General features: G+C 47.4%; 5 protein-coding genes across 7 annotated transcripts; 2 read left to right on the forward strand and 3 right to left on the reverse strand.

Annotated features, from left to right (window-relative positions):
• The first annotated feature begins 15,314 nt into the window (after positions 1-15,314).
• LOC103722246 (late embryogenesis abundant protein At1g64065-like) lies at positions 15,315-17,579 on the forward strand. The gene has a single exon (XM_008812720.6). The coding sequence runs from the start codon at positions 16,740-16,742 to the stop codon at positions 17,439-17,441; it is 702 nt and encodes a 233-aa protein (XP_008810942.5). The 5' UTR covers positions 15,315-16,739; the 3' UTR covers positions 17,442-17,579.
• Positions 17,580-25,552: 7,973 nt separating this feature from the next.
• On the reverse strand, positions 25,553-27,206 carry LOC103722245 (putative membrane-associated kinase regulator 2). The gene is made up of 2 exons (XM_008812718.6): positions 26,029-27,206; positions 25,553-25,940 (listed from the first exon to the last, which is right to left on the reverse strand). The coding sequence occupies exons 1-2, from the start codon at positions 27,113-27,115 to the stop codon at positions 25,849-25,851; spliced, it is 1,179 nt and encodes a 392-aa protein (XP_008810940.4). The 5' UTR covers positions 27,116-27,206; the 3' UTR covers positions 25,553-25,848.
• Positions 27,207-44,689: 17,483 nt separating this feature from the next.
• On the reverse strand, positions 44,690-46,229 carry LOC103722244 (RING-H2 finger protein ATL67-like). Its single transcript, XM_008812717.4, has one exon. The coding sequence runs from the start codon at positions 45,626-45,628 to the stop codon at positions 44,960-44,962; it is 669 nt and encodes a 222-aa protein (XP_008810939.3). The 5' UTR covers positions 45,629-46,229; the 3' UTR covers positions 44,690-44,959.
• A 14,135-nt stretch (positions 46,230-60,364) lies between these two features.
• On the reverse strand, positions 60,365-64,872 carry LOC103722243 (pentatricopeptide repeat-containing protein At5g27110-like). Of its 3 annotated transcripts, none has more exons than XM_039116721.3 (3): positions 62,366-64,870; positions 62,136-62,273; positions 60,365-61,099 (listed from the first exon to the last, which is right to left on the reverse strand). In XM_039116721.3, exon 1 carries the CDS (start codon positions 64,836-64,838, stop codon positions 62,733-62,735), a length of 2,106 nt encoding a protein of 701 aa, XP_038972649.2. In that variant the 5' UTR covers positions 64,839-64,870; the 3' UTR covers positions 60,365-61,099; positions 62,136-62,273; positions 62,366-62,732. The 3 variants fall into 3 exon arrangements, with proteins under 3 accessions (XP_038972649.2, XP_088564419.1, XP_026666250.2); XM_088708293.2 differs by having other exon boundaries at positions 62,136-62,285; XM_026810449.3 differs by having other exon boundaries at positions 60,365-62,273; positions 62,366-64,872.
• Positions 64,873-68,651: 3,779 nt separating this feature from the next.
• On the forward strand, positions 68,652-70,241 carry LOC103722241 (allene oxide cyclase, chloroplastic-like). Its single transcript, XM_008812715.5, has 3 exons — positions 68,652-69,180; positions 69,282-69,403; positions 69,500-70,241. The coding sequence occupies exons 1-3, from the start codon at positions 68,718-68,720 to the stop codon at positions 69,899-69,901; spliced, it is 987 nt and encodes a 328-aa protein (XP_008810937.3). The 5' UTR covers positions 68,652-68,717; the 3' UTR covers positions 69,902-70,241.
• Positions 70,242-70,344: the final 103 nt, after the last annotated feature.

Here is a 70,344-nt window from a genome sequence, read left to right on the forward strand (position 1 = left end):
GAAAGAAATCTTGTAGGATATGCTCTTGGATATAGTATTAAAAATTTAACAGATTTCAGTAGAGGACTAGAAGTAGCAACAATAGGTGATGAGCTTACAGTTTTGAATGAAGTGGATGTTGAAGAAGCTAAACATTCTGATGACATAGCTTGGTATCATAACTTGGTGAAAGATTGTGATCAAGAATTATATTCAGATTGTAAGAATTTTACGAAAATTTTTTTTGTGCATTTATTATATTTGAAATATTTGAATTGGTGGTCTATCCAAGTCTTTCACCATGCTCCTTCAATTATTAAAAGATGCATTTTCGGAAGGCATTACTTTGCCATCATCTTCTCATGAAGCCAAAAAACTAGTAAAAAAATTGGATCTTGGATACGAGAAGATATACAGTTGTCCAAATGACTGGATTTTTTAAGGTTGATATATACTAGTGTACTATTGAAAGTTGATCCATTCATTTTTCATCTCAAGCTCGACAAGTACTTTTTTGTGTAAGACTCAAAAGATAAAAATTAATCTATTGTTATTAAGACTAAATCTAGAGACTTGTATGATATAAACAAGGGTTGGAAGAGAAAGGATGATAAGGCTTATACTCAGTATATACCTTATAATGTTGTACCAACTGATGAACTAAATGGTACAAAGAGTTTGGTTAGGATGGATGTTGAATGAGAAAGTATTGTTTCTTAATGGTAACTGTTGCTGGTGGTCCAAACCGAGAACGATTGGCACTGCGGTGTGAACGGGGTTCCGTCTGAGTTGTCTTGGTTGGTGTTGGTTGCGCTCCACCTTCCGCCAAGAAACCTGCAAACAAGCCTTGCACCACCACCAGGGTGGTGATGGCCCTCCGACGGTCAAGTCAGAGGAGATTGGAGGAGGAGGAGAGGTGATAATCGCAAGTAAGAGAGTGCTCTGGAAGATATTGCTCACCTCCCCCCTTTCTCCCCCCAGCCGCATATATACCTGGCTGGGGGGTCTCTCAGGGGGGTTCGTTATCGTGGGGCACGATGGTGTGGCCACTGACATGGCCGTTACAGGGCGTCGTGGAGCAGCACCGGGTACGGCCACGTCAGGGCATAGTGGGGCTCCGCTTTGTACGGCTGATGCAGGAGATCGTGGAGCAGCATCGGATACAGCCGTTGCAGGGAGTAGTGGAGCAGGAGGCCGCGGCGTGCCTCTGGGGAATAGCCTGTCGTTATCAAGAGATCTCCGACTCGGGGTCGGAACGCTGGATCAAGGGGCAGCCGACTCGGGGTCGGGCTGCGGAGCCGAGGATACCCGACTCGGGGTTGGATTGCTGGATCAAAGGGCAGCCGACTCGGGGTCGGGCTGCGGAGCCGAGGATGTCCGACTCGGGGTCGGATTGCTGGATCAAAGGGCAGCCGACTCGGGGTCGGGCTGCGGAGCCGAGGACGTCCGACTCGGGGTCGGATTGCGGGATCAAAGGGCAGCCGACTCGGGGTCGGGCTGCGGAGCCGAGGACGTCCGACTCGGGGTCGGATTGCGGGATCAAAGGGCAGCCGACTCGGGGTCGGGCTGCGGAGCCGAGGACGTCCGACTCGGGGTCGGATTGCTGGATCAAAGGGCAGCCGTAGTCTTCCTGGGCGCGCGTGCCGGTCACGTGGGGCATGGCGGCTTAGTTCCCCCGTAACAGTAGCCCCCCACTTCCGAGCCTGGAACCAGAAGGGGAACAGGTGAAGGGAGTGATGTTTCGGGATTGCCGCCGTTCCTCGGAGAGGCGCGCGCGCTTCGAGCTCCCCGCCCTTTTTATGGCGTATGGCGGTTATTGCTGACCTGGCAGTCTGAGGATTTCGGCGGACATCCTTCCCTAATGGTGTCGATTCGCCTTTGGGGCGCGAGCGACCCTTCGGCAGCCAGGCGTCCTCTGGCGTCATCGAGGCGTCACTTGCCTTTCCGCCTATTTAATCGGGGGCCTTTCCCCGTCCGTCTTCTTCTTTACAGATATTTTCAAGTTTCCCCTTTGCGCTGCTGTTGCTGCCGTCGGACTGTTCACTTGTGTCTCCTTTGGCGCTCTCGGAGCCGTTCTTACCTCTTTTCAGGTGAGTTTTCCCCATTCTTCTATTTAGGGCTCTCCATACTTTCCCCTCTTATACTAGTGTACTCCAGTCGCTCCGGTCTTTCCCCCCTTCCTGTCCCCGTCCTGACCGTAGGTTTATTGGCCATTAGGAATGGGCGAAGTGAGAGCAGACCAAATTAAGTCGGAGCTGGTCGCCACAGACTTAGACAGACTCGTGGCTCGGTACCACCTTCCCGAGGCCTGCAACGCCACGCTCCCGGGGCCTGAGGAGAGGATGTCCCATCCTCCTCCAGGGAAGATCGCCATCAATGAGGGCATTCTCCAGGCCGGGTTCCGCTTTCCCCCTTCGGACTTGGTCATGCAGGTGCTACGGGGTTTAAGAGTGGCACCGACGCAACTGGTGCCGAACTCGTGGCGGGCCCTGACGGTCTTCCAGGTTCTCTGCCGTATGCACGAGATCCCCGCCACCCTGAATGTTTTTTGGGAGTTCTACAGCCTGAGCGGCCACCCCCAGGACAAAGGGTGGTGGTGCTTCGCAGCGCGGCGAGGATGCGGCCTTGTCAAGGAGGCTCCTACCTCCATTCACAAATGGAAGGAGCGCTTCTTTTTTGTTGATGCAGATCCCTCTTGGGAAATCAGGGCGACCTGGGAGACCCCGATGAAGTCTCCGATCGGCCTATCGAGACTGTCAAGGGAGGAGTCCGATGGCTTGGCCGCCTTGAAGGGGTTGGTTGCCGAGGGCCAGCTCCCCCCGGTGGCCCGCCTTATTTCCGAGGATACTTTGGTGAATGTCGGTCTGAGCTCGGTCCCCACCGACCGTGAGTCCGCCACCGATTCTTTCTTGACTTTTTCCCTTCTTTCGTCCCGTTCTTTCCTTTGGTTTCTCCGTCTCCGACTATCCCGTCCTTTTTGCAGAGATCGACGACGTCATGCGATCGGTGAAGACAAAGGCTGTTGGTAGGGCGTCCCTGCTGGAAGCAGCCCAGAGGAGGAAACGAGCTCTTCCGAGCGGGGCCCCACCGGCGAAGAAGTCCCGTAAGGAGGTGCCTCCGACGCCGACCGACGAGTCCGGGCCCACCGATCAGGGAGACGTCGTGGGCACGGACCGGCAGCTGACGCTGTATCAGCCCTCCGGTGGTAAGATTGCCGCTACTCCGGAGGTATCATCCGAGCCTGCCCGAGACGGACGGGTCGGGCGTGATCGGTCCCCGACCCGGCCTTCGACTCGGTCGGCTCCTGATGACTCGAGGAGGGACGCGCCGAGGCCCCGACCGAGCGGGACCCTATCAATTCCTGGGGTGACCCCCGCCCCGAGCGCGATCGGCCGGACTCTTCCCCAGGCGATGGATAGGGGTAAGGCTGCAGAACCACCGTCCGGCTCTGGGGAGAAATCGGGGTCTGCCTTCACTACCGATGGCGCCCGAAATCTCATCGAAACAGTGCTGCTGGAGAAGGACCGTCGGCGGGTCCGGGAGTTGGAGGTCTCTGACGTTGGGGCTGCCAGCTGTGTCTGTCTCATGTCGGTGAGTGTTCTTCTGGCCGCTTTTCACCATTTATTGGCTCTGTTGTTCTCCGCCTGACTCCCTTATTTTTCCTATTTCTTAGCTCGCCCAGTACATGATCCGTCTGGAGGAGTGCTACAAGGAACAGGCGGGGCTTCTGGCGAAGGCCGAGGACCGGCTGAAAGCAATGGAAAAGGGAGGCCAGGCTGTGGCAGGCAGGACGACCGGGGACTTCGAGGCGAGGCTCCGGGAGGCCGAAGAGCGGGCACTCGGCTTTGCTGCCCTCGAGAAGCAACTGTTGGAGGCTCAGGAGCAGCTCAAGGTTGCCTCGGGTCTCGAGGGCGAGGTCAAGAAGGCGGATGAGCGGGCCGAGAAGCAGTCCCGGAAGGCTGCCGACTACCGGGAGAGGTGGGAGAAGGCCCAGCGGTCAGCCGACAACGCCTGCAACCGAATCCGGTCTCTTGAAGCTAAGCTGGGCGAATTGGAGTCGGCCTTGGAGAAGTCCCGTGCGAGCGATCAGGAGCTTCATTCGCGCCTGACGGAGGCTGAGGCTGCTCGCATTGCTGCCGAAGCGAAGCACAAGGAGGCTCGGGCTGAGCTGCTGAGGGTCTCCACCGAGGCGGAAGGCCGGATTGTGGCGAAGGTCTTGGAGGCGAAAGCCCAGATTATGGAGCGGGCAGAGGCGGCGCTGGCCGAGAGGAGTGCGGAAATCGGGCGTCAGGCGGTAGAGGCTTATCGCCAGTCCGCCGAGTTCGCTCATGATATGTCGGAGGCAGTACAGACCTATCGTCAGTCCGACGAGTTTGTCCGTGACGCGTCGGACGCGGGGGCCGAAGCCTTTATCTTAGGCTTCGAGGAGGGCCTGGCAAGGGTGTCGGCTAAGTACCCCGAAGTTGACCTGAGCGAGATTTCCCTTCTCGACTCCTCTCCGGCGCCATTGCCTGCTGGTTCTCCTGCTGCTTCCCTACCTCCTGCGGACGAGCCCGACGTTCCCGACCCGGGAGTTCCTCCAAGCTGACCTCTTGTACCTTTCGTTGTCTTCTCTTTTTTTTTTTTTGTATACCGGGGTTTTGCCAAATTGTATGGGCCTCGGCCTTGAAAAAATGAAAATTAATGCAAGTTGAATGTTTCTTCATCTCGCCTTCGTCCTTCTTTTTCTTTTAACTCTCGGTAGCGTCTTGCTGACTCCTGGCTCCCGAAATTCTTCCGGCGCTAGGCCAGGCATCCGAGGGTTAGGCCTCAGGAAACTTTTCCGGCGCTAAGCCAGGCATCCGAGGGTTGGGCCTCGAGAAATTCTTCCGGCGCTAAGCCAGGCATCCGAGGGTTAGGCCTCAGGAAACTCTTCCGGCGCTAAGCCAGGCATCCGAGGGTTAGGCCTCAGGAAATTCTTCCGGCGCTAAGCCAGGCATCCGAGGGTTAGGCCTCAGGAAACTCTTCCGGCGCTAAGCCAGGCATCCGAGGGTTAGGCCTCAGGAAATTCTTCCGGCGCTAAGCCAGGCATCCGAGGGTTAGGCCTCAGGAAACTCTTCCGGCGCTAAGCCAGGCATCCGAGGGTTAGGCCTCAGAAAATTCTTCCGGCGCTAAGCCAGGCATCCGAGGGTTAGGCCTCAGGAAACTCTTCCGGCGCTAAGCCAGGCATCCGAGGGTTAGGCCTCAGGAAATTCTTCCGGCGCTAAGCCAGGCATCCGAGGGTTAGGCCTCAGAAAACTCTTCCGGCGCTAAGCCAGGCATCCGAGGGTTGTCAAGCCTCAGGAAATTCTTCCGGCGCTAAGCCAGGCATCCGAGGGTTAGGCCTCGGGAAATTCTTCCGGCGCTAAGCCAGGCATCCGAGGGTTAGGCCTCAGGAAATTCTTCCGGCGCCAAGCCAGGCATCCGAGGGTTAGGCCTCAGGAAATTCCACTCGTTGGTCGACCAAGGCTGGCGCATGCCGAGGCAACTGGTCGGGGCTTCAGGCTAGTCTGCTCCCGGGATGGTCATCGGGTTAGCCTGGCATCCGAGGGCCGTCAAGCCTCAGGAAATTCCGCTCGTTGGTCGGCCAAGGCTGGCGCAAGCCGAGGCGACCGGTCGGGGCTTCCGGCTAGTCTGCTCCCGGGATGGTCATCGGGTTAGCCTGGCATCCGAGGGCCGAGCCTCGGGACCTTCCACTCGTTGGTCGGCCAAGGCTGGCGCAAGCCGAGGAGACCGGTCGGGGCTTCCGGCTAGTCTGCTCCCGGAATGATCATCGGGCTAGCCAGGCATCCGAGGGCCGTCAAGCCTCAGGAAATTCCGCTCGTTGGTCGGCCAAGGCTGGCGCAAGCCGAGGCGACCGGTCGGGGCTTCAGGCTAGTCTGCTCCCGGGATGATCGTCGGGTTAGCCTGGCATCCGAGGGTTGTCAAGCCTCAGGAAATTCCGCTCGTTGGTCGGCCAAGGCTGGCGCAAGCCGAGGCGACCGGTCGGGGCTTCAGGCTAGTCTGCTCCCGGGATGATCGTCGGGTTAGCCTGACATCCGAGGGTTGTCAAGCCTCAGGAAATTCCGCTCGTTGGTCGGCCAAGGCTGGCGCAAGCCGAGGCGACCGGTCGGGGCTTCAGGCTAGTCTGCTTCCGGGATGATCGTCGGGTTAGCCTGGCATCCGAGGGTTGTCAAGCCTCAGGAAATTCCGCTCGTTGGTCGGCCAAGGCTGGCGCAAGCCGAGGCGACCGGTCGGGGCTTCAGGCTAGTCTGCTCCCGGGATGATCGTCGGGTTAGCCTGGCATCCGAGGGTTGTCAAGCCTCAGGAAATTCCACTCGTTGGTCGGCCAAGGCTGGCGCAAGCCGAGGCGACCGGTCGGGGCTTCAGGCTAGTCTGCTCCCAGGATGATCATCGGGTTAGCCTGGCATCCGAGGGCCGAGCCTCGGGACATTCCACTCGTTGGTCGGCCAAGGCTGGCGCAAGCCGAGGCGACCGGTCGGGGCTTCCGGCTAGTCTGCTCCCGGGATGATCATCGGGCTAGCCAGGCATCCGAGGGCCGAGCCTCGGGACATTCCACTCGTTGGTCGGCCAAGGCTGGCGCAAGCCGAGGCGACCGGTCGGGGCTTCCGGCTAGTCTGCTCCCGGGATGATCATCGGGCTAGCCAGGCATCCGAGGGCCGAGCCTCGGGACATTCCACTCGTTGGTCGGCCAAGGCTGGCGCAAGCCGAGGCGACCGGTCGGGGCTTCCGGCTAGTCTGCTCCCGGGATGATCATCGGGCTAGCCAGGCATCCGAGGGCCGAGCCTCGAGAAATTCCGCTCGCTGGTCGTGCGCTTGTCGCTCGCTGCCCGACGGGGTTTCTCCGTGGCCAGCCGCGATCATGTTTCTCCTTTTCTCTAAGCGTTGCCTGGGGAAACACGAGAAGGGCATTAAACGCTAATTAATGCGTTACCTGGAAAATCGGATCGCCAGCTGCTGCTTGCGAGGAGTGTTAGTTGAGCGGCCGCGATACGCGGGTTCTTCGAGGAGGATACGGCCTGGGCGCGAGCGGAGATATGTGGACCTAGGGGTACATGACACCCGGATTGTCCTGCGCAAAGAATGCGGTTTAAGGAGAATGACGCTTAGGAAATCGCGGGGAGATACGCCTCGGGAGCCGGAACGGCTCCGGTTTCAATGCGCCTGCATTTATCGGAGCCACCCGCATCGGAATGACCAGGGGGCCGCAGTTTGGCTATAAATACAGGTGCAGGTACGATGGAGTTTGCCGAGCCGGAGCTGTTCAGGTTGCCATGGATCGCGGACCTCCTCCTTGGCATATGACTGAGAGACTCCTGTTGAAGGAAAGGGGAGACGCTCCCCTTGCGACTTCAGCCAACTAGCCGTTTCATCTGGGATCAACAAGGAGGGTCTTCCCGGCAGAACTCCGCTCTAGGCGTTTCATCCGGGATCACATCTCCCCTCCTTGAAGTTCAGCCTCCCGATCGAGCTCTGCACCAGACGCTCAGTCCGGGACCGCGCCTCCATATGCTCTTCCCCCTCGTATTCCTTCTCTTTGCTACCACTGGGGAGGATGGGAATATCCTTTGGAGGCGGCGTTCCCCTGGGGGCAGCGGGAGCTTCTTCTGCGGCGGCTCCTCGTCTTTTTGGTGAGGTGCTGGATGGCGCCTCCGGTTAGAAGCACCCACTTCCGGTGGGATTGCAGCTGCTTTGGGTTGAGGGTTTGGGATCCTCGGTCCTCAGCTCCACGGATTCTCCACCTCTTCTTTGCTTTCTTTACTCCCTAATTCCCCTCTGGGAATTCCTTGTAATCACACGAGCATGCCATTGTAACCAGAAATTATTGAAATGAAAAGTGTTGCACCTTTTCAAATTGTCTTTCTGGCCTTGTTGTTCTACTGGTAATACATCCGCAGGTTAGCGGAATTCCAGCCCCTTGGAATTTCTCGGCCATCTAGGGCTTCCAACTGGTAGGAGCCAGGTCGGTTTACCCAACGAACTTTATACGGGCCTTCCCAATTCGGCGCTAGCTTCCCACCTTCCGTAGGTTGAGATGCCTTAGCTCGCCTCAGCACCAGATCTCCAATTCTGAAAAGCTTCGGTCGGACTTTGGAGTTGTAATATCGGGCCACCCTCCGCTGATACATTGCCATCCGAACCTGCGCCATTTCCCTTGCTTCTTCCAAGAGATCCAGGTTCCCTCGGAGTTGCTCCGAGTTGGCCTCGGGTCGGTGTGCGGCTACCCGAGGTGAGGGAAGTCCGAGCTCTACGGGGACAACGGCTTCCGTGCCATAGGTTAGGCTGAAAGGCGTCTCCCCGGTAGGAGTCCGATGCGTGGTCCGATACGCCCAAAGGACATTCTCGAGTTCCTCGACCCAAGCTTGCCCCGTCCGTCCGATCCGCGCTTTGATACCTTGGAGGATTGTCCGATTTGTGACCTCGGCCTCGCCGTTGGTTTGGGGATGCGACACGGACGTGAACCGATGTTCGATCCCGAACTCCTCGCAGAAGTCTCGGAAATGCTTGTTATCAAACTGTCGACCGTTATCCGAGATGAGGACCCGAGGTACCCCAAATCGGACAATGATGTTCTTCTTTACGAACTTCCGGACTTGCGCCTCCGTGATGGTGGCCAGTGGCTCTGCCTCCACCCACTTGGTGAAGTAGTCGATGGCGACAATCAAAAATTTCCGCTGGGCCGAAGCGATGGGGAATGGTCCGAGGATATCCATTCCCCACTGTGCAAAGGGCCAGGGGGCGGTGATTGGCGCCAAGGGAACAGAGGGGACTCTCTGGATGTTGGCGTGGCGCTGGCAGGCGTCGCATTTCCATACGTGATCCTTTGAGTCTTCCAATAAGGTCGGCCAATAGTAGCCTTGCCTCATGATCTTATGTGCCAGGGACCTAGCCCCCAGGTGCGATCCGCAGATGCCTTCGTGGACTTCGCTGAGGGCGTAAGCCGCTTCCGAAGGGCGGAGGCACCTTAAGAGGGGGGCGGTGAACGAGGTCCGATACAGCCTCCCTTCGTAGAGTACGTAGTGGGCGGACTTCATAACAAGTCGCCGAGCTTGATCTTCATCTTCGGGGAGGATCCCTTCGGCGAGGTAAGCTACAAGCGGGTCCATCCAAGATGGTTCCGGATCAATTGCCATTACCGCTTCAGCCTCGCCGATGCTCGGGGCATCTAGGGTCTCCAGGTATATCGCCCTTGACAGGTTGTGTGCCTCAGCGCCCACCAAGCGGGACAACCTGTCGGCCCTAGCATTTTCGCTCCTTGGGACCTGCTGAATGTCAATACTGCCGAGGTCGGGAATGAGTGCTTGCACCTTCCGGACGTAGCTCTGCATGGTCGGGCTCCGTGCCTCGAACTCCCCTCGAACCTGCCCGACCACCAGCTGGGAGTCGGTGAAGACCTTCAGACGCCGGATGCCGAGCTCCTTGGCGAGTTTGAGTCCCGTGACTAGGGCCTCGTACTCCGCCTCATTGTTGGTCACTGGAAATCCGAACCTCAAGGCATACTCGGCTATCACTCCATCGGGATTGGTAAGGACCAGCCCAGCCCCTCCACCTTCAGGGTTCGACGACCCGTCAATGTGGAGCGTCCAGATCGGGAGATCGAGGCTGGGTGTTTCCGGCGGCCTAGGTTCCGCCTCCTGCACAGTGCACTCAGCGAGAAAGTCCGCGAGCACCTGGGCCTTGATGGCGGGCCGGGGCTGGTAGCGGATGTCGAACTCACCAAGTTCTACTGCCCACTTCACCAGCCGTCCCGCATTCTCAGGATTGCTGAGGATCTGCCGCAGTGGTTGATCGGTCAAAAGGGTGACAGAATGAGCCTGGAAATAGGGGCGAAGCCTCCTGGTCGCAGTCAGCAGCGCGAAGGCGATCTTTTCAGCCTTCGTGTACCGCGTCTCGGCATCCCGGAGGACTCGGCTGGTGTAGTACACGGGCTTCTGAAGTTTTGCCTCTTCCCGAACCAGTACTGCGCTGACTGCGGTTGGGGAGACCGCCAGGTAAAGGTAGAGCATCTCCCCCTCTTGCGGCTTGGACAGCAGGGGAGGAGACGCCATGTACTCCTTGAGCTGGTCGAACGCCACTTGACATTCAGCCGTCCAGAGGAAGTCTTTCGGGCGCTTCAACACCTTGAAGAACGGTTGGCAGCGTTCGGCCGATTTTGCCACAAATCGTCCGAGCGCGGCGACCCTCCCAGCGAGCTCCTGAACCTCCTTCACTTTGGTCGGAGGGGACATATCTTGGATAGCCTTGATTTTGTCCGGGTTGGCCTCGATCCCCCGCTGGTTGACAATGAAGCCGAGGAACCTCCCGGCCGAAGCACCAAAGGCGCACTTCGCTGGGTTTAGCTTCATACGAAACTTCCGCAAGGTGGCGAAGGTCTCCTCCAGATCCGCAATGTGCTGATCCGCATGGTGGCTCTTTACCAGCATATCGTCCACGTACACCTCCATGTTCCGGCCGATCTGCTCCTTGAAGATTTTATTGACGAGGCGCTGGTAAGTAGCGCCAGCGTTCTTCAGACCGAAGGGCATTACCTTGTAACAGTACAGCCCCCTGTCTGTTATAAAGGCCGTTTTCTCCTCGTCCTGTGGAGCCATCATTATTTGGTTGTAGCCGGAGAAGGCGTCCATGAAAGACAGCAGCTGATATCCGGAAGTCGCGTCGACCAGTTGGTCTATTCGCGGAAGCGGAAAGCTATCCTTGGGGCACGCCTTGTTCAGGTCGGTGTAGTCGACGCACATCCTCCACTTCCCGCTCGCCTTCCGGACAAGTACGACGTTTGCCAGCCACTCGGGGTAGCTCACTTCCCTTATGAAACCTGCCTCCAAGAGTTTGTCTACCTCCTGGTCGACCACCCGGATCCGATCCGGGGCACAGTGTCTCTTCTTTTTTTTTACTGGTCGGTGGGTCGGGTCGACGTTGAGGGCGTGAGAAATGACCTCCGGGTCGATCCCAGGTACATCGGCCGCCGACCAGGCAAACACATCAGCATTGGCTCGGAGGAATTCCACTAATCGGAGCCGAGCTTCCAAGTCGAGGTTGGCACCGACCCGGACCGTGCGGTCCGGGCGGCCTTCTTCGAGGGGAACTTCGATTACGCCCTCGGCCGGCTCCCCGTGCCGCAAGGCCACTTCGTCTCTGGCGTCAAGGGACTCGACGCTTAGGGCCTCTATGGGCTTCTTCCCTTTGAGAGTTGCTAGGAAACACTGCCGTGCGGTTGGTTGGTCACCTCGGACCTCTCCAATCCCGGCCGCCGTGGGGAACCGCATGAGCAAATGGTAGGTAGAAACCACCGCGCGAAGGGCGTTCAGTCCGGGTCGTCCGAGGATAGCGTTGTAGGCCGAGGGGACACGGACGACCAAGAACCCGAGTCGCACCGTGGCTTCTGCGGGTGCAACGCCCGCAGTCACAGGCAGCTCAATGACACCTTCGGCCGAGATAGCGTCTCCAGTGAATCCTATGAGGGGGGTGGATGTTTTGTGCAACAATTGTCGGGACAAGCTCATCTTTTGGAAGGCCTCGTAATACAAAATATCAGCTGAGCTTCCACTATCCACAAGAACACGCCTTACATCATAGTTCGCCATAGTGAGAGAGATCACCATGGCGTCGTCGTGGGGAGTCTGAACCCCCTTTACATCTTCATCACAAAAAGTGATTACATTTCCGACCCGCTGCCTCTTCGCGACGGCCACTCCTGATGCTTCCGCCGAGCCCCCTGCGTTCCTCACGGGCCGAGAGCAGCCCCCAATGATGGTGTGGATCACTTCCGCAACGGGTCGATTCTGCTCCCGAGGCTCCTGAGGGGCCGGGTCGACCGGACGCGGGTCTGCCGGGGGACGTCGGTCGTTTACATATCGACCGAGACGCCCTCGGCGAATGAGAGCCTCGATCTCGTCCCGAAGCTGGAAGCAGTCTTCGGTATCGTGGCCGTGGTCTCGGTGGTACTCACAGTACGCCCGAGAAGGCCTCCTCCCAGGGATCTTCTTCATCTGCCTCGGGACCGGGAGGTCCTCCCGCCCCTTGACCTCCATGAGGATCTGGGCCCGGGGGGCCAGGAGTGGGGTGTACCGGTTGAAGCGTCGGTGCGGAGAACGAGGGCGTGTGGCGCCGTGGTTCCTTGCTGGTGACGGGCTTCTGCGCCGGCGTTGAGGCGTCGGGCTCCTCCTCTGGGGTGCCTCTTTTCGCCTTTTCTTCCCGGGCTTTAGAGGGGCCTCGGCGGCCTCCTTGTTCCGGTGGGATGCTGCCTCCTCGGCGTCTGCATACTGGTTTGCCCGAGATAACAGCTCCGGGAAGCTCCGCGGCAGGCGTTTGTCCAGGGAGAAGGTGAGTCTGCCCTTCCGGAAGCCACGCTTCAGGGCTGAGAGAGCCACTTCCTGGCTCAGGTTCCGGACCTCCAGTGTAGCCTTGTTGAAGCGGGTGAGATAATCCCGCAGGCTTTCTCCCTCGTTTTGCCGGACATCAAAGAGGGAGTCGGAGACCAGTCGCCGCCTGCTACTGACGGCGAAATGGCTGATGAAGAAGCGGGTGAACTGGTCGAAGGACTGGATGGAGTTAGCCTCCAGGCCGGCGAACCATGCCCTTGCCGGGCCACGGAGGGTCGCCGGGAAGGCCTTGCAGAGGAGCGGATCCGATGCTCCATGGAGGAGCATAAGAGTCCTGAAACTCTCCACGTGGTCCCGCGGGTCCGCCGCCCCGTCGTAGGGTTTGATCGCCGGCATTTTGAACCCCGGCGGGTTCGGGGTCCGCAGGATCCTCGAGGCAAGCGCCGGCTGGGAGGAGATCTCCAAGTCAGCGAAGGGATCTTTGGAGTGGCCCTTCAGGACCTGGAGTTGTCTGTGGAGATCGTCCACCCGCCGGTCCAGGGAGCGCGACCGGTGGGTGGGGGACAAGGAGCGGCGCGAGGGGGACCGACTGGAGTGCGGGCCCCTCAAGGACTGGGGTGTCTGAGAACGCGCCCGGGTCCGCCTCTCGTACCCCGCACAGCTCCGATGAGAAGGTCCTGGCAGAATGGACCGCACTCGAGAATCCTCCTCGCGCCGGCGCTCCTCTCCATGGGAGAGGAAGGAGCGCGGGTTGTGAGGAAGAGGCGAGTGCTCGGGGGGCAGCGGCTCCTGAGCCCGTTGCGGCACCCGAGAGATCACGCCCTGCAGATTCTGCACTGCCTCCGCGAGGGTGCGAACCTGCTGGGCTAGCTGGTCGAACTGGGCAGCTTCGACCGTTTGAATGGGAGAAGGGGCGGTGGAGTGCTGCTGAGAGTGCGTTGAGGACGCAGCAGCCTCCCGGCCGGAGGCGCGAGAGGCTCCGCGACCGGAAGCATTGGAAGCTCCACGACCACCTCGCCGTGCCATTACGATCGTTCTAAGATTCGGGCCCTCCTTCTAGCGCCAACTGTTGCTGGTGGTCCAAACCGAGAACGATTGGCACTGCGGTGTGAACGGGGTTCCGTCTGAGTTGTCTTGGTTGGTGTTGGTTGCGCTCCACCTTCCGCCAAGAAACCTGCAAACAAGCCTTGCACCACCACCAGGGTGGTGATGGCCCTCCGACGGTCAAGTCAGAGGAGATTGGAGGAGGAGGAGAGGTGATAATCGCAAGTAAGAGAGTGCTCTGGGAGATATTGCTCACCTCCCCCCTTTCTCCCCCCAGCCGCATATATACCTGGCTGGGGGGTCTCTCAGGGGGGTTCGTTATCGTGGGGCACGATGGTGTGGCCACTGACATGGCCGTTACAGGGCGTCGTGGAGCAGCACCGGGTACGGCCACGTCAGGGCATAGTGGGGCTCCGCTTTGTACGGCTGATGCAGGAGATCGTGGAGCAGCATCGGATACAGCCGTTGCAGGGAGTAGTGGAGCAGGAGGCCGCGGCGTGCCTCTGGGGAATAGCCTGTCGTTATCAAGAGATCTCCGACTCGGGGTCGGAGCGCTGGATCAAGGGGCAGCCGACTCGGGGTCGGGCTGCGGAGCCGAGGATACCCGACTCGGGGTTGGATTGCTGGATCAAAGGGCAGCCGACTCGGGGTCGGGCTGCGGAGCCGAGGATGTCCGACTCGGGGTCGGATTGCTGGATCAAAGGGCAGCCGACTCGGGGTCGGGCTGCGGAGCCGAGGACGTCCGACTCGGGGTCGGATTGCGGGATCAAAGGGCAGCCGACTCGGGGTCGGGCTGCGGAGCCGAGGACGTCCGACTCGGGGTCGGATTGCGGGATCAAAGGGCAGCCGACTCGGGGTCGGGCTGCGGAGCCGAAGACGTCCGACTCGGGGTCGGATTGCTGGATCAAAGGGCAGCCGTAGTCTTCCTGGGCGCGCGTGCCGGTCACGTGGGGCATGGCGGCTTAGTTCCCCCGTAACAGTAACATTGAATGAATTTTTGTCTTTCCTTATCATGTTTAGTTAATAAATATTATTCCTTGTCATTTAAATGATATTGATTCTTATTTGTACATATTAGGAAAGATCATGCGCCGAGAAAAATGATTCAGAGATATGGAGTTCCAGTAGTCTCAGGTATGATCATTTTCTGATAAATCCCTACCGTTCCAGACGTACGAACTCTAGCAACATGAGTCCCGGTCTCAGCATGTGCCTCCTGCTGATTATCCAAGCAAGGAGGTTGTTATGGATGACTTGCAAATCCAGGATAATCTGTAGGTTCTTAATACTTCATCTACTCGTAAAAATGTTGATAATGATGACATCAACCCCTGATACATCGTAGACTATTTATTTAGCTCTACATGCATATTTTTTATATTTTTGAAGCACAATGTAAATACAAATTGATAATGTAAATATAATAATATTTAACAATATGAATATTTTGAATGATCCATTTAATTGTGGCAGGTGATTTTTGCTAATAATGTATTTGGTAAATGTATACAAAAATTTAAATTTTTTTTACATATTTTCTTAAAAAAATTACTTTAATGATGCTTTAAAGCATCGGTAAAAGACCAAATGCCGATGCTTTTAAGCATCGGTGGAAGCTACAGTGGAAGCCAAAACCCGACGCTTTTAAGCTTCAGTGGAAACCACGGATAGTTCGCTGCTAAATAGCGTCGGCAGAGCATCGTTTTTTTATAAAAAATTATTTAACGATGCTTTAAAGCATCATTAAAAGACCAAATGCTGACACTTTTCCAAACTGTCGATAATTAAAATTTCGATACTTATGCTTTTGCGTTGTTTTAGAAAATGTCAATGATGCCCATAAACGTCCGTATATGAATTAAAAAGTATCAGAAATGGTCTTCTTTGTTTTTTTTTTTTTTTTTTGGCCGTAGTGGTCATTTCCGGAGGCAACGAGTCGGAGACCTTTGGAGGACCAGCGGAGGCCGTCGATGCAGCCGGAGAGGATATGAAACTCCTTCTTGAGGATGCAGTCGCCGTTGCGGCCCTAAATCCGGCCGTGTCAGAGACGTTGGCGAAGGCGGGTCGTTGGGGGAAAGACAGGCGATAGCGGCCTGATAGCCTTGCTCGCCCTCGATGAACACATCCAGTGGGGCATCGAGGTGGAGCATGATAATTAACCGGCAATTGGTGTAGACGAGGGAGTCGTCTTTAGGTCACCCAAGTTCAGGATCCCGCAGCCACGCTCCGTTGATGGTGTGCCCTCATACGTCTCCTATAGCTCCGCTAGGTGGCGCTGGAGGAGGCGAGGGTGGAGAGGAGTCCGAGAAGACGGCGGCAAACGAGGGCGGAGGTGAGGAGGGAGGAGAGACGATGGAGTGGGTCACCGAAAGGTGGAGGCGAGGGCGAAGATGGGGCGGAGGAAGGCATCGGAGGACGGCTAAGGCTAGGTTAGAAAGGGTTGGCGTGTCCAATCTTTACTGGGCTAATGTGGTAGACCAGGTCTACCTAATAATTTCTCGGGGCACCGACGCAGAGTCCATCTCAGGCGACTCCATTAAACCAAGCGGTGTGCATGTTTGACACGCATTGCCTGCAAGCCTTGGTTCTTGACAGCCACTGGTATTATCTTCGAACACTGCATCTATTAATTCCTCTTCAGTTCTCTGTCGGGCGTGGAATAAGTCAAGCAGAGGAGCGCACCTACCTTCATCGACCTCATTAACATACTCTGACTCCCTCTCCTCGTTGCTCCTTCCCCTCTTCCTCCTCTTTAACCAAATCAATTCGCAACAAGCTAGAAGTGTTGTAAAAAAAATTCGGGGAACCTTGACTACTACAGATTCGTTTGTCCTGACCGACACAGCTCAGTCAAGTGGAGACTCTTCACAGTAACAACGCCGGTCTTCCCCTTGACTCCCTCTCCCAAATAAACATCCGATTATAACTAAGTTTTTACCCAGCATTTTATAATCTTTCAAACTTCCTTCTCGTGTTCCCTGTACACCACAGTATTTACCATCGGGATTTATTCCAGTCAACATCACCGTCTGGCCGTCTGGGTCATATATTATGAGATGAGCTTTCATCTCATTAACATTTGATAGCAAATAAATCAACAAGCCGCGTCCAGTCTCACTGAATTTCTGATCCATAAACAGACTTGTGTGCTTGAAAAATACAAAACAATTGAAGTATCAACCGTGTGAATTAAACTCCGTTACTAAAAACGGTGAAGGCTTCGAACTCCCCCCATCCCTGGTCCGTTTCACATTAATGTCCCAACGTTGAAGCATAACCAACCATTGAAGAAGAGGGGCCAAGGCAATTAGGCGGCAAAGGAAAAGCTAAAGCCTCGTCACCACCACCTAACCCTGCACACTTCTTTCTTCCTCATCGATGGATACCAAAACTATGGCGGAAAAGAAGCAGGCGAAGCTCCTCGCGGGCGTGGCACCCCCCCCGGTCAATCCAATCAGCAGCAACGAAGAAGGCGGCGCCACCACCGGCTGGCGATCTGTCCGATATCTTCCCAAGCGCCGGTTCGCGGTCTGGGGATGCGGCCTCACCGTCGCCGTCCTCGGCATCGTCGTCCTTACCCTGTCCCTCACCGTGTTCAAGGTCGAAGAACCCACCCTCACCATGAACTCCATCAGCTTGACGAGCTTTGACGTCGATATTTTTACGGCCGACAGACCCATGTCGCTGAACGCGACGCTTACCGCCGACATCTCGATAAAGAACCCGAACGCGGCGGTGTTCAGGTTCAGTAACAGCACCACCGTGTTCTACTACCATGGGGAGACCGTCGGGGTGGCGTACGCGCCGAGCGGCAGGGTTTCAGCCCACCGGACGGCGAGGATGAACGTGACGGTGGACGTGCTCGTCGACCGGGCGGTGACGCAGATTAACGAGACGTTGAGCCTGCTAAGGGGCCGGGAGCTGATCCTTACGAGCTTCACGGAGTTAAATGGGAGTGTGGACGTGATAGGGATTAACAAACGGGACATATACGTGATGACCAACTGTAGCATGAAATTGGAGGTGTCTCCCTTCTCGCAGAAGATCATTAACACGGTCTGTCTGGCTAGCGTCAACTGAAGGAAGACGGTTTGGGATCTATGCCTCATAGATTTCTAAGTTTTTCTCTTCCCTACTTGTGTGCCGTTGTAGGAGATTTGTGCGTACAAATTATGTTTTGGTAATGCTATATCTATACATTTATATATATTTATATATTCTTAAGTGCAAGGGAAGGCCGAAGCCCAGCATTTATTAATAAAGAAATAATTAAGTAATATAAAGAAGTCTCAAATATATGATGTTGAGGAAGAAAAAAGCATCAAAGTATCAAACAGCAAACAAGTTTTTAAAACTCTCTCTCTGCAGCATTCAGGTCCTTAGAAGAATATAAGACAAGAATTTCCGTTCCCACGCCAGGGTTAAGATTCTTTTGAAATACCCAATTGGAGAAGCCTGCTTCCAGAGATAGATCCTTCAATTTCTATCCTTCCAACGGAGAACTCAAAGTTCCAGTCTTTTTTGAGTTCTTTCTTTACTTTTGCTTCCTTCCAGTCCGTCCCTAGAGCTAGAGTGATGGAATTGTATGTATTTGCGTTGGTTCTGGGAGAATTTTGTTGATTAATAACTTGTTTGTTGTTCCATCAAATAAGTAAATAACTTAGGCCTCTCTGCTTTTGCTTTCAAATTCAGAAAACCAAAAAATGAGCAACAATGAGCGGCACCGAAGCTGAAACCTTATCTTATTTTGTAGTTATTGATGAAATCTTTAGAGCTTTTTTTTTTTTTTTTTTTTGGCTAGACCTTTAGAGCTTTTAGAAATAAAAAATTCGTTGCCTTTAAAAATAAAAAAAAATAAATTAAAAAAATATATACGGACAATGAATGCTATCTTCAACGTCAATTTTTATATAATATTTTATTGATTTAAGAGAGAAGGTGGGAACAGTCCGATATCAGCTCCAACGATCAGCTACTTAAACAATCGTGCCACTGACGCACCGTGTGCTATTCCGTACACGGGGTTTTACATAGCGGTCGATGCTGAGACTCTGATTCGTGAAAAATATATTTGATTAAAGTTTTTAAAAATAAAAAATAGTATTTTTTATAAAAATAAAATTTTTATATTTTATAAAAATAAAAACTTACTAGATATTTTTTTTATCAATTAAAAATTAGATTTTTTTTTAAAAAAAATTACTCTTAAGCCATCAAAAGCAATGATAGTTTTTTTTTTATTTTATCAAGAGTATAATAAATATTTTATACAACTTTTTTGAAAAAATAAATGTACAACTAAATATAAGTAACTCTGCAATATACAACTCTTTAGTAGTAAACCAAACATACCAAAACTATTTTTTTAAATATTATATTTTGAAAAATCAGCTTATCAAAAAATAATATTTTAATTAAAAAAAAAAAAGGATGTGATCCCGGGGCAGTCACAACATTACCATTGATGTGAAGCTGAACTAAGTTCTCTAACTTTGAATTCATCTCCCGCAAGGCTGGAACTAGCAATAGGATGAAACCCAAATAAGAGATTAAATGGGTGTTATCTATGTTTTCTTTCTTTCTTTCTAAAAAGTGCTATTTTGGCAAACATTCCAATTGCACAAATATCCATACAAGTCTTCTCTATATCAATCAATGCGTCATCTTCAGAATTGCATTCTATTTGGTTGCTGTAACTAGGTGTTGGGTGAAAAAATGTATCATCCCAAAAATACAATTAAAGCACCCAAATTCGACAGCAAGACCGAGCTCATTCAAGCCGAGCTTATGCAGGCTGCCCACCTCAAAAGGCTGCCGAGCACAGAAGGCTGTCGAGCTCAGAAGGCCGAGCTCATGCAGGCTGCCGAGCTCAAAAGGCTGCCGATCTCAGAAGGCCGAGCACAGAAGACTGTCGAGCTCAGAAGGCCGAGACCAGAAGGCCGAACACAGAAGGCTGCCGAGCTCATACAGGCTGCCGAGCTCAGAAGGCCGAGCACAGAAGGCTGCCGAGCTCCGAAGGCTGCCGAGCTCATTCAGGCAGAGCTCCGAAGGCTACCGAGCTGATTCAGGCTGAGCTCATGCAGGTTGCCGAGCTCAGAAGGCCGAGCACAGAAGGCCGAGCATAGAAGGCTGTCGAGCTTAGAAGGCTGCCGAGCTCATTCAGGCCGAGCTCAGAAGGCCGAGCTGACTTCAGAAGGCCGACCTCGTCGTCCACATGCTGCGGCCATGCCCTGTAGCAGTCTCACCGCACTATGCTTTACTTGCCGGCCACGCCACGACATATCAACCAGGGACCATACCCTGCTACGACTGTCAACGTCTCACCATTTCCAAGAATGGACTGCACTGCGTGCCATAAACAAGCTTTGGCTGCACGCCATCTCCTCTCATGATGGGAACGGACCATCCACGGCAACTCATTACTTCCACGCCCACGTCGAATCATGACGGTAACCATTAATTCGCCCAGTCACATCACAGATAACCCTGGCACTCCCCCTATAAAAGGGGAGCTTCTTCCTCTAAAAGGGGGCGGCTTCTTCCTCCCAAGGGAGGGCTTCGGACTTTTACATACAGTCCATCTCCTTCTCCAAAATTAAGCCCCCCTCTGACTTAAGCATCGGAGGGCCGGCGCCGGAAACCCCGGCCACCGACATTTTGCAGGTCCTCCGGAAGACGCCGCACGCCAACGTACCGCTACTCTCGCCGGAGCTCCTCCTCCTTGGTCCGCGGCCGCCCCCGGGTCCAATTGTGTTGTGGGATGGGGTTCCAAACTTTAGTCCCACATCGGCTAATCAGCGGAAAGGTCTGTGCCTTATAATGAGGAGGCCTAAAACCTTTCATCACGAGGGCCCTTTTGTGGGACAAAACCGTGAGGGATGCCCAAGCCCCCTGTACGAGCTCCATGCCTGCTGGTGGGTGCGCACCCCGTGCGAGTTCCACGCCGGCGGGGCCCAGAGCGGACAATACCTCGGGAGGGACCAGCCGCTTTCTCTGCTCAGCCGGTGTGCGGGCTGTTGCCGGGGTGAAAATCCCGCAACAGATGGCGCTAGAAGGAGGGCCTCGGCCACGCACAGACCTTCCCGCTGGGGGGCTGTGTTGTGGGATGGGGTTCCGAACTTTAATCCCACATCGGCTAATCAGCGGAAAGGTCTGTGCCTTATAATGAGGAGGCCTAAAACCTTTCCTCACAAGAGCCCTTTTGTGGGACAAAACCGTGAGGGGCGCCCAAGCCCCCTGTACGAGCTCCGCACCTGCAGGTGGGTGCGCACCCCGTGCGAGCTCCGCGCCCGCGGGGCCCAAAGCGGACAATACTTCGGAAGGGATGCAGCCGCTTTCCCTGCTCGATTGGTGTGCGGGTTGTTGCCGGGGTGAAAATCCCGCAACACTAGGCATCCGAACTCAATTCAGGTCCGGGAGATCCAAAGTGGAACTGACTAGTTCCTGATATAGGCTAAATTAGGAAGAAATGGCCTGAGGTGAGTTTGGTGCAAGAGGAGCCGAAATCACTTGAGTGAAGTCCTCCTGCTCGACGGTACCGAAATACCTACATATTGCATCTCATATCTTGTACCAACTTCACCATTGGAAGGACTAAAAACCACTAATCCTACCTATCAACAAAAGAAATAATCAAGGATATTCTTGAAGTAATTGCAAAATGGACAGCTTTTATATCAGTACAGTGTAATTGTGATAATTACTATTTACCAAGAAAACTTCATTTGTCTCGTATTAGCCTGAAGTTTCTCCTTTTTCGGGAAAAAAAATATCTCATAGACGGTCATGCAAATCTAGAACAGAGGAGGATAGGAGCAAACTATCTCCATTTTATCTGGCTACTTTTCTAACTTAACCTAGATGTACAGTTAGTGCTCATGTACTATATAAAAGAGGATGAAACTACAAGGCACTTGAGCTTATTGGTTGTTTTAATTCCTTCAGGATGTAGAACTATGTCACCGAATTTTTTCGGATTACACAATACACAGATGCAGCTTTTTGAGCTTAGATCTCGCTTTGATCTTTGCTGACCGATATCCTTAGTTTTGATGCTAACATCTTAAGCCTGTGCATATGGCTTCTTATTCACTCTTTTTTTGGTAAAAAGAGATTTGACTATATCTTTCCAACTACCGAAACTCCTAAAAACAGTTTGAAAGAAGGATATTCTCTAAATTCTGGTAGAGGGGAAGGTCAATAACAACCCACTAACGCGTGTAATGGTATATGGACAAGCAAAAAAGCATAATTACTTTAGCTCCAAACCTAATGAGTTTGCTCTGCACCCTTAATTGGGAACGTAAACAGAGATACTATCGAAAAAGCCTTGAGAGAAGAAAAATTTTGAAAGGGGTTTCGCCTGCAGACAAGAGGGAAAGGATGGTCAAGAAGCTTTAATCTTTGGCTTTTGGCATTCTTTTGCTTCGCATGACCATGCCACGCAATGCACAGAACCATACTGTTTTCTTGGTCATGTAAAACCTACCTATATGCTAGAATTTGCCCCTTGTGTTTGTCCCTTTACTTGGCAGCATAGGCCTAGGCCGTTGTTTCTCCATGTCCCATTAAATCATTTGTTCATGAGCCTTATCCATCTCGATTAAATCAAAACCTAATCATATATCAATTCATGTTCCATGTCCGGTAGGCAAAGTCAACAAGTCAAAATACTTTGCCCCTTTGTCCTTGGGGCAACATTAGTCCTTTCCTTTTCTATGTCATCAATGACCATTAGTAAGGAAGGCATGCATTCATGAACCTTGAGCATACGAAGCAGATCAGAATAAAATTTTCCATGTCGCATGCGCAAGTGCTAGATCCTGATTGAAAGACTCCCATAGATTTACCTCTTTTAAATGAGTGCAGCCTTGGATTCATATCCATAAGAGAGATTTCTTCTGCAGTTGCAGGGAATAAGCTCAATATTGCTGAAAAGATAAAGTAATAATTAGGTGCATTTCAAGTAATATATTCAAAGATTAAGGTAAGAATATAAGGCCCTTCTCTTATGAATTGATCCTGTTGCGGGGGGGGGGGGGGGGGCTTTGAATTTAATCCCACATCGGCCGGAAAGGTTCTGTACCTTAAATAGGGGATGGAAATCCTTTCCTCTCGAGGCGCCTTTTGAAGGGCAAAACCGTGCGGCGGGAAGGCGATCCCTGCTCTCGCCAAAGCGGATAATACCTCGGGAGGAACGTGGTATTCTTTCTTTGCTAGCTTAATGTGGGCTATGCTGTTGCGCGAGGATCCGGCCAGAGCGCCGTCCCCGCAATAGATCCCAACCAACTCTATCAGTTAATTTAGCATATAATCTACCACATTTTTATAGTTGCATAGATATCTTGCACATCTTTATGAAGCATTGGTGTGCTTGCCGCCTATTGTGCTACCCTGCTAGCTATAACCATGGAGATTAACGATGCAAGGTCTGAGTTGTGGTGTGTTTTGCGCCGCAGAAAAGCTATACACTCTTGATCGTGGCCGCGTTAGCCGATCGCAACGATGGACAGCGCTCCGTTAACAAAAAATGATGCATCATGTATGCTATGCAATCCGATATGACCCGCCATATTCTATTTAATAGCTGTCTATTTTTATGATCAGATGATATAGCATTTATAAAAAAATTGTATAGCTCTCTGCAATGCAAAATATCGGAAGATCTGATTTTTTTTTTTTTTTCCAATCAGCGACTTCCTCTTTCCTTTCCTATTTACACACTTTTTCAGTTACTCCGGTCACACTTGATCAAGCCTTACTAAATGCAATAGTAGATTACAGAGTGTGAATGCGTTCGTCTATCTTGGAATACCATGAGCACCTCCTTGCGTCGCCACCCGTCAAAATATCTCCTGCCGCCTCTCCACTCGAGTACAGAAATTCCACTCCCATGCCCTAGAGCCGTGACACCTATTAAAAAGTGACTGTCAAATGTCATGCATTTATTCTGCGAGCGATAAACATCTAAATGACAAGCGAAGTACATTATTAGGCCCATAAAAACATTATATGGGTGCAAAAAAATGTCAATAATTAACGTATAAAGTAGTTAGTTTTGATTTGTCAAAGATAAACATATACAGTTTAAGGAAGATGTCATCGTTCCGTAGCAATGTTAAATTGCACTATTGTCATACTCTTAGGTTATACTTATTAATAAGAAACAAGACATCACCTCATCCACCTGCCATGATACATCAGCCAGGTGGTTAACCTAATTCCACGTATGAAAAAAAGCACCGTTTCACAATTGATGAGTTGACTAATTGTAACTGTATACATTAACATTATGATGACAGGAATACTGGATATTTCGATCTGGAGCCAGACTGACCTTTTTTACCTCGGCTATAAACTAAGGTGAACGACTTCAACCCCAACCAAAAAAAACAATCAGCACGTGTTGATAAGAACTGACAATCCTAAAAACCGACAGTCCTGACAGTTTACAGTCATGGCAACACCACGCTCTGCGTCAGACCTACACTGCACACTGCCCATGTAGACTGACTTTGATATCGCATTCATACTACCGCCCGTTATCTGATTATCAGTACACGCCACGCTAGCCTAGATAACGACAAATCCGACCCTCTTGTATGAAGAGGCAGTCTGAGAGACCTCAGGTACACATACAGTATTACTCATAGAGTCATTCTCTGTTGAAATCCCATTCCTTTCACACTGTCGGCTCGTTATTATGATTTAAGCATTGGAAGATCTCCGCCGAAAACTCTCTAGATTTTTTGTAGGCCACTAGTGGAGGAGACCAGTATCCGAAACGTCAATCAACCTGCTCAAAATGCCTCCAACCAATCTCAAGATCAACCGAGCCGCGCTCGGACTTCAGTCTGGATTCGGCAACAACACATTGAATATGTGAAACTTCTATAAGTTGGCTGGCCAGGAATAACCTGTGATATGTTCTCCTCTGCTTCAAAAGAAATAGAGAATCTGCTTCAAGATTAACACCAACAAAACTCCATCATCACCATGCTTGCTACATTGGTGCTATAGTAGTCAAAAAAATACATAATGACGGCCTAGCAAAGACCAGTGGAGTGCTGGTTCGGTCCCAGAATCATAAGTAGCATCAACCTCACTGCCGGAGATTTTTTCCAAAATGGCTACCGTTTGATTGATCAGCATCATATCCCTTCTTTAGATCGAAACCCAGTTATCTCCAAATACCAATTCCTGGAAATACATCGTGTCTGAGAGATCATGGCATTCTAATCAACTCGATAACAAAACTTTTAACCCCACTTCCCGAATAAGCATTGGTATGAGATTTGATTTACCGAAGGTGGGAGCCATATCCACTGCTGCTCCGAGCCAATAACATCATTAGATCCACTGTGGCCTTGGAGTGGCCGCAGCCAGAATCCAATCCATCCCTTGGTAGAAAGCGAAGGACTTAGAATCCCTTGTTCACAGTAGATCTCACGCGAGAGGACGGTAACCCGAGAAGCAAAGGAAAGCATCCGATTCGCAGCTACCGCTGACCGCGGATTCAAAGTGGACCCTGCTGCCCCCCGACACGTATCGCACTCTTTTACCGATATATAACATATCCGGTACGACTGTATGACGGGATCTAGAAAGCGCTTAGCTTTGCAACGACTCAGTGTGCGAGATGACAGATAGAAGGCTGCTGCCCCCGACACGTATCGCACCCTATTACCGATATATAACATATCGTACCATATCCGGTACGACTGTATGACGGGCTCCAGAAGTGCTTAGCTTTGCAGTGACTCAGTGAGTGAGTTGACAGATAGAAGGCTTAAGAGAGAGAGAGAGAGAGAGAGGGGGGGGGTTGGTGCAATCTGCTTTAACTTTTTGGCGGTCTTCCACCCTTTCCTTCGTCAAGGCTTTTACTGTTTTGGTCCTTGTCTCTACTTTCTCTTCTTCTCCACAGCTCAAAAGAGAGGCATTTCGGGTTGCGGACGACCTAAAACCGAACATATTGGGAGAGAGAGAGCATGTCCAGGTTGCGCCAGTCTTAAATAAGATAATCTAAAAGAGAAGACATCGTTTCCAATGTCCAAAGAATCATTCAGATCTTTGTCTTCTTCCTTCTCACCATCATATCATAACGTGACTTCCCTTGCTCCACTTCAGCTTTATAGCAGACACATATAGCCAAAATAATTAAGAAAAATAAAAGCTTGAGAGAAGGAGAGATATCGGGACGGAAAAGAGAACAAGCAAACAACTATTGACAAAGCTGGGATTGGTCTAATTACAAGTCGTACATCCTGCACTTTTCTTTTGTAAAGCACAAAATAGACAAAAAAAAAAGAAAGAAAAGAAAGAGACACAGCAACTTCACAGGGTACTAAAAAGAGCTCTTTTGCCACGCTTCTACGCCAAAGACGAACTCAAAGGAGCCCTAGGCAATTCCTTTTTTTTCCCTTTTTCGTTTTTCCATCTCCCTTTCTACCTCCTCCGTTCTACCAAAAATTCGAAGAGGAAGTAAAAGTCAACCGGCGTTGCCCAAGCCTTCCAGCGACCTCCCGTCCCCCGGATCGCTCCTCCACCGGACCAACGGCGGCTCAGACTCTGTAACCAATTCTTTTTTTTTTGGGAAAAAAACAGATCAGAAGAAATATATGACTATATAACTAGTGGATACCGCTGGTGAACGTATGCGAATCAATACCTTTGTCGGCATTATACGAACGCTTACAGTGGGCGATGGCGCTCTGAATCCCGTCTTGCAGCTCGAGAAGGGAATCGTCCCGCCGCCGCCGTGGCGGTGACCGGACCGCGGCCACTGCCGACGAGGCCGACCGGCTCTTTCTCAAACGACTAGCAACCACTCTTAGCCCCTCCGGAATATTCCCCCCTTGTAGCTTCTGATTCTTAAACGTGCCTCCTGCCGCCGTCGCCACCGATCCTCTTTCTCCATCGGCCTCGGCGGCGCTCACCTTCACGGCGCTACTGGAGCTAAGCGGCCCGGAGAACCGGAGCTTCTCGCCGTAGCGCTTCGAAACCCTAACGTAGAACGGCTTGATCTTCTTGAGGTACTTCTGAACCACGTCCTTGGTTACTCTCTTCTCCTCCGACGCCGGCGAGCCGTCGTCGGCGTGGAATTTCGCCGACCGGCTGCTGCCGGAGCTCTTGGAGCTGTTGTCCCGTGTGAAGAGCGACATGATCGGCACCTCCTCCACCTTGAATTTGATAAAAAACTTGCGCTGGTGCCGCTTCGCGAATGCCGCCGTCGGCGCCGGAGAGGCGACATTGGGCTCCGCCGGCGAGGATTTGGTCTTCTTGAGCCTGAACGCAAAGACCCGGAGCTTGGTGGCGGAGCGAAGGAGGAAAGCCCGGAATTGGGGCTTGGAGCTGGGCACGGAGGGCTCCACAGGAAGAAGACGCCCTTTGAAGAAGATATCGTCGGAGGGTGAGAAAGAAAGGCCACGATCGGGCCGAAACCTGCCGCCTGTATAACTTTCCTGCGATGGCATGGCGAAATTGAGCTCTTTCTCGTCCTCTTCTGACTCAGATTCCGAAGCGGAGTAGTCTTTGTAGTCTTTCCCTCCTCTCGCCTCATCTTCGACGGGAACAGTGAACTCGAGGTCGATGAAAGAGCCATCTTCCTCCGTCTCGCCGCCGTCGTCGTCCGACCCGGCTGAGGAGCGGAGGATGGCGGTGGCGATGGTGGTGGTGGCTCGGGAGGAAGCACCGGAAGCCGAGGGCGGTGCTCCGCCACCGCCCTTCCAGTTCCTCAACAAGCTAAAGAGTTCCATAGTCGAGAGAATTAGTACAGCTGAGAGCAGAGCTAGTTTAGCTCTACGTCGCTGGCTCGCGTTCTCTCTCTAAAGCCTTTCCGGATGGAGGAAGGCATTTTAAGAAGGATTTTGGGTGGCAAAATAATAAAAAAAAAAAGTAAGAAAAAAAAAAAAGTGAGCTCTGTGGGGCCAAGTTTGGGTGCGACTCAGAAGTCTCGTCACTGATTTGATTGGAGGACACAAAGTGGGGCCCTTGCTTAAGTCAGTGGTCGTAAGAATGGAAAAATATGCTATGCGAGAATCCATGCAACAGTTCTATGCGTTATCGACGATCGGCCTTCCAGTTATGTCCTTTCTGGAAATTGGACGGTGGTGATCTGAGGGAAGATGGATATGTTCGCATAGGAATTCCGTCACAATTCTTTTTGGCTTCGTCTGAGTTGTTGGGGTGCGGTTTGCTGGGTTATGTTCTTTTTTGGCGTCTGGGATACGCACGCGGAGGGGGGGGATCACGTAGCGGCAATCGGGCGTTAAAATGGAACGGGATTTTGTACGGTGGATGATGAGATCACGGATTAGGAGCAGATAAATCATCGTGATCGTACGCTTGCGATGCAAGTATGGTTAGTCACCGTCTGATCCGTGTGCCATCAGTAAAGGTAAAGGTGGAAGGATTCTGAGAGCGTGGGGTGGGGGTGCGGAGAAGCTTCACACAAGCGGACTAAAGGGGTCTTTTTTTGTCGAGAAACAGACCGTGGATGGTGATGTCTTCAGCTTTGTTTGATGAATGGGATGGATGAGGAATGGTGTAACTTCTCGTACATCCGCCGGTTCTCATCTGATTTTAAGATTCTGGAGGTAGATATCAGGGAAATATAATTAAAATTATTATAAAATTTGTGAAAATAAGACTTAGTTTCTATTGAGGAGTGCAGCTTCTCTCAAGTACCCATTAAATGCTTTCATGCTCGTAATCGATATAAATCGTTTCCACACCTTTGAATTTAGTGGGATGCATGGTAAGAGGTCCATTTCAACCAATCGACAAAAGAGGCCTTCCTTTTTTTTCTTTTTTGTATAGCTATGAATTCGACACAAGCTGGTTGAAAATTCAACAATCCAAAAGGTAATCTGATCCATACTCACAATCATATTGCACTTCAAAATCAAAATTTAATACTTTGCGAACCGTCGCATTGGATATTCTATCCATTTTTTATTTATTTTATTTTTTAATATATATATATATTAAATTTTTTTAATATAAAAAAGACTTTTTTATTATATTTAAGAGTTTTAGGATATTTTTTAAAAAATATCTCAATTTTCAAATAGAAATTAAATTTTTTTCATGAAATATAAAAATTTTATTTTTATAAAAAAATATTTTTTAAAAAAATTAATCAAACATGAGGTGTTTTTTTTTAATTGACCACAACGAAACGACTCCGAGCAACGTGAGCGACTTTTCTGAACTCACGGGCTGGGGGATTTATTTTGGCCGTACGCTTTGTAAGTTAATATATCAGATTGGACCGTAGACTTGGCTGCTGCACCAATCCGAATCCCTCTCGCAACTGGATCATTTTGGCGACCAGACAGCCATAAAAAAATCCAACTGGTCCTTCTATCTTTACCCTCCAAATAAAAGACTAAGCCTTGGAAATCATAGACTCATATTAACCGGTATCAGCCCACACGATAGTCTTTGATATCACGCTCCCTTGTTTATCTGAATTCAATATCTTAATGAAGTACTGATGATTCTTATCATTTACTCAATGTTGGGAAGGTCTGAAACCCCCCCCCCCCCCGAAAATTTGAGCATTCATAGGTGCAGGTGACGTAGCTCCAACCCAAGTCCCAGTAACTTTTCAGTAGCTCTCTCTGCTATAATTTGACTAAAAGGTGACGTAGAATAGGTTTCCCCCAGTAGGTAATAGGCCAAAGGGATCGATCATGAGGTCCGCTGCTGTAGCCTGGTAGGTCTATTTTCGTCCAAGACAAGACACTAGGCTTCAGAATGGAGGAGTTCAAAAAGTGTTATGATTAGATTTGGAGGATTTTGTTAAGTGCTTCCTCTCTGCAACCATTCCTAGCTTGAAATCCTAATCAAAACCAGCCGTTTTCTGAGGAAGTTTCACGGCAGCAACAGAGGGTCCGACAGGCTGACACCTACTGTCTCAGGAGAGACCAAGCAGAGCTCAGGCCACCGACCCACTTTAAGTTTGATGGATTGGACCATTCGAAAGCAGAACAGTAAGTGGGTTAGGTAGGATCAGACCAACACGAATCTGGAGAATAGGTCTACATTTGGGTTGTAGGATCCACCTCAGGGTCTAGTAATGGACCCACTCCTCTAAGGCGCGAGTTTGGTTGGGCCAAGTTCTGGAGAAAGTGGAGCAGGCTCAACTTGGCCTGACTCAATACTGTGAGAACAGGGTCAGAATTTGAACTTAAGAAGTCAAAAAACAAGGTATGGTCCAGTTCGCATCTGAGTGCGAGCTGCACCAGATGCTGGGGAGACAGCTCCCTGTCGACTAATATGTCCGAAAGTCGGCATAGATAGAGGGGTGGGGCTTCAGAATGGGGTTTTGGTTGGAGTTGAGGACTGGGACCATGGATTCATTGCCCAGAGTTCAAATTGGATACTTAGTCTTTAACTCGAGCTGTTTCCAGTTAGGCTTCTTTTCCCCAGCAGGATTGTGTTCCCAAGTGATGTACATGTACCATCCCCCCTAAGCTTTGCCAATGTTTTCAAATGATTGTACTTCAATTTCCACTTCGGGAACTTTCCAAACTTTTAAATTCCTCATGTGCTACTTCGGGAGTTTTCAAAAACTTTCGGATTTTCATTGCACTTGTTATTTTTCATGCCCGATGCTTATTTTTGGAGAAGTTATTGGTTGGAGCAGATCTCCTAGCTCAGCTGTCGATTAGTCTAACCGCAAGCTAATAGTCACAAAGACATATAAAAGAGAAATGAAAAAAAAAAAAAAAAGATGGACCTGATCTAACTAAAAATTTCACCATTAAAAGCTGCAGAGATGGCAAAATAGAATTAAATGTGAGGACCCTCCCACCACCGCCACCACCTAACAAAAAAAAAAAAAAAGTATGCGTTACAATGTTAGAATAAGGAAAAGGTATTTGTTTGAGTTTATGAAATTTTCATTTGGCCAAATAATTGGATTGAGAAGGGACAAAAGGGGTATTTCTCACGTCAACCCCCTCATCTTTGGTGACCTGAGATTTGGACAGGTTGCTACCTTGCATCTATAATAATAAGGTCAGTTACCATATAGCATGAAGTCTTCGCATTAATTCTGCATATCCAATTCTTTTCATATATCATAAACCAACATAAATTATCTGAATGCGGCCCTCCAACATATATGTCAGCATATCCAATCTCTGTTCTACAGGACAAATTTTTGAGGTCCTATCTGCATGGTTTTCTACGGCATCCATGGTTAACAGCACTAGAGAAAAAAAAAAAAAAAAGAGTGAAGAGAAGGAAACAACGGAAGGAGAAATCCAAGAGAGCTTGAGAAACACTAGAACTTCAAGGAAAATAAATTCTGAAGCAGCAGGTTCTTGATGGGTCACTTCTTCCTTCTATTCCTTTCTCTTACACTTTCACTGATACGGTCTTATTACGTGGAAACATCAAGACAGGACCTAAACATCCCAACCAGAGCAAGGAGAAACTTCGTTAACAGGCAGCAGGGGCACTTGAATTGCAAATCACGGATGCCAATTTACTCCACAAGGTCACGACAATTGGCAAAAAGCATATACACACGCAATGATTAACGTCTTACTTTTCCAAGATGGCATCATCCGGCTGGACGCAGTCAATGTGGTGAGGCCCCCTGCAGGCCTAAAGGTTTCGGCCGCAGAGGATTCGGCTCAGACACCACGCATGACTGCGACCTTGACGAAAAGATCCGTCACATCCGTGTCCCATCATCTTCCTTCTGACATGAAGCCCGAATAAGCATCATGGCTTTTTGGAGAACTTGGGACGCATCATGAACCCACCGATGCTCGGTTGCTTTAAGGCTGAGTTCGGTTGTGGAACGATGATGTGGAGAAGCATGGAGAAAAGGGCTCGCAACGCTGCTGGATTTCTAGAATCAGAAACAGAGTACAAAAAACAGGTGACTCACGCCGTGCTTTCAACCGTGTTTTCTCATTAATAATGGGGGCTGAAAAAACAAATTACCAAGGAGAGGATACAGTCCCTTCCTACGATCCTTATACAGGATCATAAAGACATCCTAACCTTTACAACAATTGGACTGAAAGAAAGCTAAATCCAAACCAACAAGATTCCTAATTCCAACTTAATCCAAATCCAAAACAAACTTAATTCACCAATCCACAAAGACTCCACATTCGGTTCAACCAAAATATAATTCTAAAACAAAAAGAACTTCTAATCACCCCTCCATGTTTGGGTTTCAATGATGTTCATGCTCCAGGATCAGCGTCTTCATCCCTATCATGCTCTGATTTACAAGGATCTTCCATCTCCAATGCTCCATTCTCCTGTTCCGCGGTTCTTGTTCGACGGAAAGAAGATTCTATTCGATGGGGAAGGACATGTCCTGCATCAAACAAAGTTTCTGAAGGCTGAGTTTTGTGCTTTTGGTTGAACTGGACGGGTTTGGAATTCTTGTGTCGTGACATTATTATTTGACAGGAGTAAGTTCAGAGGATAAGTGGAGCCTTGCGAACAAGACTATCATTCTCCCCCCGACGGAAGAATCAGCTGAGCATGAAAGTTCGACGTTCATCTCGCCTCCTGCTCCTGTTTGTACGGCAAATTAAGATGGTTTGGACGTGCATGTAAAAGAGATATCTTGTAAAGTATAAAATAAACAGGCAAATTCATAACAAAGTTAATATTATGTCGAAATATAAACAACATTGCAGGTACAAATAACATGTAACGGTTGTAAACTCTACACGTCATACTATATGGATAAGGACTTTCCATAATGAGTCAAATCGATCGTCTGACCATCTGGCCAGTACAATAAAAATAAAATGACATTGGTGATTCCATAAGATGCATGCATGCCAAGCCATGTAAAGACCTCAGAAGCTGGCATCTGGCATGGCATCATTGCCTCGCGAGTGTAGATAGCATGGCTGCATATCGGAGAACACCCTATCTACATATAGCGATCCAATTGCACCTCAGAAGTTTTGAGGTGCTGCATATCTACAAGCATTGACCGAGAACACCTGCACAAAGTTATAACATACAAATCGGCCTAATTGTATCTATAAAACATGCAGAATTATGTTGGTGAATAAAAATATATGGAAAAGTTAACGCCAAGCAACTCCCATCAGCAACCATATAGAGTCGCTATAGAGTATGTTATGGACATAGGTGAGAGCCATCCTCCAACTAAAACCCAAGCCCAAATCTAAGAATCCCTCAATATAATAACCACATCACCCAAAACAAAAATCAACAAGTCACACATGATAGCCCACTCCTTACCCTGGTGATGGAGGAAAGTGCAAGAGAAGATATAACCAACATGAAGCAGGCAACCAACCAACAACATTGGATAAGAGGGAGGCCAAGGATCAATGGATTGTGGGGCCACCAAGTTGGATCGACTTGCCAGCAGTTGTCGAAAGCTGGCAGGGTCTAGAAATGGGCAAGGAAGCAGAAACATGGGATAAAGAGTGAGTGTTGGAGTAGAAAAGTGATACTCCCAACCCTAATTGATGGCCAATCAGAGCATCATTGAGCTAGATCATCTCACTGTCATCCGAAGAAACCTGGCTAGACTTTGGCATGGAAGCAGATTCACAAGGGAAAGGAACCTCTCCACCTATATACCCACCCAAATCAACCGCCAACTAAAGATGGCAATAGGTCGGGTATAAGTAAGGCTGCAAATGGGTCGGGTTGACCCGTGACCCGTAACCCGACCCGACCCGAATTTGAGGACCCGCGGGGTCGGGTCGAGTACTAAATTTGAACCCGTTCTATTTTTCGGGTTGGGTCTGGGTCAACCCAATCTCGACTCGATCCGATCCATTTTTTTAGGTTAATTTTGGATCGTTTTACTCAAAGACCCGATCCAATTCGACTCGAACCCGAATTTATCCAAAAAAAAAGAAGTTACCCAACCATCCAAGTCAGAATTAGAGACCTATTTGGAACATAAGGTATTTTATGATCTCTAATTTGGATGCCTTGTCATATAATTTTTTTGAGCAGGTTCATCGATTAGGAGATCAAAATTTTGACATTCTACAATATTGAAGATTCAATGAATCAAAATATCCAATATTGTCTAGGACGATACATGATATCTTGGCAATTTCTATTTCTACCGTTGCATCTGAGCCTGCCTTCAACATTGCTTGCAGGGTTTTGAATGATTTTCGTAGTAGTCTATCTTCGAATACAGTTAAGGTATTGATATGCACACAAGATTGATTTCGAGACTTCTTACCTCATCTTGCAAGCTTAATTTCTAGAACATCAATAAATTTTACCATGTACTAGTGCTTTAAAACTTTGAGATTATTAATTTCGTAATTTTTTCATTTGTAGATATTTCAGCTCCTCATACAAAATACAAAGTTGAAGATTACGAAACTGTTGTTGTTATTAATGCTGATGATTAGCTTATGCTGGTAAACGGTAACAATCATCTTCATTATTATGTTTACATTGTTAAGAATATTGTACTTTTTATGCATAGTTAATTATATCTATTATCTTTTTCCATAGCTGTATGGTGCTTATTAACCAAAGCCATGGAGGATAAAGATGCGAAACATTGTTTCAGCTGAGCGGGTGATCTTTTAGCTGTGATCGAATAGATTTTCAGCAGATTTTGTAGAGGTAGTTTTGCCTCGCAGCAGCATTCAAGGCATTTTTGTTCTTTGTAGGTCACTTTATATTGAGAAAACTATGGGTCATTATGCATGTTCTTAGTTATGTAATCCTGAAATTCATTAAACATGTTGTTGATGCTATGATGCATATGCCTGCTTGGCTTGATGTGAACATGATGCTGACGCAACATCCTGCTTATGATCTTGTGACGCAACTTAGCTTTGAAAGGGTAAATGATGTTCTGATTCTGCTATTGGGTCATGAAGGGTCATGAAGGAATTACATGCTAGCATTTCCTGCTTCCTTTTTTTCGTTTCAAAGTTATTATACATGTTTTGAAGAATCGGTGGAAGGCTTACTGAAAAGATGAGAAGCTATTCTGATTCCTTATTAATTACATGATGTGAAGCTATTTTACATGTTTCGAAAGGGTTGTTCTTTGCATATCAGACTTCAGAGATGGTTATGCATAAGGAGAAGTTGTTTCATTTTTCTGAGCAACATCTCGTGATGTTATCAGTGCTTTGATCTTAAAGTAACTTAGGATGTTTTACTACAAAATATGTGCACTGCTTCTCTAACCTGACCCAACTCGATCCGATCCGGATCCGGACCCGAACCCAAATGACTCATTGGGTCAAAAATTATAGTTGTGGATCCGATCCGACCTGATTTTCAATTAGATCAGGTTTGGATCTCAAATTAGAATCCGAACGAGAAACTGGGTCAGGTCGGGGTCACTCAAGACTCGACCCAACCTGACCCATTTACGCCCCTAGGTATAAGTCGAGTAAGAACTATCTGTACTCGTTTCATACTTGCCTCGGATATGAGACGAATATAATAAGATGGGATGGATTGGACGAATCGAACTAGATAAAGCTACAAAAATTATTTTTTTGCATACAAATTAAACTTTTTTATTGCAAGGAGGAGATTTATGAAGAGTTATAAATATTCAAATCGGATTTTAGGCGAGGTTTACCATTACCTGTACTTGCTTTAAATCGCAGGTTAGGCAAAATCCACCATATTAGAATCAGATTGGATTTGATACTCGATGGAACGAACTAAATTACCATTACTACCTTCAACAAGAAATATAGTAGGCTATTCCAAAGAGAGAAATAGTACAGAATAAGTCGACTATCCCACTCCTACTCCGTCTACCAAACAAACCCTAAAGAGGCCCAATCCCGTCCACCAGGCAGGTCCTAGAGAGTTAGTAGGGAAACTCGAAAGTCGAAGAAACTGTTGGCTTTCACGTCGCTGACACAGATCTCACCGAATCCAGCAGACAAAGGTTCATTCCCCTTTTCTGTTTTAAGGAAGATTGAGCTTAAAAGGTCTAACGATGTAACTTCTTCAAAAGCGGTGCTGATGGAGGGATCTGTAATGTGAAACACACACAACTGTGAGCTGAATCAGACGTATGTCTCAGTTCTCACTTGGGAACAAGAATTCTTGCAAACGATGCAAAGTTGTACTGAAGCAACGAGGCCACCAGGGCTGTAATATCTCGACTGCTCGCAGTACAAATCCATCATGTAACTGCTGTTGCTTAGCAGACCCTCTAAACTGATAGAGATAATAAATAGGGTTGTCACTTTCCACCCATTCAAGGCCAAGGACTGCAGCTGCTCTTCCTTCCTAGGTCAAGTTATGAGGTCTAGTTCTATAAGCAGCTCCTATTTATGTATGGCCCTACATATTTCTTATAATCAGCTCTTTCCTCACCACTTGTGTCCACTTTTCCTTTGCCATCCCTCCTCGCTTTCAGACCCTTTCACCCTACCCATACCAAGACCTTGCAATGCCATCTTTAACATTCCCTCTCACTACTGATTCAAAATGAAGCATACAGACGGGAAAAAATGGATGCTAACATGAATGATTTGTTCCATCGGAAGATCCTCCATCCAAAGGAACCGAACATCAGAAAAAGACTTTCCACTTTTCCCCGAGTCTAAAGATATTCTCTCAATCTCAACTCTAATCAAGTTTGCTGAGATGAATGATTTGATGCCAGGAGCCTAAATTCCAATGGTTCATCAGATGCACCTCCACCTCTGCATTGCCATGTTAGCTTCTATTATTAATGACCATACAATGGCCTAAATTTCAAGCTCAAGTTCCCTTCTTACAAGCGGTTCCACAGAAACATTTACATATCAACCCATAACCAACTTCCATATTGGTTTTAAGAAAGGGAAAAAGAAACACAAGTCTTTCCAGACTATTATTAACGGTCACTTCAAAATCCAAGTGATCTTCTTTTAAGAAAAACATCAGCACCCATCAAAAATTATGACACAATAGACATGAAAACAAATTCCAGCTGATTTAAATGAATTACATTATCCAAATGTTCTGGCCTTAGCACTAAACACAGCTAAAAAGCTGGCAGTCTAATAATTCGCAACCTACTCCTATGCAGTCAGAATGACCTTTGTGGAATTCCTCAAATCATTACAAAACATTAAAGTAGACCCTGCCCAAATCTTCTATTAGTACAAGATGCCCATCACATCCTTGCCAGTTCACAGAAAATCTTCAACTTACTACATTGTGGTTTTCCACCACAGCAGTTTCCACTTGATGGTTGTATTAGGTGTGAATCAGGCAGTCCGAAGTAACTCAATACAGAGAGGATTTCAAATAATAATAATAATAATAATAATATTAACCTGACACCCTGGGGCCTTCATTCTTCATGATCAACCAATTACCTGATTTCACTCTAAACGTCTTACAAGAGCACAAATTCTAAAGCTTCATCCAGGCACGTCTTAGCTCAGGAGTCAGGATTTTATGGCTTCTTTTACAGAAGCTTCAAGTGACACTTCGACTTAGCAGTAATGGTTCGAATGCATGTCAAATAAACTTAGGTAATTGTACTCTCATTACCGTTGTAGTCCCAGATATAACATAAGCTGAACCCTAAGAAGTCTCTTAAAAAGTCTAAAATCGTTCTAAGCTCTTTAAAGAATGAAGTTTTATATTAGTTGGTTACAAAATAGTTTATATTAGGAAAGTTTGATTTATTTCCATATGCAGTCCTATTTCAATTGAATATAATTTAGAAGGATCTTAGAAGGGTAATATAGCTTGAACTAGGAAATTGATGAAGATATTAGTATTATTGCATTTAAGTGAAGTTTTTTTATACAAAGGCTCCGGGAAAATCTGAATTATGTCACGAAGATTACTGATTGTATTTGGTTGGTGGAATTCTTGTAGCCAGTTCGACATCCCTACTTTCATCCTTCTTTCCTTTTTTCCCTCCTCAACTCTCTTTTATAACCCTATCCCCCAATTTAAATCAAATTCCATTCAATCATATCCTTACTAGATCATAATTTACAGCATCTTCTTGGTCGAACATTGTGGGTATCCATGCAATGGACATGGGAGGTCAGAACCAGGTGGTGCTTAGCATAACACTATCCAAAGTTAAAGAGATAATCAATACACCTTGTTGAGGCAGGCCTGCGTTCAAAAAGATACTATTTCCAGCACACATCTAGAAGAAATCTTTCTTAAACTAGATCAGTCATTTGAGAAATGGTCATGCTCATGCAGATGATGACACGGCACAAGCAGATCCCATAGATAAGAATCCAGTACATAACAAATATAGCAGATGATGACACGGCACAAGCAGATGTTGAAGATCAACTAGCTCTAGCTAAACATGCTACGACTGAAAATTCAAAAGTCAGTGAAAATCACCAATTAGAAATCTACCAGCAAAATTAGCACACCACAGGTCAAAAAGCCTACGGGCTGAAGACCAGCCGGTGGAACATCCTGTAGCAGAAGAATCTAGGATTTAGAAAAAAAAATGAGTTACTAAAGACTGATTGTTTTTCAAGGAGATGAATACTGGCACATTCCAACAAAAGTTATAATTATTCAGTCAACAGTGAAGATCATGGGCATTCGGTATAATGATCTGTCATCTTTGATAAAACAGATCCAATTGCCTTACAACACATGTTAAATAATCAAGTGCAAAATTGCAGGTTTAGTCCAATCACAATCAGGAAATGGTAGACAGATCACTAAGAGGATCTTCATTAATCCAGACTATTACATCATGGTAATCCAACGATGGATCTGGAAACTACAGATCTTGCAATGACATTGACAACCACAAGCAAATGATGCAGAATAGAATATAGGCTAATTGTGCTTTCAGATATTATGAAACATCTGGTTGTATTACACGTGTTTGTCAATAGATCACATCGCTGTGACCTAGTTCATGTTGGAAATCAAGAGGATTCATCCTCACAAATTACTCTATGAAGAAAAAAATGGAGAGCATTTTAGGCACACATGAATAACTTGTATTCTACTCACCTTTTTTAAAAAACAACTAGAGCACATGGACATTTATAGGCACCATTAGATGGTCTTTTAACTTCTCTAATTGAATTAGTCATTACGCCATACATAACCCCCAAATAAATCTCAAATAACACCTTTATAACTCCATATAACTCCCACATGACTAAAAACCCAAAAGACATGTAACTCCTCACCATACTAATATGCAATTACAGAAAATAAAACCATAAGTTACTAATATTAAAAACAAGTTTAATAACCAACACCCCCACCCTTAAACTTGGTTTTGCAACTCCAAGCAAACTCCTTAACTTGCAAAAAGTTTCACACTTGAGGGGCTTAGTGAAAATATCGACAATTTGAACTTGAGACTTCATGTACTTGAGCTTCACTTCCTTCTTAGCCATACATTCTCTAATGAAATGATACTTTGTATCGATATGCTTGCTGCGCTCATGAAATACCGGATTCTTGGCTAATGCTATTGTTGATTTGTTGTCGACAAAAATCTCCGTTGGTTCTTCTTGTAACATATGAAGCTCCTTCAACAAATACCTTAGCCAAATGGCTTGACAAACACAACTTAAAATTGCAACATACTCCGCTTCACAAGTAGAAAGTATAACAATAGGTTGCTTTTTTGAAGACCATGTAAAAGCTACACTTTCCATAAAGAAAACATATTCCGTCGTACTTTTTCTTTCATCCACATCTCCGGCCCAATCACTCACTATATCCAACAAGTGTGAAGTTAACAACAAGTGAATAAAATAGGCCATAATTAAGGGTACCTTTGATGTAGCGGAGAATTCTCTTGGCCACCTTCAAATGGAATGAAGTAGGAGCTTCCATATACCGACTAACAAGTCCAACCCCAAAAAGAATATCCAGCCTTATGCAAGTTAAATATCTTAAACTTCCAACAAGACTTTTGAAGAATGTAAGACCTACCTTTTCTCCATCTTCATATCTTGATAATTTGACTCCACACTCCACATGAGTGCTCACCGGGTTGCTATCATCTATCTTGAATCTTTTGAGAATTTCTTTAGCATAACCTTCTTGAGAGATGAAAATTCCATCTTTCATTTGCTTCACTTCAATGCCAAGGTAGTAAGCCATAAGGCCAATGTCCGTCATCTCAAACTCTTGAGACATAACTTGCTTGAATTCTTCAAACATACTAGAATTGTTGCCGGTAAAAATCAAGTCATCTACATACAAGTAAACCACGAATATATCTCCATCATCATTGACCTTTGTGTAAAGGGCATGCTCATAAGGACATTTGGTGAACTTGTTTTCTTGAAAATACTTGTCAATTTTGGTATTCCAGGCTCTTGGTGCTTGCTTCAAGCCATACAAGGATTTCTTTAATTTCAAAACTTTATCTTCTTGTCCTTTCACAATATATCCCAAAGGTTGTTTCACATAAATCTCTTTTTCAAGAAAACCATTCAAGAAAGCGGACTTCACATCCATTTGATAGATTTTTCAATTGTTTTGTGCCGCCAAAGAAATAATTAATCTAATAGTTTCCAAAAGAGCAACGGGTGCAAATACTTCATCATAGTCGATCCCGAAACTTTGGTTGTATCCCTTGACAACAAGTCTTGCCTTGTGCCTCTCGATTTCTCCTCTTGAATTCTTCTTTGCCTTGTACACCCATTTGACTTCGATTGCCTTTTGCCCTTCCGGAAGAGTGGTGAGCTCCCAAGTTTCATTCTTCTCTATGGCTTTGATTTCTTCATTCATAGCATCTCTCCACTTCTTGTCTTGAGTTGCTTCTTCAAAGCTTAAAGGTTCACTACTGGCAAAAAAACAAAAACGTGTTAAATCACTTAATCTTTCCGTTACCTCATCCGTGGCATCATATATGTCTTGAAGACTCCTTGTGCCTCTTGGTCCTTCACTTAAACTTGCCTCATTTGATGATGGAGATGATTGCACTTGAGCGGATGATGGAGGTGTTGAAGGTGGAGAAGGGGGCTCCAAGACTTGACTTCCTTGCTCCTCCTCTTCAAAGAAAGGAAAAAAGTCATACTCTTGGAGAATTCCAATCCTATGAACTTGCTTCGTCAAATTCATCATCTCTACTAGTGATGATCTTGTGACTTTTTGAATTGTATAGCTTGTAGCCCTTAGAGCTTGCATCATAATTGATGAATCAGACCAATTTTTCGCTATTGTCATCTAGCTTAGAGCGCTTTTCATCCGATACATGTGCATAGGCTATGCTTCCAAAAACACGCAAATGAGAAACACTTGGTCTTCTTCCGCTCCATGTTTCTCGTGGTGTTTGATTTGGCACACTCTTGGTAGGACATCGGTTGGATAAGTACACCGCACAATTAACGGCTTCGGCCCAAAAATCTTTGGGCATCTTGCTTTTTAACATACTCCGAACCATATTAAGGATGGTTCTATTTTTTCTCTCCGCAACCCCATTTTGTTACGAGGATCTTGGAACCGTTAAAGGATGGTAAATTCCAATTTCTTCACAAAAGCTTTTGAAAGCATTTGATGTGAACTCACCTCCTCTATTGGATCGTATAGCTTTTATATCAAAACCATTTTGTTTCTCAACGAGTGCCTTAAATCTTTTAAATGCTTCAAACACCTCCGATTTTTCTTTAAGAAAATAAATCCAAGTTTTTCGGCTAAAATCATCAATAAATAAGATAAAGTACTTGTTCTTACTAAAAGATGGTGGATTGAATGGACCACAAACATCCGAATAAATAAGTTGTAGTGGTTCCGTTGCTCTTGTGCTAGCTTCTTTTGGAAAGCTTTTTTTTGATTGCTTGCCAAAGAGACATCTTTCACAAAGTTGATTTGGGTGGTCAATAAAGAGCAACCCATTCACCATATCCTTCTTGGCCAATAATTCTAGCCCATCAATATTCAAGTGCCCAAGCCTCAAGTGCCAAAGCCAATTTGGATCTTCAACACAAGCCTTCAAGCATTTAGCAACATCAGTTTGAAGGTTGAGCAAAAACATGTAGTTTCTTGTCATTTTAACTTTGGCCACCAAACTTTTCTTTTGATCTCTTATCGAAAGACTAAGATTTTTCATTTGAATATTATAACCTTTCTCTAAGAGTTGTCCTAAGCTCAAAATATTATTTTTCATGCTTGGAACATAAAAAACATTAGCAATAAATTAATGATCACTATTTTTCAAGCAAATCAAAATTGTACCTTTTTCCTTGATCGATACTTTGAAAGAATCTCCAAAATCCACATTACTGCTTGCAGTTTCATCCAACTCCACAAATTTGCTTTTGTTACCACACATGTGGTTGCTAGCCACATTGTCAAGATACCATAAATCATGATCTTCATTTTCTTCTCCTTTGCATGCCAACAACAAAGTTTGCTCCGTCTCTTCATTTTCAACATAGTTAGTTTCTTCTTCGGCATTTTGAGGACCTCTACACTCCGAAGCAAAATGACCATATTTTTGACAATTATAGCAACGAATTCGAGATGTATCATACCTTCCTCCATTTGATCTCGAATTGTTTCCTCTTCCATGTCCTCTTGATTGATACCATTCTTTCTTTTCTTCTTTGTTGGATGATCCACGACCACCTCTTTCTCGACCACGTCCATTTCCACGTCCACGATCTCTTTCGCCTTTCCAACTACGATCTTCTTTTTCTTTCAAAAAGACTTTTATTTGTAACATTTACTCTAAAGTCTCTTGCTTCTTGACAACCTTCTCTTCATGAGCTTGTAGTAATCCTATGAGTTGATCGATTGTCATGGAGTCTAGATCTTTGGACACTTCAATGGCTACAACAATAAAATTAAACTTGGAATCCAATGAACGAAGGATTTTTTCAATAACTCTCATATCCCTCACATTTTCGCCGTACCTCCTTAGTTGATTTACGACGGTCAACACCCTTCAAGAGTAATCCGAGATTGATTCGGATTCTTTCATATGTAAGGCTTCGAATTCACCACGCAAAGATTGAAGACGAATCTTCTTGACTTTGTCAACTCCTTGATAGGAGTTTTGGAGAATCTCCCAAGTTTGCTTTGAAGAAGTTGCATTAGCAACTCGTTGCAGTATGCCATCATCCAAACATTGATGGATGATCATCATGGTGTTCCGATTCTTCTTTCTTGTGGCTTGTAAGGACTCCTTTTGAGCTGGAGTCAAGAAATCTTCATTCTCCGATTCCGTGTAGCCTTTGTCAACGATCTCCCACAAATCTTGAGATCCCAAGATTGTCCTCATACGGATACACCAATTTTCATAGCTATCCTTGGTGGACCGCGACATTAGAAACGGAAGCATTCCATTTGTCATCGCTATTTCTCACAAGAAAAGTCTTGGCTCTGATACCACTCTGTTGGAAATCAAGAGGATTCACCCTCACAAATTACTCTATGGAAGAAAAATAGAGAGAATTTTAGGCACACATGAATAACTTGTATTCCACTCACCTTTTTTAAAAAACAACTAGAACACATGGACATTTATAGGCACCATTAGATGATCTTTTAACCTTCCTAATTGAATTGGTTACTACACCATACATAACCCCCAAATAAATCTCAAATAACTCCCTCTAAATAACACCCTTATAACTCCATGTAACTCCCACATGATTAAAAACCTAAAAGACATGTAACTCCTCACCATACTAATATGCAATTACAGAAAATAAAACCATAAGTTACTAATATTAAAAACATGTTTAATAACCAACAGTTCAGTTCAAGGCTAGTCCACGGCAGATTGATCATGAGTCATGAACGGCCTGCATAGGTCTTCACCATCCCGCCGCTGAGATCCAATGGTTGAGTAGGAAATTATAGCTTGCCATCATGAACATAAGACCAAATTAATGCAATCTAAGCAAAGGGTGATAAAAAGAATTCAGCCTCTTTTTTTCTTCCAAATTTTTTTTTATACTTGAAATCTGAGTTGGTTCTTGAATGAGTTTTTCTTTGTTCAATACTCCTCAAAGTAAGGATCTTGAACAAGGTTCGCCAAAACCTGTATATGAAAGGGTATTGGCCGGCAATCGGTTTTGCATGGTACAGGTCTGTACCATGCCGTTCTGAGGCATATCAACAAACGAAGATCCAGAGAGGAAGTGGCAGAGAGAGGGAGAAAAGGAAAGAGGAAGAGAGATAGAGATGAAGAGGGAGGGACGAAAGGGGACGGCAAGGAAAACCCTAACCTAACTGAGAGCGAGGGAGAGAGGGAGGGAGCAGGAGAGGATGGGGTGACTTATCGGAGGCGGCGGGAGGCAGACCATCACAATTCGCGACCGGCTAGACGGGCGGACAGTAGGTGGTGTTCGTGAGCAGGAGGGGCCTCTCTTGACTTCTCGAACCAAGCTTGTTTAATAGCCAAGAGAGGGGAGGTTTAAGCGAACCAGCCTTATTTCGTTTAAAGTTCTGAATCATGCTGATTTTTAACTGCTCCAGTTCGGTATACCCCGAACCGGTCAGTTCGGCACTATTCAGCACGCTAAAATCTTGAATCTTGGTTCAGAAACAGATTTTATTAGGATTTTCATTGATAGGTGAGAGGGATGAGGGAAGCTGTTGGGAGGCATTACATTGGAGTACAAGGTAATCAACCCAAAGTTAAGCTTTTGGATTTGGTGGCAATTGTCAAAGCATATCCAACAAACAATGTCATCTAAGCACCCAAGCCGTATTTAGTAGGCAATTAACAGCAGAATCAGAGACTTTTCTCTGTATCAGAATTTAATTTGTCATACATGTTCAAAATTTCATTCTCATCTGCTCTTTTTTAACAAATGAATCAAAGTATGCATTTGATTCTGATGAAATCATATAAGAGATAAAAGGAACCAAATACAGCAGAGACAGCTGCAACTAAGACACCTATAATTATGAACCCTAAGTATGCAAACACTCAAAAATTTCCCTGGAAACTACTCTCTCCTGTAGTCTTCTTGCCCCAATGTATAATGTACATCTAACAACAAAAGAAGTGGGGCTAAATTTAAGATATGCAATCTCCTCTTCTGGTTATCTAAGCTGGAAAGCTAATAAGCTTGTACGGTATAAATCTAGGGGGGAGGCTCCCATGGACCACCATACTTAGGCCCATGGTATCTTAAAAATATCAAAATTTCAACAAGAACAAAATGCCCAAGTGCGCTTAAGATATCCAAGGACCATTTGAGTGAAGATGGCACACTCTCCGAAGGCATTCATCTCGCAGCATATAAAACTTACATTTATGGCTACCATTCACATTTATTCAGAAGAGAGCAAACTCAGACAACAGAACACATCTATAATATTAAATCCACATTGCATTTCAAAAGTAGAGCATTATAATCACACTAACTTGCACAAAAGACCCAAAATTTCATATATATCCATTTCGATGGAATTAACACACAGCCAAGAAACTATAGGGAAAAAAAAAGAATCTAATCAATTGAACACTGCAAGCATTATGGAAATCCTAAAAGCCTAATTAGCCACAAAACACCATCCGCCTCCATGTTGTCAGATCTACCGCAAGGCTTTTGTTTCCCTAATTAAAAAAGCAGAAAGGTATAGGAACGAAGAAAGCCCTAAAATTTACACACGGATGGCAAGATCAGGAACCTGGTGAACGGCGATCACCTCCTCCTCCGGTCGGCGGCGAAATGGGAAAGCGGGACGAGTTCGGATAGCGGGGTAGACAGCGGCGTGGAGACGGGTGTGGGCATCGGCGAGTTGCGGCAAACGGGGCAGGAGGCGTTGAGTCGGAGCCATTCGTCGATGCAGGGAAGGTGGAAGTAGTGGCGGCAGTCCGGCATCATCCGGAGCATCTCCCCCTCCCGGTACTCCCCGAGGCAGATGGAGCACACGGCCTCCCCGCCCTTGGCGGCGGAGAACGGGAACCTCGGGTAGGAGCTGATCGCCGCCGGGTCCAGCCCGGTGGGTGCGGAGCCCCGGCCGCCGCGGCCGCCCTCCTCGCCGTTGTTGTCCTCGTCGTCCTCCTCCTCCTCCTCCGCGACAAAGATTATGCGGGGCAGCACGACGCCGTTGGAGTTCCCGCCGGCGCCGCCCCCGTTAGGGTTAGGATTCGTGCTTCGGGCGCGGGCGCGGCAGCAGACGTAGGAGGCGAGGAGGACCGTGGAGAGGAGGACAAGGACGCCGAGGGCGATGGCGATGGCGTAGCCGAGGCCGAGGTTGCTGAGGTTCTGGAGGAAGAAGGAGGACGAGGAGGTTGGAGGGGAGGCGGCGGCGGTGGCGTTGTCGTCGGTGGCGGCGGCGGCGGCGGCGGAGGAGGGGGAGAAGGACATTTTGGGAAGAGGAGGGGGAGAAGAAGGGGGTTTTGTAGCATGACGGAGAGAAGTGTGGGCGAAACGGGGGGATTTTTTTTTGGAGGGGCGAGGTTGGTGGGTTTCCTCAGCTACTGCATTTAATACAGAAGAGCGGGGTATCAATCAAGAACACCCCCCAACCGTCGGAATCAGTCTCGGGGAGCGGAGGAGGACCACCGCAGCAGCTGAAATTAGAGGATTTTTTTTGGTAACGAAATTAGGGGACTCTTAAAAGCTGGGCTTCCTGAAAACCAACTCATGGTTTCCTGTCCCTTTTCATCTCAGGCTGTGGTCTCTTTTTATAGGATTTAAGAGTAGTTTGGTAGTCGGAGGTAGGGAATTGTTGATCAGTATACTAAGATTTCTCTAAGATATTGGTCTGGGGCTCTGCTCCATCATTTCTATAGTTCTTCTCTCCAACGTGGATATCTATGACCTGGGTTTAAATTACACCCTCATCCAATTTTGGCTGAACTTACCTCTGTCTTATGTCTTGAAAAAGAATATGTAGACCTTCATATTGATGCACTGATGGCATCATCTCTTATGAGTTGCAGCACCTGTGCACAGGGAGCATTCGAGGTGATTTAGTGAAGCTATTGCTATTCTCGTGAAACCATTCTTTATTGTGAATGTGGTGGTGCGCTGATGAGTATTGAATTAAGTTCAGAAAAGAGATTAATAGCTGATAATTCAAGACTTGAGAGATTTGAGTCAGCCATCAAAGATTCTTCACCCAAAAATAATGCAAGTTGTGTCTAAATATTGGATACTTTCAATTTGGGCGATATGCGATGAGTTAATTTTCTTACATTTTTTGTGCAGGTGGTAGAGAATACTAAACCTGGTAGGTTCCATATACGAGACGTGATAAGTAGCGGATTTAAGAGAATGGGAATGAATTTTGAAAATTTCAAAATGGATAGCAGTCGGAACGGGCCAAAGTGTGAAATATTCGAATTGTGTTTGCTAAACCTATTTGATCGGAGATGAAATCACCATGAAGGGACAATAAAAGTTTTTAATTGGCACCAAACGGCACATTGCTAATTACTGAGAAGAGTAATCTAGTCAGCATCTCTATTGATCTAGTGATGAATTGTTCAATCCCTTTGTAAGGAGTTGATACAGAAGGCTCGATATCAGCATAGAGGCATGAAGGAACAACAACCAAATCCACAAGAAGATAAATTACTTAAATGTTTAACTTTAGCTATTAGTATTGCCATGGAACTCTATAAATATTGATAAGATTTGAGCTACAAATCACCTAATATCCTAATTATATTTATATTTGAGCTATCAATTTTTTTTAACTGCTCTCATTGCGTACATAGGTATTTTGTAGGGGTTTTATTGGTGTCCGGATAGAATCTCAAAGGGGCAGATGCTGAACTGCCAAATTAGCCCTATGCTAACACGAAATATGTTGCTAGATGGCACTGGAAACTAACTTTACTTTTAAGACCAGAGTTTTGAACATGTGTTGAGAACAGGTACAAAATTGTCATATCTAATCATGAGATTAGTAGGTTTACCAAACATAAGGAGGGATTTTGCATGCCAATGCTAGTGGATGGATATATTCTCACCTATCTGCTTGAATGCAGTCTTATACATTAAGAACTTGTTTAGTTCATGAAAAAAGAAGGAAAGTAAGTATGGTCAATAGAAAAATGAAGAAAGACCTCTAGTTTGGCTGGAGTTTCCAAATGAGTAAGATGAAAAAGTAGCATTTTTATGGAAATAAGATAAACCCATGAGAGACATGAAAAATCTAATTTTCCACCAGCTAGAAATTGATTTTTTTTTCCAAAACTACTCTTAAGCCATTAAAATCCATAAATAAATTTTTTTTATTAAGAATATAATAAATATTTCACATAATTTTTTAAAAAAAGTAGATAATCAATCAAATATAAGCCACTCTAAATTGCACCATTTTTTTTATAGTCGACCAAGCATGCTAGAATCATTTTTACAGGTATCATATTTTCAAAAATCAAATTTTCAATCAAAATTTTAGAAAAAAAATATTTTGACAAAAATTTTTAGGATCGTCCTCATTTTTAACCTCCTAGGCATTTAGTGCACACCTCCAAATCGCAGCTAGTTTATTAAACAGCATACATACTATGATATCAAAAGGAAATACAAAAATATTTTATTCTGTCAACCATGGCCTCCCCAAAATAATTTCAAAATGCATCTCACTTAGCACTTTGCTGTCACATCTGTCCCATGTTAAATGCGTGAGTGTGGTACATACAACGGATAATTAATTGATCTGACAAAAAAAAAAGAAGACTGGCGGATCCATTGTACTGGATAGGTTTTATAAAAGCGAAATTTCGCTTTTAGATAAGATTTTCTTCCTCAGTAGGCATGCAACTAATTATAGCCGTGCAGCTTTTAGGCATGATTCATCTTCCTCAACGGGCATGCAACTAAAAGTAGCGACGGATTATGACGGTCTCCATTAAGCCGGTGCAAAGTTTAACCACCTCCTCTTTATGAAAGATATCTTGGAGAAACTATTCAATCTTTTGAAGGTCGCATGCATGCATGACTCGTACCGCATCTTGCTTTCCTTCGATCAAGAGAGGGTCTTCTTGTGGCCCTTGCTGCATGCACTTCACCTCCTTGCTCATGTTAGTTTCATTTATGGAGCCCTTCTTCGGTTATCTTGATGAAATTTAACTTAAAAAAATAGATAACCGACAATATTATTCAATATCTTTGAAAAAATGGAAGGGTTAAAGGCTTGACGTTGCATTCTCACCATCACAATGCCACTTATTTCTTGCCCACAACAGTGATACCTACAGCTAAGAACTGCAGATTTTAATTCTTCTAATCCAGGCAGCTGCAGATTAGTCCATCTGATAAGATTCAGCTAGGTCTAACTATGAAGCCTCCATCACAATTATCTATTGTTTCTAAGCAACATTAGGTCAGTAGTCCGATATTTTGAAGAAAACTAATTAAAACCATTTGTTGTTGATATAATGCCTCTTACAATCTCAAAAGTGTCAGATTTAAACAGCTTTATGTTGCAATTTGGACTAAAAATAATAATCATAAGCAACTGTTAAAGGTCTTTTGTCATGTTCGACATCGACTGATACAAGTTGCTAAAATGACAATAAAAGAACAATAATTATGATCTATCTGTCTGAAAAATGGACTGACAATACCTTATCAAATGTGCAACTGAAGAGAATTAAGAGAAAAAGTTAGTCTCGGGGGTGACTGGACAACAGCAGCAACCACATGTGGAACTGCCAGAGCTTCAACTGCACATAATAAAATCATTTACAGTTATTGCTCGAGCCTACTTGCGGACCATCCTACAGGTAATGATCAATCTCTATTTCTATGCCATTCGAGAATGAGATTCAAGTGAGCTCAAGTAACATGCAATTTATAAGGGAACGAAGGCGAGCATTACATGTGTTGCGGTTCAAATTTGGCCCGGGGATGACCACGTCGGAGGAGTCGAGGGAGCCGCCGGTGGTTGGAAGAAGACGAGGGCCACCTCTTGTGTGATGGTGACGGACCTGCAAAAAGCCTCACGGGTGTTTCCGGTGAGAACCCTCCGACGATCAAGTTAGAGTGGGGTAAATTTGATCCAGCCAAAAAAGTCCCTTAGAAGTACCTGACCGGGCTATTTATAGTCCCGAAGGAGAGGCTCAGATGGCAGAGGCACTGTCCGCCCTCATCATGAGGGAGCGTGGCTCTGAGCCAAATGATGCGCAACTAAGGTTGGTTGGTAGCGTGTGGTGCTGTCCGTTCTCAAGAATGGTAAGGTATTGACAATCACAGCAGGGTATGGCCGGAGTAGTCATGGTGTCGTCCTTTGACTGTTGAGGGCCAGCTATGGAGGTGTGGCATGGTGGTGTTGTAATGTACGGCCACGTAGGAGGGTATAGGCACGCACATGGGTGCGGTTGATGAAGAGGCCGAGCTCGTTGAGAGGTCGCATCATACATTTGGCGAGGTCGGTCAGACGGGTGCTAAGGGCAGCTCTGCTCCTCGTGTTCCGAAGTGTGCCCGGTGGAGCGCCCCGAGCTCGAGGGTCGGGGAGTATTACCGGAGTGGGCGCCCCGAGCTCGGTCGAGGCGGGTCGGCGAATATTGGAGATGCCCCAAACTTGGTCGGAGGAGTTGGCGAATATCCAAAGCCGATGGAGCTTTTGGCGGAATTCGAAACCGAGCTGGCTCTGGGCCGAACCGAGGATTCAACCGGTCGGTGTTGGCATTATTGGGCCAAGACTGGGTGGCCTTTTAGCCATGGGCTGGACGATCCATTTCACCTCCCATCATTTGTCCCCCACTTCCGAGATCGAGTTACCCTTCAGCTCGGGCGATGGAAGTAGCCGGACTATTGATCATCCAGCACTTCAGCCCAGTGTTCAAGAAGAGGTGCGTACCGAGCTGGATATGCCTCGGCGCATTTTATGGCTGGGAGCTCTGCGTTGGGCTTGGGTGACTTGAGCCGCCGCATTTTTCTGAGTAGGATCCGCCGTGGGAGCTTTTCGGTGTTTCACGTAGGCATCCTTTTCTGAGGGGCTGCCGAAATGGAACGGAAAGGGGTTGACCATTAATACCCCGTCCCCTGAAGTATCTCGTCTGGCGGAATGCAAGAAGCCGGCCATTAATGCTTCCTTCACCGAAGCGTCTCGCCTGATGGAATGCAAGAGGCCAGCCATCAACGTTTCGAACTTCGGAGTGCCCTCTATAATGATCAGCATTTAGTGCGGCGATTCGGAAAGATTTTGCTGAGGCTATCTTAAGGCCTGCCACGTGGCGAACCCCGGCTCGTCTGATCGTTCAGGCTACTCAATCAGAGCCGCTGTAGCAGGCTATATATAAGGCCTGAGATGGGGGCCCTAGGATTGTTGCTTGATCCTCTCCTGCTCCTAGTCCTCTTCTCTCAGTCGCCATTGCCGTAGTGTTCGAGCTTTCTTCCAGGCGCTCTGGGAGCTTTTCGCCAACCTTCACATCGGGCACTACTTTCACCTCCCGACGGTCATTCTCTTTCTTTTCCTGATCATCTTTTTCGGTGAACTTTTTGGTAGTTATTTTATCCCTTCTTTTGGTCGCTCGGAGAGTCTTTCTTTTTCTCCCTTTTTGTAACCCTAAGACCAAGGCAATGGATTCGCCAACGAGAGCATCGATGTTCGATGTAGGTCCGTCGCGAGCTCAGGCCTCTTCCGGTGTGGGGGAGGTTGAGCTCGAGGTAGGCCCGAGCCCGTATGGAACCGGCTCGCTCATGAGTGACGAGGATCTAGGCTCGGTCCGAGCCCGATTCTTCATTCTTTCGGAGTTCGTCCTCGAGCTCCCGGACCTCGGAGGGTGAGTCACCAACCCACCTAGTGGTTGGGTCGGAGGGTATGTAGATACGCTCCGAGCAGGGCTGAAGCTTCCTTTGCACTGATTCGTGGAGGAGCTCTTGACGGCCTATGGCCTGGTGCCTGCACAGCTCGCCCCAAACTTGTGGAGAATAATCATCAGCTTCCTCGCCCTTTGTCTGGCACATGGTCTGTCCCCCTTGATGAATATCTTCAGGAGTTGCTTTATATTAAAAAGCAACCCTATGGACAAATGGTGGTGGTACTTCTCCCCTCGAGGAGGCCGCAAGCTGTTTGGGGGCATGCCCACTTCCATCCGCGGATGGAAGGATAACTTTTTCTTTATTTTCTCCAAGCAGTCGTGGGGAATTAATCCAACCTGGAGCTTTCCGCTGGCTTCGGCGAATAATAGGCTCCCGCAGTTGTCGCAGTTCGAGCAGGGGGTCTTAGATAGTTTGCTTGGACTGAAAGAAACTCCTCGGCTCCCTGACTTGCTCAGCAAGGAGGCTTTAGTGAATCTTGGTTTGAGCCCAACTCGTCCCGAGGGTAAGAGTAGTTTAGCTTTTTCTTCTTTTTTTTTATGCCAGATTTTGATAAGACCTTTTGTCTCCAGACATTGCAGGGATGATCTTCAAGACCGATATGCTGATGGCCGCGTACAGGAAGAAGCAGGCCGCCCTCAAAGGGATCCGGCCTGAGGGGAGGCCGAAGAAAATAAGAGTTGCCCCTGGCCTCGAGATTGAGCGGGGAGAGCTAGAGGTTGCCACCCCTGCTCGGGTTGGACTCAGCCAAGTCCTTGCGGTAGAGGCCAAGGTGTCCCAGTCGACGGCTGGAAGGGATTCTTCGGTCCAAGCGACGGTCGCACCCGCCGACCAAGTCCCAGAGATCGGAGAAATCGCCCAGCCATTTGGATCAAATCCCGAGCTGGGGAGTAGGCCCAAGACTTCAGTTCCCCCCACGGTCCCGTCGTGTGCCGAGGCTGCGACCTTCTCCGAGATTCCGGCCTTAGTAGGGGTCGAGCCCATGTTTTTCGAGTCCGACGGGGAGCAATTGCGGCATCAACGTCGCGTGCCTAAGGGCGATTCAACCCTCGAGTCTGGAGACGTTGCTCGGGGGCTCATGCGCAGCATCATGCTCCCGCGCGACCGTGCACTGATGGAAGAGGACCTTGGCGACCTCATCCATCACGTTTACTCAATAAGCGTGCGGGTGAGTAACGCGGTCCTTCCATTCCTTATTTGTTTTCTTTGTGAATGCTCGGCTTTTGTTGACACTTTATCTTTTCGTGCCAGTCTCTTCATGTGGTCGACAGGCTAATGTCCAGCATGCTCGTCGACCGGGAAGAGCTAAGGGCGCTCAGGTCGAGGATGGAGCGTGCCGAGCTCCAAGAGCAGGAGGCCAAGGCCTAGGCGGCAACTGCTGCACAGCGACAGCAAGAGGCCGAGGAACGGGCAGCTGCCGTCGAGCGGCAGCGGCGCGAGGCCGAGGAGAAGGCTACAGTCGCCTCGCAGCGGCTTCGAAAAGCCAAGAAGAAGGTACGGACTACCAAAGTCCTGATAAAAGACAGGCTCGCCCAGTCCAAGATATGGAGGCCGAGCATTCTCGGGCTCGCTCCTCTGCTGCAAGCCGCATCTTCGAGCTCGAAGCCGCTCTGGTTAGACTTCAGGGCGAAGCGGAGGAACGGGAACTGAAAATCGGGCGGCTCGAGAATCTAACGGAGTCGTCCGCCCGTGAGGCCGTCGAGAAGTTTCGTTAGTCAGAGGAGTACTTCGCCGAACTGGCGGAAGGGGCTGCTGCTGCCATGGTTCAAGGCTTTGATAATTGTCGCCTCCAAGTCCAGCAGTTCTGCCCTGGAGTCGACCTTAGCAGCCTTAAGCCAAACCTGGATGGAACTGCTGAGGCGGACGGAGACACTGCGGAAGCCGGTACCGAAGTCAGGCAGGAGATCACCGCCGAAGCCGCCGCCGGGATGGAATCAGTAGCCATTCCCGATGCCAGCGCTGGAGCTGGGGTTGCCTCTGAGGTTAGCGGGGATGGCGCTTCCGAGGTTGCGACTAGGATGGAGGCCGCACCTGACGCCAACGTGGAAGTCGTCCGCGTCAATTAACCTTTTTTTTTATTTTTGTAAAGTCGACCGTTTGGGCCTTTTGTAGTTAGCCCGACCTCAAGGTCGGGCACCCTTGTATTTGGCCTGTGGCCTTTGCTATCAATGAAGTCCGTATTTCTTTCAGCATGTCGCGACCTTAATTAAGTGTTTGAGCTCGTGTTGTTTCATGCTCGGATATCGAGATTCGAACTGCGTAACTTAGGTCCGGGCCTATCTCACATAGTAGGAGCCGCGTTTGGCATTTGCAGAGGTCTTCGGGCTCGGCATATACCTCCGATTCGAAGATAAACCTCACATAGGGCGAGCTTGTAACTCTTTGTCTAATAGTGCAGGCCGCTTTGGGCCCTGCCCAGGAGGCCGAAACCGGAGAAGGAAGAAACTGACTGGAGATTAGCTTAAGGATATAAGCCCGCCCGAGGGTCGATGCCAACTCAGGAATACAGATGAGCTCGGGGATAAGCATCTACCCGAGAGTAGAAATCCGCTCGAGGGCTGACGCTAGCTTGAGATTAGAAATCCGCCCGAGGGATAATGCCAACTCGGAAATAATAATGAGCTCGGGGATAAGCATCTATCCAAGAGTAGAAATCCGCTCGAGGGCTGACGCCAGCTCGAGATTAGAAATCCGCCCGAGGGACAACGCCAACTCGGAAATAATAATGAGCTCGGGGATAAGCATCTATCCGAGAGTAGAAATCCGCTCGAGGGTTGACGCCAGCTCGAGATTAGAAATCCGCCCGAGGGACAACGCCAACTCAGGAATAATAACGAACTCGGAGATAAGCATCTACCCGAGAGTAGAAATCCGTCCGAGGGCTGACACCAGCTTGAGATTAGAAATCCGCCTGAGGGATAACGCCAACTCGGAAATACTAATGAGCTCGGGGATAAGCATATACCCGAGAGTAGAAATCCGCTCGAGGGCTGACGCCAGCTCGAGATTAGAAATCCGCCCGAGGGACAACGCCAACTTGGAAATAATAATGAACTCGGAGATAAGCATCTACCCGAGAGTAGAAATCCGCTTGAGGGTTGACGCCAGCTTGAGATTAGAAATCCGCCTAAGGGATAACGCCAACTCGGGAATAATAATGAACTCGAGGATAAGCATCTACCCGAGAGTAGAAATCCGCTCAAAGGCTGACGCCAGCTCGAGATTAGAAATCCGCCTGAGGGACAATGCCAACTCGGGAATAATAATGAACTTGGGGATAGACATCTATACGAGATTTAAACAAACCCTACAGTTGCCCCCCCCACTCAGATCAGAGGCGTACTCGTAGAATCCTGCGGATGAGGGTGCTCTTCCTTGGCTCCCCGTTGACGCTGCAGGGCATTCCGAGCCAAGCTTGAGGGATGACTTTGTAGATGCCCCCCACTCAGATCAGAGACGTACTCGTAGAATCCTGCGGATGGGGGTGCTCTTCCTTAGCTCCCCGTTGACGCCGCAGGGCATCCCGAGCTGAGCTCGAGGAATGATTTTGTAGATGCCCCCCACTCAGATCAGAGGCGTACTTATAAAATCCTGCAGACGGGGGTGCTCTTCTTTGGCTTCCCGTTGACGCCGCAGGGCATCCCGAGCTAAGCTCGAGGGATGACTTTGTAGATGCCCCCCACTTAGATCAGAGGCATACTTATAAAATCCTGCAGACGGGGGTGCTCTTCCTTGGCTTCCGTTGAGGCCGCAGGGCATCCCGAGCCGAGCCCGAGGGATGACTTTATAGATGCCCCCCACTCAGATCGGAAGCGTACTTATAGAATCCTGCGGATGGGGGTGCTCTTCCTTGGTTCCCCGTTGACGTCGCAGGACATCCCGAGCCGAGCTCGAGGGATGCCTTTGTAGATGCCCCCCACTCAGATCAGAGGCGTACTTATAGAATCTTGCAGACGGGGGTGCTCTTCCTTGGTCCCCGTTGACGCCGCAAGGCATCCCGAGCCGAGCTCGAGGGGTGACTTTTAGAAGAAACCTGCAGTTGCGAGGCCCTCGGGCTCTCGATAAGTCTTGCAAGGCGCCCCCGAGGCGAGCTCAAAGAGCAACTTTATAAATAGATCCTACAGTTGCGAGGCCCTCGGGCTCTCGCTGAGTCCTGCAGGGCACCCTGAGGCGAGCTCAAGGGGTGACTTTATAGATAGAATCTGCAGTTGCGAGGCCTTCGGACTCTTGCTAAATCCTGCAGGGCGCCCCGAGGCAAGATCAAGGGGCGACTTTATAGATAGAACCTGCAGTTGCGAGGCCCTCGAAATCTCACCGCAGGATGCCCCGAGGCGAGCTCAAGAGGCAACTTTATAGATAGATCTTGCAGTTACGAGGCCCTTGGACTCTCGCTAAATCCTGCAGGGCGCCCTGAGGCAAGCTCAAGGGGCGACTTTATAGATAGATCCCGCAGTTGCGAGGCCCTCGGGCTCTCGCTAAGTCCTGCAGGGCACCCTAAGGCGAGCTTAAGGGGCGACTTTATAGATAGATCCTGCAGTTGTAAGGCCCTCGGGCTCTCGCTAAGTCTTGCAGAACGCCCCGAGGTGAGCTCAAGGGGCGACTTTATAGATAGAACCTGCAGTTGCGAGGCCCTCAGGCTCTCGTTAAGTCCTGCAGGATGTCCCGAGGCGAGCTCAAGGGGCGACTTTATAGATAGATCCTGCAGTTGTGAGGCCCTCGGGCTCTTGCTGAGTCATGCAGGGCGCCCCGAGGCGAGCTCAAGGGGGGACTTTATAGATAGAATCTGCAGTTGCGAGACCCTCGGGCTCTTGTTAAGTCCTGCAGGGCGCCCCGAGGCAAACTCAAGGAGCGATTTTATAGATTTTTCGGTATATCACTCATGCCGCAAGAGCATCTAGAGCGCGTCAGGCCCACTTGGGCGTTTCAAAAATGCCTTGAAAAAGTCCCGGAGGATAACTTCATTAATTTACACGGTTTGTAAAAAGAAATCCTAGACCTGGAGAGGCTAAGGTCCTTTCCTGGAGAAGTAATTTACATCTCGAGTTGCCAGTCTCGAGCCTGTGGGGGTGCGGCCTCTTCCCCGGCCCCTCGGAGCCAGCGCAGCGTTAACGCATGGGATGCGCAGATGTGGTGTTGATAGTGCCCGCACTGGGGCGATTGTCATCGGGTCTGTCAGATGGCCCCGAAGTCTGTCCATCGAGCTCCGCCTTGTCGGTCAATCCACCAACGAACCGGCTCAGGAGGCCTTGGCGGACGATCACTTCGATCTTATCACGAAGCTGGTAACAATCTTCCGTGTCATGACCGTGATCTCTATGGGAGTTATCCAAGCGCTTCCGTGACTAGGACGACCGCATCTTCGGCGGAGATCGGAGGTAGCCACAACCCTCAATTTCTGTGAGGATCTCAGTCCAGGAGGACGTGAGAGGAGTGTATTCCTCAAAACTTCGGTGGAAGACATGCCTTCCGGACCTCCGAGGGGACCTGCTCCTCAATCGATAGCGCTCCTCGCAGAGTTTCGCGGCCTGTTCCTAGAACATCTGGATTTGTCGCCCCGCTTCCTCGCCTTTCCTATCGAGTTCAATGATTGATGAAGCTTTGGCCAGATGAAGGGTTTGAATAACCACGGCCAGAGCTTGAACTTGCTGGGCGACCAAATAAAACTGTTCTAGCTGGATCTGAGAACCTTGGTCAGCCGATATATGCGGTGCAGGGGACGAACTTTGGAGGGAGCAGTCAGGCACTGATTCCTAGCTGCTCAACGTGTTTGGAGCTTCCTGGCTCATTGTCCTCGTGGTCACGGCTCAGGCCCTTCCTCTAGCGCCAGAAATGTTGTAGTTCAAATTTGGCCCGAGGGTGACTATGCCGGAGGGGTCGAGGGAGCCACCGGTGGTTGGAAGAAGAAGACGGGGGCCACCTCTAGCGCGACGGCGACGGACCTGCACAAAGCCTCACTGGTGTTTTCGGTGAGAGCCCTCCGACGATCAAGTTACAGTGGAATAAATTTGGTTCAGCCAAAAAAGTTCCTTAGAAATTACCTGACCGGGCTATTTATAGTCCCGGAAGAGAGGCCCAGGTGATAGAGACACTGTCCGCCCTCATCATGAGGGGGCATGGCTCTGAGCCGAATGGCGCGTAGCTAAAGCTGGTTGGTGGTGTGTGGTGCTGTCCGTTCTCGAGAACGGTAAGGTATTGACAATCACAGCAGGGTATGGCCAGAGTAGTCATGGTGTCATCCTTTGACAGTTGAGGGCCAGCTATGGAGGCGTGGCATGGTGGTGTTGTAATGTACGGCCACGTAGGAGGGTGTAGGCGCGCACATGGGTGCGGTTGATGGCGAGACCAAGCTCATTGAGAGGTCGCATCATGCATTTGGCGAGGTCGGCCAGACTGGTGCCGAGGGCAGCTCTGCTCCTCGTGTTCCGAAGTGTGCCCGGTGGAGCACCCCAAGCTCGAAGGTCGGGGAGTATTACCAAAGTGGGCGCTCCGAGCTCGGTCGGGGTGGGTCGGCGAATATTGGAAACGCTCCAAACTTAGTCGGGGGAGTCGGTGAATATCCGAAGCCGATGGAGCTTTTGGCGGAATTCGAAGCCGAGTTGGCTCTGGGCCGGACCGAAAATTCAATCGGTCGGTGTTAGCATTTATTGGGTTAAGACTGGGCAGCCTTTTACACTAGTACAATGAGCAAAGAGTTCTCAAAAATAAGCCCACTTTTCAATCTCATGGTCATGTTCTGTGTAATGGCTTGTTGAGTCTAAAACAAGTTTGAAATATCTTTCTCAGAGAAGAAGTATATATGAGCTGTTCTATTAACATGAATTGTGGCCTCTCTTGAATTATTCTTACCTCAGCAACTGAACTACATAGTTAGACTTGAGAAATCCAAAATATTAATTCTGGTTTTCTTATATTAGGAAAGGGTTAAAAAGTGCACCTTTATTCTATATATACGTTCAGCTTGGCTTAGGCTACCCACAGTCTATTGTCACAGGTCCCTCCTCTTCAGGGTGAGCAAAAGATTCTGAATCCATGTAACAGAGAGTCATGAACAAGTCATATACAAGGTCAAATTAATGGACGACAACACCAAAGATAGCCAAAGAAACAGTACTCTATTCTCCCAGAAGTAGCACAAAAGGGAGTCTCGTGTGCACAGAGTGCTTCATGCAGCAGATATCATTCTAAGGATTCCTTCAGTGAAAAGATTGCTCTCACAGAGACGAGCTGCTTCTTATTCACTTTGTCATAAAACAGAGAATGATGATATCCGATTACAACATATGGGCATCATCTCTATCACAAAATTCCAAGATGGTGGATTGTTTATTTTCATATTTCACCGGCATTTGTATGGATAAGATAGGATTCTAATGCCTAGAGATGTTAACATGCATTAGAATTTAGTAAATCTCTCAGTGTGAAAGATTTTGAGAATTATTTGGCAACGACAAGTTGATGAGGCTCATGAAAGGACAAGAGAAACGATGCTGAAGGCATGGATTAGGATGGTTAGTGAGTGCCACTATTCTTTTCTTGTTTCCTGGTCAATTTCATTATGGTTTCTCTCTCAGAATGGTTTCCCATTTACTCAGCTAGCCTTCTGCCTGAACAAATTCTAACCAAGATAATGGAAGAAACAAGAAACCTCAATCGCCACGACTTGTCCAAGTTAAGATAACAAATGAAAAGCGAATCTACTTGTACTTTATAGTGGGGTGTGTGCTTTTAGCGGTCGCCTTAATTATTCCTATTTTCGGGCCGAACACAATGTATGAAATGAGAACCTACTCATAATTTTAGGATCTAACAAGGTGTTATTTATAACAAATCGTCATCTCAGTTTCAACTCAGCTGGTCCCGTCGCGCCCCTGCCAGACTAGTAAAATCTAGGACAACGAATGCATTGATAACCTATTCGTAATTTTAAGTCCAAATAGGGGGCCATCTGCAAATAATCATCCCCCTTCTCTAATTAGTCCCTGCATGCAGTGTGCCGAGACTAGTTCAACCAAATCAAATGCACGAAAAGAGTACCTACCTGCTTACGGTTTCAGTTATAGGGTTATTTGGGAAAAGCATCATCTCCGATGCTACCAGTCCTATCACGCTGCCGCCTGCCTGTAGAGAGAGGCCCAAACTGACGGTGTGTATGTCAGACGAGTACCTAATTGTAATTTGACTAATTCAAGGGCTTATGCGCAAAAGGCATCGTCCCCGTTTGAACTACTCCGGCCTCCGGCTTCGGTCACGCTGCCAACCATCCGTCAAGGCTATTAAAATCTACTCTCTCTATTATTTGCCAACAACCCTCCATCCTTATATGAAATTACATTACAGTTATGAGACAGTCCATACAGCTCTAGTTGGCCGATTTGGGAACTGTGACGGGAGAAGATTCAAGGCCCAGTGTTAGACGTCAGATATCTAGCAGAAAAGGATGTACATCATCTTACAGGGATATTTTGAGGTTCAAGAGATAACCGAGGGTGAATTATAGATTTGGTCATTCATTTAAGCATGGCTCTATCAACCGAATATCGCTTAGCTCAAATTCTGTAGAGAAAAAAAAAAGAATATTGTTTGATACGATTCATGGAGTCTTTTTTTCCTACGGTTTCCTTGCTTTCATGGTTTTACGGGCGTTGCGTATCCCCCACCATACCGCCCTTAATTCCCCTATACATATATCAGTGTTTTTGTTCCTCCAGCAGCTAAGAGAATGCCATTGTGATTTCTTACAATGAAAGCAGCTCCATCAAAAGCACCTACGTTCTTGACATCCCTATCAAAATTGACCTTAATAGTCCCAAGGGTTGGGGTTCCCAAGAGACCTGAAGCAGCTGTTCAGGTCCAAAATAGGAGTGGGGAGAACCCCAGGTTTCCTCGGTCTCTATTTGATCCTTAACATCAAGGGCATCGCCAAACTGAGAGGAGCAGGCTGAGGATTTCATTAGGATTTGAGAGGGAGATTGAGGAAGACCTTGAAAAACACTTTCATTCCTTGTCCACCATAATTAGTGAAGGATGGAGGCCATTAATCTTTTTCTTTCTTCTAACAACTTCCCTTTTTGTAGCTTCATTCATCGTGTTCCAAATATGCTGCATAGTAAGCTCCTGCATCTGGTTACTGCTGAAGAAACAAGATCGAGCACATACTTCCTTGGCTACTGAACAATGCCACAAGGGCATGATCAATCGTTTCCTCAACATCATGGCAGAGATGACCATCAACCACAATATAAAATAGCCTCCTATTAAAGAAACCTTCCATAAAAATAAAGAAACCTTGGGTTGCACCTTCAACTTCCAAACTCCATGATATGTTGGCAACTGCATTAACAGGCTGAGGCTTAGAATTTTCATATAATTAAGCAGTTGATGGTTTAATCATACCACTAGCTCCCCACAACAATCCCGTCGCCGGAATGGGGTTTGCAATATCTGCAGGCCATCATTGGTCAATAACCTCATGCTCCACATTACATCCAGAGATATGGAATCAGTCACTTTTACATGCTGGGGAATGTCAATGTACATAAGAGTCGACCAAGTAGCTAAGCTGGAGCTTGAAAGCCAGGGATCAAAAAGGACATATGGAGCGACCATCCCCCACCACCCATCTGAAATGACGTTCGATCGTAGTAGCATAGTTGCATATAATTTTTTCCATGCAGCAGAGGCCTTGCGAGGATCGGACATGGCATGAATATATCAGACAGCATACTTGCTTCTCACCAGCCTTGACCATAGACAATTAGGTCGCAACACCACCCTGGAAGCTTGTTTACCGAGCAGAGCATCGTGTCAGGGCAATGAAGATCAGGGATTCCTAGCCCTCCAAAATCTCTCTGGAGAATTAGAGTATCCTGGGCAATCAAGTGATTAGAATCTGCTGACCCACCCTATATAGAATTTCTGATATTCCAATCAATGTTATTTAAAACTGAGATAGGAATTAAAGAATTGGCTATTAGGAGATTGGGTAGAGCAGCGAGAATAGACTTCGATGATACCATCCTTCCCGTCGTAGATGGAGTCCACTGCCAACTTTCAATCCTGCTACAAAAAATTTGAAGCAAAGTTTCAGCATCAGCAGCTCGTAATTTCCTCCCAGACGCAGGAGCTCCAAGATAAGTCCAGGTTGCATCTGATTCTGGAATTGAAAGAACTGACTTTATCGGCTGTTTAACTTGAACTTTAACCCTGGGGCTAAATACTTTACCGCTGACTTAGAAAGTCATAAAGTCATGTCCCAGATCTCCCTCTTCTCACTTAAGAAATGCTCTGGGGTGTGGATCAGTTGCAAAATGTTCCTTGGGTCCAGATGATGCTGGAGGAGCAACTTATCCTTCAACCACCCCCAATGCATTGCAATAATTACTACGAATCATACAGATTTTTTTTTTGTTAGCAGTAATAGTGGTAGTAGTAGTAGTTCTTGTTAGTAGTAGCTGTGCATCCCAATGCACAGGCTACAGCCTTATGGTGTTTTGAGTCTTACCCCTACACAAAAAAGCTATTTTCATGTTTCAAACATATGACCCTCAGGTTATAATGGAGCAATCTTACCATTCCCACAACAATACTTTTTTTATTTTCTTTTTCTTAATAATTTCAGAGTAGTTTGGTAGGGTTTGGCCTTATTACTAAACTAAAGCTTATTTCTTAAAATTATATAATTCAGCCCACATGTTTTATGGGGATGGTGGTCAGCCCATAGACTGCATGAGAATTATAAATTTATATACAGATATGATGCAAGATAGCCCCTTGAAAAGTCAAGACTGCACATTTTGACTGTTTTAGATGAGCAAACAGCTCACGAATATTTCCACTTTTCAATCGCATGACCTTTTCTTTTAATGAGTTTGAAATTTTTTTCTTGCTGCTAGTGATTTATTTAGTCTGGAGCAAGTTTGAAATATCAATCAGCCATTCTATTAGTTCACCAAAACAAGAGGGTACCATGACCTGTTTGAATCTGCACATACTATTAGTCCTTAAAAAAATGTCCTTAAACTACATAATTAGATATGAAACATTTAAATATCATTTCAGGATTTTGGCAACAAAAAGGGGTAAGTAAGTTGACCTTTCTAAATGTGATGGAGTTTCTCAAGTGCTTCAACACCTTCCATGCTGAATCTCTCCACTTTTCTTCATCTGACAGGTTTCAAGATGTAACTATCTTGATTATCTAGCCAATCCACTGCAGGCATGGGAATACAGCCTGCAGTAACAACTGATTAGATGCAATAAACATAATGACAAAAAGGTTTTCACCATCAACAACTTCAGATGTTGAAGCATATACGGACTAACCTTAATAATCAGAGCAAATTAGGTGGTCTGAAAGAATATACTCTTAACTATAGTCAAATATGCAGCGTATCTCTGAGTGGCTTCATGCCAACAGACATGTCATAAATAACAGTGAGTCAGACCACAAGATCCTAGTGTTGCATATCTGCTAGAGGTTTTGATTGCTAGGGGACCCTGTTCTTGATGTTTCTCATGCTGCAGTATGCTTTTTTTGCTGAATTCCATACTCAATGGCTCTAACACTTCAAAATTCAACTTGTTCCCTAACAGGGAAGACATTCCTTTTCACCAAACATTCAATTTTCAATCTCATGCCTAGATATCTTGTTATGTTCTTTCTTTGCACAAATGCAGACATAGAACAAGTCTAGCCCCCCTCAACCCAACTGCAACCTGGTCTGCTTCCCAATCCTTTTGCTCTCAACATTCTCAAAACACCATTGGCATCCTCTCTCCTCCCTGTTGAAATATAAATATCAGCGAGCATCAAGTAATTGGCTGCATTTTTGGGCTCCAAGTAGAACAGATGCATAGCTGCTGCTTCTCCAATTGCCGCATCACCATACAGTCTGCAAGAACTAAGCAAAGTGCTCCATAAAACAGCACTTGTGCAAACCTTAGGCATCCAATCCTGTAGCAAATGGTATGCATCATGCAAATGGGCAGCTCGACAAAACATATCAACCATGCACGTGAGATGTTCAACATCTGGCTCCAAGAAATACTTCTCTTTCATGCATTTGAACATTTCCCACCCTTTCTCCACGAGACCTGCATGGCTACAGGCGGACAATATGGCAAGAAATGTGAAATGGTTGGGTTTTATTTCATCTTCTCTCATCTTCTCAAAAAGATTGAGAGCCTCCTCTACATTTCCATTCCATGCATATGCTTTTATAATCGAACTCCATGAAACCACATCCTTTCTTATAATTCCATTAAAGACCTCCCTGGAATCCCCAATGATTCCACATTTTCCATACATGTCAATGAGGGAATTTTCTATGGATCTCTCCATCTCAAAACCTCTTTTAATAACATGCGCATGTATTTCTATTCCTTTAATTAAGGATGGAATTAGAGAGATTACAGAAAGCAACACCAACAAGGTAGCTGTGTCTGGATTAATGCCTCTCCTTTGCATTTCGAGTGCAAGCTCAAATGCTCTATCTACCTCTCCAAGCTCTGAACAGGCTTTGATTACAGCATTCCATGCAATCACATCCCCTCTTACTTGCACAGATCTATCCAAATAGTTCAGCGCAATCTCCATCTTTCCACACTTTGTATACATGTAAATGAGTTCAGTGATGACTAATGAATCTGTTTCAAATTCACTACTACCACTGGCTACGTACTTCTCTTCAATCCATCTGCCTTGTTTCCAATCACCCAACTCAGCACAAGCATGCAGCACATTAATCAAGATAGACCTGGTGGGCTGAATGTCAGTATTTAACACCATTGACTGGAATATATTGAGGGCCTCAGAGGGCTGCTCATGCTGAACGTATCCACCAACCATCGTACTCCACGAGATGGAATCCTTCGATACCATTCTTTGAAACAAATCAGCTGCCACATCCAAGCTGTCACACTGGATATACATTTCCATCAGAGAATTCCTAACAGATTGATTGTCCTCGAAGCCTATCTTAGTGACATGAGAACAGACAGCCTCTCCATTATTGACAGAACCAGAACTCGCGCAACAAGATATCAAACTCACAAAAGTAGCCTCCGTTGGTAGAATCCCGTGGACGAACCTCATGTCTTTGAACAAACTCATAGCCTCAAATAGAAATCCAGCCTGTGAATACCCCGAGATCATGGCATTCCAGGAGACCACATCTCTAACAGCCATTTTATCAAACAACTTGCGCGCAGTTTCAAGGTCACCAGCTTTAGAGAACACATCAACGAGCGCCGTCCCAACAAGGAGATCAGCCTCGAGGCCTTTAGCTCGAGCGAGGCCACCAACTCGGTAACCCAACTCGAACTCCGAGAGACGGGCGCACGCCGTGATAACGAGGTGAAACGTTTGCCCGTCCGGCTCGCATTTCGTACACGACGGCGTCACCATTTCGCGGTAGACGTCCAATGCCAGCCGAGGCCATCCGCCTCTCAAGTAGCCTCTGATGAGAGAGTTCCAGAGAAGAGTTTTGGTAGGCCTCTCCTTGTGGGAATTGAAGACTAGACGAGCAGCATGGACGTCACCGAAAGAGAAGTATTTGGTGATCAAAAGACTGGACAGATAAAGATTATGACCAAGGCCGGAATAAATTATTCGGGCGTGGAGACGCCGGAGGTGATCGGAATAGTGGCAGTGGTTGGAGAGACAGCGAGCAAGAGCTTCTTTGAGGTCCTGCCAACTTATCCAGGGTGGGTTTGGATTGGAATAAAACTTAATCCTTGGCAGGAGCCCAGGAGCTGGTGGAACAAGCTGGATTGAAGCCCATGTTCTGGAGCTCATAACAATTACAGAAGCGACAAGCCAAGGGTCGGTGTTAAATACTTGTAAAGTGCACTGTGTCAAATATAAAGTAGCGGAACGGGTTGCAGCCGGTAGCAGGTCCAGCGCATTAAATGATGGAAGGGTGTGGCCCACGTGACCGTGGGTACAAGTTGTGGGGCCCAAATGCGTTGGCGCGTCTTTTTCTGCGTGTATAAAGAGGTTCTGCGACAACGATGGTTGGTAGCATATTAAAAGTTTTCCAGATCGTAACACGTTCTTGATGGATACTAGGGCGGCAGACCCACCACGATCGGCTCCCACTCATATTTGAAAGCTAGCAAAAAAGTGTGGCTTTCTTTTTTTGTTTTTGTTTTGGGGACCTCTTATATCTTTTTTTTTCTTTTTTTTTTTTTTTATTTTTTTTTGTGAAAACGGCAATTCATGTAGCTCTAAATTGAGTACATCCAGCCATATCAAAATAAAGTAACGAGTACAACGTAGAGAGAATATCTCCTGACGAAGTCCAGATGACCTCTCCGGAGTGCCGAGCGGCAAAGGAGGCGACCCAGTCTGCTGCACTGTTCGCCTCCCGAAAAACATGTGAAGCCTGAAAGACTCTCGCCTCCCGAGCCAATCTCCGAATCTCACGGATGAGAGGATGATCATCTTCATATCTGTCCACTCCCCGAATCCACTCTATCACCACAGAGGAATCTCCCTCAAGGCAAATGTGCTCAGCACGTAGTACCCGCCTCGCATAGGATATCCCCTCACAGGCAGCCCGTAGCTCCGCACCAACTACGGTAAATCCCGGCGCGCGGCGTCCACCAGCTGCTATCAAGCTGCCGAGATAGTCTCTGATAACAAAGCCAACTCCTCCTGACACCCCATCAGCCGACCTACTACCATCAAAATTCACTTTGAGATGACCAAGGGGTGGGGGTACCCAAGAGACTAGGGCGAACCTGGGCGCTGTGACAGCAGAAAGAGTACCCCAGGTGTCCCTGGCCATCTCAGAAGGAAAAATAACAGCAGCGGAAGAAACCTCCCTAGCAAGACGCATGGCTTTGTCCACCACCATCTGCGGGGGAAACCGCCTGCCCTCAAAAATGCCGGCATTCCTATCCAGCCAGATAGAATGAGCCAAATATGCCCCCTGGATCCCGGCCTCAACTGTGCTAGGCCGCCGTAAAGCCGCTCTCAACCAATGAATCAAGTCCTGTGTCGACTCGACTGAATGGGGTAACAGTGTGGGCGATCGACTCCAAATGCCCCTAGCTCTGGGGCACTGCAAAAGAACATGATCCATCGTCTCCTCAGTCTCCGTACACTCATGACAGCACTGAGTGATCCGCACCCCTCGCCGCGCCAGTAAGCTCCTGGTCGGTAGGCAGCCCCACGCTACCTTCCAGATGAAGAGCGCCACACGCGGGTGAATCCGCATCCTCCAGATCCAACCTCCCTCTATCTGTCGTACTGGCTCTCGGCTCAAAAAAGTATGAATATCCCTGGCTCGCACCTGCGATCGCCCTGTCGGCATCCAGACTAATCTGTCCGCCCCTCCCTGGGCAAAAATAGGTAGGGCCAGGATCCTCTCCGCCAACTGCTCCCCGAAAGCCTCCCTGATCAGCTCCATCCTCCAGTGGTCCCCCTCCGGCTCCATCAAGTCACTGACCCTGAGACCGGCTAACCTCGATGTGTCCACTGTAATCGGAAGTCTACTCATAGGCTGCTCCGTCACCCACCGGTCCTCCAACACATCAATAGATCGACCATCACCAATGGCCCATCTAATCGCCGGGAGCACCAACCCTGCTCTAGCACAAATCTCCCTCCATATCGGTGAGTGGCGTCGCCCCGACCGGGCACCCGGCACTGGATCGCCATACTTGGCCCTCATAAGTGAAGACCACATGCCATCAGGCTCCAACACCACTCTAGCAGCGTGTCGTGCAGCTAGAACCTCACGCCTCGCCATCAAGGACTGCACACCCAAGCCACCATATCTCGTCGGCTGACATACAACCTCCCAAGCCATAAGATGGATACCCCTTCTGCCTCCAGTCCTTCCCCAAATAAAATCCCTGAAGATCTGCTCAATATTCCTAACTGTAGCTACCGGTATAAGAGAGTTAGATAATAAATAAATCGGGATCGAGGAAAGAACTGACCGTACCAATATAATCCTGCCCATCATGGAGAGAGAGTGTATCTGCCACCCCTCCAGCCTATGCCGGATGCTGATCTCAAGAGGGGTACAATCACTGCTGCGCAGACGCTGCCCAGAGATAGGGACTCCCAAATACCTTAACGTGCCCTCCTGCTCTCCCACCCCCAGAATCTCCAGTATAGCTGTCTTCACATCAGGTTTGGTCTTCGGGCTAAAACAAATTGTTGATTTAGATAAATTAATCCGTTGATCTGACATAGAGCAATAATCCCGCAAGATCGTCCAAATAATCCCTCTTATATCTATCATAAGACAAAAAGACTTGATTGATTTTTATACTATATATTATGCAAAAAAAAAAGAAAAATTTGAAAGAATCTGAAGTTGGTTTCTTTATTTTTTTATTATATTTTTTTTAATTTTATTGGATCCACTTGTGTAGCTATCGTGTCTTAAAAAAAAAAAACTATATGAGATATGGTGCGGTCTGGTCCTTCCACAGCTGGCATCATCCGAATACATCAGTCTAGCAAAATGTGGCGGTTTTCTAATACCATTCTTGTAGACCGACACCGTGTGAGGAGGGGAAGCAAAAAACTGGGGACACCAATTGCGTGATACAGTTGTTCATAGCAAGTAGCTATGGTGCATTTCACGCATGCAAATAGAAAATAATCAATTAATTGACGCTGTGTGTTGCCAATTCCACTCACATGTACTTGGTGCCCCTTGCTTTAATTCAGCATAGATGAGCATTATTCAAACAACAAATCTTTAATTTAAAAAAAATGATAATAAAACAGTACCTTTTGATTTCTCCAAACTGAAAGGAGAGAGCCAACAACCATAAAAACATTAATGGCAGCGTTTGGTGATAAGTGCGTACGGATATTGGATCCAAAAGAGTATTCCATTGTTAGCAAACCCATGCCCCAGGCCGAGTTACTAGTCTAAACCAGCAATAAAAAGGATCTAGGATGCAAACTCAGTAAAGATGGAATAGTGCAATAGTATGTAGCTTCTTATGCGACTCATTATTTAAGTTAGATTATTTAAGTAGGTCATGCTTTTTTTTTTATCTTTCTTGCCGTTTTTTTACTTTCTGATTTTTTTTAGCAACACCCACAGCTGAGTCATGGATGTACCAAAAAAAAATAGTGGGTGGGCGTCGTATATGGATCAACTTCGGTGGACCAATCCAATAGTCACTTGCCATGTTGCCTTTTTTAATCAAACCCTTCAAGTGCAAAAAAAAAAAAAAAACATGCATCCTGTTATTTATCATACCATGCATCGGTATTTAGACCAGTTCACTGGATTTATTTTTTTTTTCAACAACGGCTTATACATTATATATGAATGGTGCCAACCAAATTAGAAAATAAAATATTATGTAATGATCCTGAAGCATACGAGCTTTTAATCCAAATGAAACCACTGGAATGGTAGGTCGCACAAAAGATCATCCAATCCAGTTGACTGTTCGTTTTGTTGTTTTCCTGAATATATGTACGAAATTTAATAAAAATCGTACTCTTTCCATCAATTTGCGAAACTTATGTATCAATCACCGATCCCCAGCTGTGCGTTCCGCCTCCAGAACTACTCGACCTGTTTCATCTAATAAATTTTCGCCCCTCCTCCGCATGGAACGCTGAGGAACCACAGACCCTAGGGACCCACAATCCACTACCGAGAATTATTTTATCCCACTCGTCAGCGGCCGCATGTTGAACTCGTGCGGCCCCTTCCGCCCACCTCCACGCCCTCCGCTCCGCAGTGCCACAAGTAGACCTGCCTCTTTCTTCCTAGTCTTTCCTCTCCTTTCCATCCTCCTGTTTCCACAATTCCACACCCCTTATTCCAGCTCTATTCGACTTTTGCTTCACGAGTGCTCCGACCACACCCAGTCTTCTACAAGACCCTTCCTCTCTCTTTTGCCTTCCACCCAGGAAGCAGCTCTCCTCCCATCCTTCATGGCCTCCCTCAGAGCACCCACTTTCTCCCTCAACCTCCCAAGCTCGGGCAAAACCCTCTCTCCTCTCCCACAAACCCGATCTCTAAAATCTCTCAAATTCCCTATCCCAAACCCCACAAAACCCCCAAAAGTAGCCGCTTTTCCCCTCCGGCATACCGTCTCCGCCTCCTTCTTTTCCAACAACAAGCAGACATCCTCCGATTCCCGACCAAGTACTTCTCTATTCCCACCTTATTCCACTATCTACTTTAATTTAATTCTTTGTTTTCTTTGACCACCAGTACTAACTTTCTTTTTCCCCAATAATCATCAGCTAAGGTTCAGGAGATGTGCGTGTACGAAATCAACGAGAGGGACCGCAACAGCCCAGCCTACCTGCGCCTGAGCCAGAAGGAAGTCAATTCCCTCGGCGATCTCGTTCCCTTTAGCAACAAGGCAAGTTTATCCCCATTTTATCCTTACCTATTCCCTCTCCCGTTCCCTCACGCGAACCCCCTATATACTGACCGAAAGTTCCTCTCTTTCTTCCAGGTCTACCACGGCAATTTGGAGAAGAGGCTGGGGATAACGGCGGGGATCACCATCCTTATCCAGCACGTCCCGGAACGCAACGGAGACCGATACGAGGCGATATATAGCTTCTATTTCGGGGACTACGGGCACATATCGGTCCAGGGGGCGTACTTGACCTACGAGGACACGTACTTGGCCGTCACCGGCGGGTCGGGGATATTCACCGGGGTTTACGGCAAGGTTAAGCTGCAGCAGATCGTATTCCCCTTTAAGTTATTCTATACCTTTTATCTCCAGGGGATACCGGACCTCCCCAAAGAACTTCTGGGGAAGCCCGTGCCGCCGTCGCCGACCGTCGAGCCGACCCCGGCCGCCAAGGCCGCCGAGCCCCACGCGGCGGTAAAGAATTATACCAACTAGTTTGGTAGTCGATCGGTGCGCAAATAACACGTCCGTACGTACTCTTGTCGGAAACTTGGAAGGTTTGGTTGTGGCGTTTGTCGGCTGTTATTCTTGTCTATCCGGCTGGTGAATTAGTATAACTTGGATTAGAGCCTTCTTTAATTCCAACTTTCTCTTGGTGTGTGAGTTTGTTCTTCTAGTTCTAGTCTGTTGTGTTTCATAATTACTGCTATGTATCATCTGTTTTAACCACCGCTGAATTCACCAGTCCTATCTGGTAGTAGGAAATCAGCGGCCGAGGGGAGACAATGGCGTGAGTTATTCTGGATATTCTGTAGCATTTTTATTCTCTTTTCAAGTTCACTGTCAAGTACGCACCGTATTGCTGATGCATGTATGACTAACGTTCCTTCATGGTACGAGCACTCCATCCCGACCTACCCCGAGCTCAGCTTGGATTA

Source organism: Phoenix dactylifera, chromosome 1 (genome assembly GCF_051530095.1).
Source record: "Phoenix dactylifera cultivar Ajwa chromosome 1, Ajwa_hap1_PhDact_Kaust_v1.1, whole genome shotgun sequence".
NCBI classification, from domain to species: Eukaryota; Viridiplantae; Streptophyta; class Magnoliopsida; order Arecales; family Arecaceae; genus Phoenix; species Phoenix dactylifera.

Coding starts and splice junctions, on each gene's coding strand:
- LOC103722246 (XM_008812720.6), top strand. CDS start 16,740: ATGGATACCAAAACTATGGCGGAAAAGAAGCAGGCGAAGCTCCTCGCG.
- LOC103722245 (XM_008812718.6), bottom strand. CDS start 27,115: ATGGAACTCTTTAGCTTGTTGAGGAACTGGAAGGGCGGTGGCGGAGCA. Junction 25,941..26,028: donor TTCGTATAATGCCGACAAAG/GTATTGATTCGC, acceptor CAAAAAAAAAAG/AATTGGTTACAGAGTCTGAG.
- LOC103722244 (XM_008812717.4), bottom strand. CDS start 45,628: ATGTCCTTCTCCCCCTCCTCCGCCGCCGCCGCCGCCGCCACCGACGAC.
- LOC103722243 (XM_026810449.3), bottom strand. CDS start 64,838: ATGAGCTCCAGAACATGGGCTTCAATCCAGCTTGTTCCACCAGCTCCT.
- LOC103722241 (XM_008812715.5), top strand. CDS start 68,718: ATGTTGAACTCGTGCGGCCCCTTCCGCCCACCTCCACGCCCTCCGCTC. Junction 69,181..69,281: donor ATCCTCCGATTCCCGACCAA/GTACTTCTCTAT, acceptor AATAATCATCAG/CTAAGGTTCAGGAGATGTGC. Junction 69,404..69,499: donor TCGTTCCCTTTAGCAACAAG/GCAAGTTTATCC, acceptor TCTTTCTTCCAG/GTCTACCACGGCAATTTGGA.